A 72,089-nucleotide genomic window follows, 5' to 3' on the forward strand; every position below is an offset into this window, starting at 1 on the left:
ATGGAATAAAAACTAAATAATTGATATCGTTTAATGGAAATTCGTTAAAATGTTCGATTTCGTAGAGCTTATTAAACTTTTTGGCAACTTTCCAGTATATTTATTTTTGCCTACAAAAAAAAAATCTTGCATTTAATCTTGTACCTAATTATTATACATTTGGTAAGAAAATTGAAAATCTTATGTTTTTTTGGCTACAAAATATAACGAATTTTAATCGTTTTCTCAAAATTTAATAATAAAACATTCGTAAAATTTCTTTTGAAATTATGCTCAATTTTTCTCATTATTCAGTAATAAATTGTTTTAATGAAATTTTATAAATAAAACGAAGAAAATTATGGTATCTATAGTGAAGGTTAATATTAGTGTTCAGTGAACATTTCAAGTATATAGTTATTTTTGAGTCAGGATGATAACAAAATACAATTTTGTGAAATACCGGCATGCTTTATATGTTCGCGCGGGTGTTTACTACAATGAATACAATGTGTGTGTGATTTACGACATTAAAGTACACTACAACGTAATGATCCTGTTTAATAGAAGGAATTTAACCACAAGTTACCGATACGAACATACACACTTTTATTATAAACAGTAAAATGTGTGAATTCGAAACTCTATTTAACGAAATTGAAGGTTCTTTGGATAAATAATTCGTGGAATAGAAATTTCGTTAAAAGTAATACACTTTTTCAACCTTGAAAACTCTTTTTTTATTGCCCTTAATGCATGCAAATAATAATATTTAATAATACGTATTTTAATAATCTACAAATATTATAAAATACAATGATGATAATATTATTATACACTAATAAAATCTATTAATAAAAGTTTGCTAGTATAGATACATTATAATTTGTGCCCGTTAACATAGAAATTTCTTATATTTTCATCCATTATTAAATCGTTTACACATTTTGTTTTTACATTATGGAACAAGTAATATCACTGTAGTAATGAAATTCCATTGAAAAGTTGTTTTCGCGTACTCGTACTTCTATAATGTACATCGCATGATGGCTCGTAATGTTTGTATTACATTTTAACGCAATATTTATACTTATATTCAGTAAAAACTTCTCTACCATATTATTTTCAAAAAGAATATTGATGTTTAAATATACATACATATGTATTTTTAAACATACTTGTATAGATTATTATAAATATCGAAAATTAAGTGATCTGATTAAATTCGTTTTTTTTTATGTTCATATATGAGTAAAAATTTAAAACGGGGAGATTTTAATTGTATATGGAATCCAAGTATAGTGTAAATTAGTAAATACGGTAATGTATAACTATTTTCACAGTTAAATATTTAAGAATAGTAACTCACTACCAGTCGTATTGTATCCAATATTATTATGTAAACAGTTTTATCGAATAGCATAAACAACGTAATTCATAAGTATGATTAAAGATGATTATGTACATGATCAAAATGTAAAAGAAAAATTGTTATACTAGTAATCTAAAAATTGTTAATTCTATGCCCACCAGATTTTAGACCAAGTTGAGCCATTGCTACCATCCATCAATATTTATTTTAATATTTAAATTAACTGATTGCAAATCTAAACTTATTGTATGACTGATAGCTATAGTTGTGTTAAACTCTAGGAAATAATTTGAACCAACAATTTTACCACCCAAGTCACAGTCACGTAATACACATAATAATTAATAGTAATATAACTGATCTATGTTAAAGTTTTTAGAATGTCCAGGAATTATGCCATATATTTTATACCTATACCATTGTTATTATTTAAATATGAATCACGATTCTATGATCAATGCTTATATTATGATTGTAAATCGAATGATCATATCAAAAAATAACAGAAACGGAATATAATTAATTTTATAAAGCCGAAAATTAATCACTTTTATTGATAATGAATATGTTTAAACAATTAATATAGTTATGGTTCATGATTTTGAAATTTTAATTTTATAATATTAATGCCGATGTTTCTAAGGAATGAAATTATTTTAAAAAAACGTCACGTGAAACAAATTACATTTTATATAAAAAAAACTTGGAACGGGATGAATCCTTTTATTCCAGAAAAATAGTCAACTATTTTCGTTGTTTTGTGGTTGTATATAGAGCCGAATCTACGACATTTAACACCCGAGGATTATAAAAATGCAACACCCTTACATGGGTGGAGCTACGGGGTGTGCCAGGGTATGCCGGATGTTAACACAAAACAAAAGGTTTGTAAATGTATATATTTATATACATATATAGAATATTTACTCCATAAATGAGGCATGAGCGAGTCATATCTTTGTGATTGTGGAGATATTCAAACAACGAGGCATATACTCGAGATCTGTCGTTTAACAACATTTTACCGGTAATCGAGAGGTATTTATAAAGGTGAAGAAAACACGATTATATCGCTAAAAAATCTGGAAATTTGCTTATGACACAACTTAATTCAACAGTTACTACATTTTTTTCATTTAGAATATTGTAATTCTTTATTTATACCCTAGCAGTGATTTAATTTCATTAATTTTCAATGAAGTTCAAGAAAACATATTTTTTTATGTATTGGTAAGTTTTCACGTAAAAAAACTTTGTCGGTAATTTTTTTCAATCAATTAAACCAGTGTATGCTAAATTTGATTAGTTAGATGAGTTTTCTATTTTCATTAAATAAACTAGTAGTATAACCGATACAATCCACTACCTAGCTATACTGTATTAATTGTTCGGGCTATATAATAATTATGATATACTCGTACGTATAATATTTATACTCGATATTATAAAAGGTACACTTTGGCGGAAACCGGCTATGTCCAACGCTAGATCCAAAATTTAATATAAAAAGGATTTTGAAGAAAATAGATAAGATTAATATTAGGCATGATCAGTTTCCATCAAAAGTATACCTTTCCCTTTTCCGTTAAATGAAAAGAGTTAGTCGGGTATCTGAATATTAATTGAATATTTTATATATAACAATTATTAAATAAATTAAAAATCTAGATATTGTTTTATTATAATCGTTGACGCGTCAAATGTTCGCAATTATATTGGGCCGACTTGGTTGCCTGTTATTTTATTTGGTTTGTACTAATAATAGGTAAAGATATAAATAAATAAAATATATGTATGTAATACAAAACGATGTATTGTATATAATTTAGAAATAATTTAAGCTTTTGCGGTTCAGTGATAAAAAATTCATATAACGGCTCGACTAACGCAATGTTATTAATATCTTACGTCGGGGAAATAATTTACATTTGATGAATTTCGTTTAAGTTTGAATTTTTTAAAAATAAAAAAAGTGAAATTCTTGATATTTCTTGTGTAAGAAATTGTGGTAATAATAATATAATAAATATCTAACAAATATAATAAAACAATTTCTAGATTTTTAATTAATTTATCTAATTAATAATTGTACAGTCGTTGCCAAATAAATTGAGATGGCAGCGGCGGCGCTTTTCATGAAGTGTAGCCCAAACTAGTCGCTGGCAGTATGCTGCTATAGGTACGGTTTCCAAGCTGCGGCTGGCCGCAGCGGCTAGCCGCAACGGCACACGTAGTCTGTGCTATTTAAAATTGCGGAGCGTGGTTTCCAAAGTGCGATCGACGATTGCGTGATTTAAATAGTCGTTGCGGCTCGCGGCTATAGTGGTCTGGTAGCAGTACATTGCGTGAGTCGTGGTGCGTGTCATATAGTGTTTTATTGTATTTTTTGCATTTTAATTAAAAACTATGTCAAAATCTACATTTTCGTCAAACAATGATGAAGTTTTGGTGGAAGAAGTTGAGAAGCAATCCGTATTGTATGATACAATACAACGAATACATAAAGATATTATATTATATTATCATTAACTTCTTCCATCACTATACTTTGTTAACAAACTAACAATTAACAACAAAACTAGTATAATAAATAAATTATTTACCAAAAAACACGTCTGTACTCTACACAATATTAAGGTAAAATGAACTCCGGCCGCAACGTCTAGTCGTATTTAGGAAACCAGTCGGCACGCAACGTTTACGGTTAGTTACGTTTACCTTAGTCGTTACGGCTGATCGTTGCGGCCAGCCGCAGCTTGGAAACCGTACCTTAAGGCCACACAGTTGGCTACGACGTGCGCAGTCACTAGTTCGAACCCGGTGTGTTTCGACCGCGCGGCCCACTTCAGTTGCATCAGCAATTTGTTTTTTATAAATGTATAAAAATAAATGACTCGGCTGACCAATGACAATATTAATTATTAACAAAAATTAAAAATCGTAAAGCTCACCGTCAAGCTAAGGAAATAATTTGGAATTAATATCGTAAAATAATTTTTGTAACAATTGTTGGTTTATTGATGTATTTTCGGTAAAAATATTGAAATACGGAGAACCACTGGTTTTCCGTTATCGCGCCGTTGCCGCCGTCTCAATTTATCTGGCAACGACTGTAATATATACTCTTACATTCATCTAATAATAAATAGATACTTACTTAGAGACCATTTTTTTTCATTTGGCGAAAAAGAGAAAGGTACGATTATGGTGCAAAAGGGAACTAACCAACGGAAATCAATTAACGGAAAAGGGAAAGGTATAATTTTGGCGGAGAAGAGTAACCCATTATCATCAGACCCCAATTGGGTATACCACCAACCAATCTACTACGATATCTGTCAATAAACTTTACATACACCTACTGTTGTCTTCGTTGTTGTTTATTTATTACGTTCAATGTTTGTAGTGATTATTACAGTTTACTACTATTTAGTTAAAAATAATAAGAATAACAACATTATAAACATAAAAATAAGAATTTAATATATCTACTGCATTATCAAGTATTTGAAAACCGCGTTCTGATTTTAAAAGTCGAATAATATATGATAATTCTATGCGCGACGTGGCACTTCCACAATATTTCACGTTACCCGCATCATAACGAGAATAATAATTTTTCTTGAAAATATGTTCGATAATAAATTATTAATAGCCAATAGGTACCATGAACAGCTTTGAGATATATACAATATACATGATAGTACATACAATTTATATAAAACAACGGTGCTGAGGTAAAATATTGATTCCCATGGGCCATAATGATAATACTCGTGTTATTAATTCTATAAATAATGTCTTTATAATTTTAAATCATTGTTTAATAGATATTAGATTTGAAACAAGCCGTTATATTAGCTGTACATTTTAAGCTAATCGGGACCGATCGGTCCGGATCGGACCCAGACTGGCTCAAATAATTTTACACACCTAGGCAAACTCTAGTTTTGCCGCCCCTTATACATGTTAATACTATATCAAATATTTTTTCACATAAACATTACTAAAATATAGTTAATTTCGAGTTCATTATATTTGTTTGTATAAAGTTATTAATTGATTATATTGATATATTTATAGACAAGTAAATCTTTACTAGTTTAAATAAAACAAAATAATTTAAAAATAATTGTATTATAATAGTTAATAAAAACATAATATAAATGTTAACATCGTATTAGAACTTGACTTTTCTTGCTTTTGCGTTAGCAAAATCAAATACTACTTCTTCCATGTTCATATTATAAGCTAATTCTTTCTCGATTGAAATCATTGCAAGGCCCACTTAGCGATCCTGTGACATTTGGGATCGTAAACAATTTTTAATAATTTTTAATTTTGAGAAAATTCTTTCCCCTGTGGCAGCCGTCACAGGAAGTGTTAAAAGGATTCATTACGATATATATATATATATATATATATATATATATATATATATGTACCAGGAAAAAGTTCAACTAATTGATTTTCACAAATATATTCCAAAACAATTTGAAGATTAGTTTCTGTATCATTGAACCATCTTTGCAGAGCTGTAATTTCATCATATAATTCTACTGCATTAATGTCAGAAGTTAAGCCGTCATCTGATCCAAGTGCTAGTTGAAGATCATTACAATGAGTCATAAGTGCATCGCCTTTTTTTTTATTTTGGAAATGTATAAAAAGCGTTATCGGGGTCTGACAAGACCGATTCACGAAACCCATTAAAAACCGTCAAGAGAACACTGCAACTTGCTGCGGTCAACGGTCGACCCAAGTCCAAAAACGTAAACACAAGTTTATATTTGTCCGTTCATACTGACCAAATTTTATATTTTTATATTGATTTTTATTTTTCACAACACATGATTTAATATAAGTAGGTGCTAGGAATCTTCTCAAAAATTACTTATTTAATATACAAAAATGTTAAAATGCTGCCACTGAAAAATGCTGCCCTAGACGTGGGCCTATATCACCTACACGTTGAGTCAGGCCTGACCAGATCGGACTGATCTGATTATATTTCAGAAACCGGACCAAACCGAAATTATTACAGTTTAAATCAGGACCGAACCAAAACCATTCAAAAAAATATTGATTCGATCCGAACCGATCTTTCACCTATTTTTATAAGATAAGACCGGACCAGACCGGTTAGCTCATTTTATCGGTATCCATATCAATCCGTTGACATTTGAAATTTCTATTTTTTATTAAATAAAGTATTTATACAAACTAACCCTTTCAGACCCAGAATTAAATATTTCAAGTAAGAATTTTTTTTTTTACTAAATATGTAGTAAACGAGTCATAAATATACTAAAAAAATTTTTTTGGTTATATCCTAATGAGATATTGGATTGTCCTCTGTGAGGGACATTGGGTTCTTACGCAGTCATAATTAGAATAAAAACAAATATTATATGCTATTATATATTATGTATTTAAATTATAAAAAATTAATATAACAGTCTTATCCCTTTTGACTAGGCCATGTATAATAATAAAAATTAAAAATAGTTATAAAAATAATAAAAATTTGTTTTAGTTTTTTACTTTCTATGTTTTTGACGGTAACATTCTCGCCCAGGAATGAAACATAAATGTATATTACATTTTTCACAATAAACATGTCTCCTGAATGTACATGGGGCATTTTTACATAAAAAATGAGTAAAAACAAATTAATATGTTCTTATTTCGTATTTTGATAACATATAGAAATGATAATATTTTATCATAATTTGACTCCATAACAGCCCAATGTCTCTTACGAGGGACATACATAACAGCTGTTATAACTTCACTGATACTAGTTTTGGAGAAATAATGGTCATTCGTACATATTGATTATGATGTTATCTTATCAAAGAAAAAATTTCAGATTTTTAAAACCATTTCATCCACTAGAAAAAAATATTTCTGTTATCTATTTATTTATTTCAAAAACTCATGACAAAAATTTTCGGAGACATTTCTTACTATAAAATATACATTATAAGACTCACATTATAAATATTATGTTTTTTGTATTCCTTACATTATTAGCATGGCAAACAAATATTATTTATTTATTATAACCAATTTCTAACCTTATCAGAATTAACTCAAAAGAATGTCCTCTGTGGGTGCCATAGGGACTGAAAGGGCTAACAGGAATCAATGTCAAAGAATGGTTAAATACTAACGACACTAACGATAAGAAATACGATAACGTTTAGTGAAGCTGGTAAAGTCGTTCCCAAAATAAGAAATCGTTTTTAACCAAACAGAATGAATCAACTACTTTTTGGAACGCGAGTATTGTAATTACGGTAAACGGTAGTTATCAATTTAAAATAATTATCATCTTACCCTGAGTATTTCACTCCATGTATGTTCGTAACATTCCACACCATCCTTTGTCTCTAAGTAAAATGCTCCGCCATCCACTGCACTGAGTCATACAATCGATATGTAGTACTTGCCTTGGACAGACGCAAGCACGTCCATGTTCTCGTTGCGCACATCCATCTGATACGTGGCCCCGGCTAGTGTACCATTCGGATATCTACTCCAAGAATCGTACACTATGACGATAACATCAGTTTTGAGTTGTAAGACTGCAGAAAACATGTAAGTATAGTGTATGCAGACGACAATCGGTTTACACAGTAAAATCGTTTACAAGCGAATTGCTCGGCACCAACTAACTCAACTGATTGAAAGCAGTTCCCGTTGTTGTAAAAATATGTACGTGTTAAAAAACGTTGATGTCATGTATGTGTGTATAATAAGTACAGATATTTTTTTCCAATAATTATGACATATTCGAGGTATTTTATTTTGTTTATTTCAAAACCTCAGCATCGAAGCAACGATATAAATCTTTCAAGCACGGGAGTGCTGGTATGTTAAATTCATATAGGTGTTTCCATAATTTATTATTATGGCAAATTATACTATTATTTAATTTACTATATAAAAGTATAACCGGTTTCAAATTAAAAATTGATCACCAGGTATATACAAAGTCAATAAAAGTCCCGATTTTATTGAATTTTTATGTATCTGATGTTGAATTTTTAATTCAAAACCAGTCGTACTTCAAAACAATAATAATACTCCAGTAAAAACATTTATTTATTTATTTATTTCAATGTATAAAATATTTGTTTATATATTTTATTTTTTTTATTATAAAAGATTTATCACAAGGAGGTTTTATTGTATAACATAATATGTTGTTACGTTTATATTAGATAATAATCTAATATAATTTATATTTTCTGGGGTTTTTAGGCTGGGAGCGTAAAGTCCCTAATACATGCGTCCCTCCGATAACACCTATACGAATAATTTCAATAATAGAACCGCTAGGTATGTAGTGATGGCTCGAACTGCATTTGTTGCGATCTCCATGCGAATGTCGTTGAGCTAGTGTCGGTATGGACCAGGGGAATATTTATGGGTAGGGGCTGAGATGCCTCAGCTCACATAGAAACTTCAGAAAAAACTGTATGTCTGTTTTACCTTATAGAATGTAAATTGTAGAAGCTCATATTATCATTATTTTATGAATTATTAGTTTCATATTGTTTATGTTATGTAACGTAAGTACCTATTAATTTTGTATTATTATTTAGATATTTTATTTAATTCATTTTGTGAATAATAATTATAATCATGTAGGTATTTCATTTTATTTCATTAATTTTGTAAAAAGGAGTTATGATTATACAATAAAAATTTAAATTGCTTACTGAAATTCTAATTTTTGTTTTTAATTGGTAAAATTGTAAAATTTTCCTCAGCCCTATAAAAAAATCTAACTACGCTTCTGGTCTAGCCCACTCGGATATCCGGCGATAGCCTTGAGATTTATTCTTAAAATAGGGCCCTAATGCAATCAAGCCAATACGGATATTTATAGTTATTATTTTCCTGTACTGAATTACCTTGATTTTGAAATATTGTCGACGTAATATAATAGAACTAGGTATAACCCTTATAATTTCTACATTTTCATTCGTTTAATCCAAATCAAACAAATATAAATATAAATGCTTTGAAAAATTGAGAAAAGTGTTGTTAACGATCACGTATTCGAATATACCAAAATAAAACAAACGAAATAAAAATTAATTACGGCTCTGCTGACCTAAAAATAAATAATATTAATTAAATAACGATTTATAATTTGGTCTGTGCCCTGTTTCCAAGCCACTACCCTATGCCTAAAACCTCATTTGCGTTCATTTCCGTGGAAGTGAACTCACGGAAATGAGCACGTGAAAGCCGGCAGCGTGAGTATGTAAATTACGTCACTCTATTGTTCCTGCTCGCTGCTCCGACGCCCCCCTCCCTCAAAAGCGGTAAGTCGACCAGAAATACAACCAGCAATGAGTACGTGCTTACATTTGGTTTGGACGCAATACCATACGAGTGCGTGAGCACACGTTGTGCGTGTGTAATTTTTTTATTTTTTTTTTTATTTTTACTCTTGTGCATATCTACCTTGTTTGATTGGTAACATTTAAGTTCGTATTCAACCTCGCCAACGGAGAAAATAATTGCAACTTCGACACTCTGCTAAATTTAAATGTATGTATATGTTAGCGGAAACGCGTATAATATTCAGTGCTCGGATTGGCAAAATGAAAGAAAAGAGACTAAGTTTACTTAAAAAAAAAAAGCGTCTCAAAATCTTGTTATGCGTTATAATCATACGTAAATAATAGTAGGGGACGCAAACATTTCTGAAAATCAGTACTGATAATATTGGTATTTTATAAAATGTCGAAAAACTATATGTAATACCAACTATAGTTGGCAATCTATAAAATTGTTTCAATTATCTAAGCATTATATGAAATGCCAAACAATGTGTTGCGTATTTTCCACACGCTCCACCTCCATGAGCCGCTCAACCAACTCAACAACGGACCCGAAGCTCGTCATCGACGACACTTTTTTTATCGCGCTCCTTTCGCAAAGTTCGTCACAACAGGTTAGGTTAGGTTAGGTTTACCTTTACAATCATTAATAGTTGGCCTATAAAAAGAAATAACAAAATTTTCCAAGATTTTAGTAGGATGATTTAATATTATTTGGATCACCTCCCATTTAAATTTTATATGTTAAACGATAGGCCTCTATGTATAGGCAATACGCAGTACATGCACCTCCCAAACACCTCCCTACCTTAAAATAATTATTCAATATTTGTAACCCGCAGCGTTTAATCATTTAAGATAAAAACTGTTAATATATTAATTGATATTTTCACTATACTTGGAGCACCTTCTTATAATACAATCTGACAACCGTCGTGAATTTTGTAATTTGATTGTTTCTAACTTGAAAAATAACTGGCCCAATTTAAAAATCTGTCGTGGAAAATATCGACATTCTCAAATTCAGGGTATTATCGAGCGGACAATCCAGGATATTTAAAATATGTTGACAACATGGATGATTGTCAATAACACTTCAAAGTGAAGTGCTGGTTAGTTAAATTTATTATAGTTATTTAAGATTTATTCAACTGATTAAAATCACGCTTATCATAAAGGTATAAAGAGGTTACCTTACAAAGAACCTTTTGGTTGTACATTGAAAGCTAATTTAGAGACTTAATTTCTACCACCAGATATTTTAAACGATTTAGATGGTGAACAGAGGTTTTTTAAGTTGGTAGATCGCAATTCCACTGGTCCAACTAATCAAGACCACGAAAATATTACTACGATCAACGAGGATATTTGTACAGTTGATAATAATATAAATAAAGGAAAATGTTTGGTATGTTCAAAAGAAAACGATGAAAAATGGTTCATTATTCAACATGTGATAGCAAAATCCATGCAAATGGGAGAATATATTTTTTGATATGTATTATTGGGAGAAAGATTTATATAAGCTTTACAATAGATCTAAAAAAACCGAAAACTAGAGAAAAGAACACACTGTAATTTGAAATTACAGACTATAAAAATGAAAACTAAGTCAAATAAAAAATGTCTTCCTGCACTTGTTGGAAACACGGTAAGAGTACCAATTTCAGATGTTAATCAAAGATGAAGAGAAGCTCGTAATGTTTTGGCATTAAATTGGAAGTTACAGTAGATGGATTTGATTCAAGTTTAAGAAATAAAATAGGTACCTATTGTTTGATTGATTATTTCGTGTACTTTTAATTATTAATTTGTATTTTTTGTATTTGTTTTTATTAAATGTTTTGAAACAAATTTTTTTCAGATCACAATTTACAGTCTGTCAACAAAATGTTGCACCTTTAAAGAAGTAAACCACGAAAAATAATTGGATTTACGATTTATCTATTACTATTTTTTATCAACCTAAAAATATAATATATATACTAGCTGACTCGACAAACATTGCTTTGTCATATAATATATTTCTAGAGAATATTTTGTTAGAAAAAATAACTAATTTAATATAGATGTGTATGGATGTGGTATATAAGTGGATGAGGTATGGAGTGCTATGAACGGTGACGAAATATAAAAATGAAAAACATCAAACATTTATTTTTTTAATAATTTACTAAATTGATCCTTTAAAATTATATAAATCACTAATTATGACAATATTAGTAAAAATAATATCAATTGCTTAATGCAACAGAGTGCGCAGTATTTTTTGTTATTCTATCTTTCGCCAACATAAACTGGATGGTTCGAGAACACGCTACGTATAATTGTCCGTGAGAAAAACATGATGTACTCAAATCTAAGCCACAGACAGACATCGTTTGGCCTTGAGACTTATTGATGTGTCATTACGAATGTCAATCTAATTGGAAATTGAAGACGTTTAAATTGTATTGGCACATCTGTGGGTATAATAAGGATTCACGGTGATAATATATTTTTACCTCGGAATTTGCCATTAAAATTATGGTTTCGATAACATTTTTTTCATTAATTTTTTAATGAATAATCGCGTGCCGTTGCACAAACGTGGTGGGTTCAAATTACGAAGCAAAATAACCGGAGATCCAACCTTCAGTTGTAAATTATGCGGTGGCATGCCTGGTAAATATCAAAGAGTTTAAAAACTGTTGGATAATTTACAGCTTCAATAGCATCGCAAACTGTATTAATAGATTTGTATGACACCAAGTCTTCTGTTCATAAATGTTGTATCTTGAGATTCATTTCGTTGACGTCCACATTTTTTGCTGCTAAAATTGTTCTTTCTGCCAGCCACTCGTGATTTGTGTATTTTCTGTGTACATTGGGAAATATCTAGTCAATGAGAGCATCTTGCAAATTAATGATTGTGCAGAAATCGGTCGGTAATTTTATGCATCCCGTTTCATCTATAGTAACTTTCCCATCACCGATATCTAACAATTGTTTTGAGAATCTTTCGCACGCAGATCTTTTTGATTGAATCGCATGTATCGTAATCGTTCACTCTCTATCTTTACATACAGGCCGACCATGAATTGTTGACCAAGCTCACGACATCGTAGAATAACGTTGTCTTGATCGCGTCTAATCACCAACCGATGTGCATATTAATCCTTCGAACTAACATTCTTGTTTGTTTTGGCACCTGTTGCGGGATCTTGTTGTTTAATATTTATGCAATACCCGACATTTAATACCAAAAATAAAATCAATAGTTTTTAAATAGTTTTTAATAGTTTTTTAATAGTATCATTTAATAATTCATTTTCAACTGTGCAGTTATCGACCGGGTCAAAAATTATTATAAACGTTATTATTAAACGCCAAACCGTCTAACATAAGATTTATTCAGGCATTTCAATTAATTTCATTGAGGCTACTACTAACATACGCTCCTTTGTACGTTTCAAATCTTTCCCTTTACAATGAATTACCACTAATGACTACCACTGATTTATCCACAATAATGTATACACTCTTCCACAAAACTTAAGCACTTCTAGTAATATACTCAAATCACAAATGTCCACCGAAAAACCCGCCACATAGACTTAAGCTAAAATAGTGTAGAGATCTATTAAAAAAAATTGTGTAACTAATAAGTTACTTCCTCTCAACATGTTATTCTTGTAAATTTAATCTTTGTTATCGAATTTGCTCATTGTAATTTTTTTGTACAGATTTTAAATTAATATAAGTTTCTGATTTTTCTAATTTTTTAATTTTCTAATTTTCATACAATTACGTTCTATAAGTATATAAATATATCTGATAAATATTTTTCTTTTAATATGGATTCAAAAAGAGTAGTTGATTGACTTAGTCTGGAAATAACCGATTTCTTCTTTTGGTAACGACTTAACCATTTTCACAAAAAAAGCGTTATCGTATAGTTGATCGTTCATGTTTAATCGTTCTTTGACCATGATTCCTTACATAACTTAAAGTAACATTAACTTAAGTATTTATTTAATAGAAAATAGTAATTTCAAAATTCAATTAATTGATATCGATATCGACAAAATATTTGATAGGTTGGTCATATCGATATCGAAATACGGTAATGTTGTGAATCACTAGTCGTACCCTAACGACACTGAATACTATTTTACCAGGTAAATCTGACAACATTATTTTACGCCCGATGAAAATTACTTATATAAATAGACTAATATTGTTTATTACATCGTTTATAGCTACAGAAATGTTTGTATCACGTATAACAAGTACTCCGAATTTCGATAAATTTAAACTTTGGCGTCCATTATTATTTATTTATATTAAAAAGTTAATTTATTAATCGTTCGCGATTACACATACAATTGTTAAAATTGTAGTTCATATCGTTCATAAATATAATCCATTTTGAGGGATACCTTTAATGGTTTGCAGCGTTCGTTAAATATATTTGTATTCGCATTATATTATTACTGATTACCATTTGCCCTGCTCATAGTAAGCACTAAAACAATATATTGATACAAAAATTGTAGAATATTATTTACATATAATATCACTTGAGCTACATAAATATTTCGATAATTAAATTAAAAGTACTGATGATAAATAACAATTATGATAATGTTTAAGATAATTGATCTTTCAATTTTTTTTACTAAATAATTATTGTGGTCTTAATAAACGACAAACTTTGGGTATGAACGTATAGTGTTTATTACAATACTACGTATACAGAGGCGGATTTCCCATTAGGCATTGTAGGCAGCTGCCTAGGGCGGCAAAATTTGGGGGGTGGCAAATTTTGTAGTGTTTTATTGAAAAACATCATACGATCAAACATATAGTACATCGTATATGATATTCAGTATACCAATCTATTTTGGTTCATTATAATTTATAGTCATTACCTATAAATATTAAAGTAAACAATTATATAGAAAGCAGTTTTTGATAATACTATATATTTTATTTTATTTTGTAGGTTTTTATTCAAATTCAGTGAACAACCATTGACATTTTTTTCAAAGTAGGCTAAATAACTTCAGGCGAAAAAAATAGTCTAAAAATTAAAATGGATGTCCACTACTATTGTCTATATATTAAATATTTAGAGTAGGTATTTTGGAAGCGTATTGTAACTTTTTCACCTATTATAGGAGCGGCAAATTTTTGGTGCCTATAGCCGTAAAAAAGATAAATCCGCCTCTGTACATATATTTGTTGTTTGGTGCAGATTTGATAGCCAACACGCAGTAATCCATTAGGAAAAAACTATTGTAAATTTCGAAATGCATGGAACAAATTTATCCGAATTGATATATAATAAATAAGAATTGTTAAAATGTTTGAACAGTTTAAAATTGATACGTGAAATAACAATATAATGAAATAAATTTCACATTTTAAAAAAGGATATATGCAAAAAATAAAAGGTATAACATCAAAAGTGATTTTCCCAAACACCGTACGTAAAAAAATGAAATTACTCTGAGTGATGTGTCTATCAACATTTAATTTAAGCCCATATTCAAACTTTTTCCAGAGTGGTGATATATTTTGCATTCGTTATAAGTTGCGTATCCACATTAATCCACTGGTTAAGGATTATTCGGAATAAAAACACATTAAATATAGTTAAGTACCTGATAATACGTTAGCTATTTCTGGGTATTAGTATGATAAAAATTTGATAACATTTTTTAATCTACGTGACCATGACGTATTTTCATTAAATACAACGAAAACAGTATATATTGTTATGTGTATTTAAAGAGTATTCAATCAAACCATTTTTTTTTAAACGCGGTACTGTACAGTGTGAATTAAAATAATATTTTTAACTTGTTAAATTAAAATTTATTTGTTAATTAATTTTTTTTTATTTGATAAGGCTTCAAATACAAAGTTCTTTAGCCTATGGTAAATAAAAAGATAAAAAGTAGAAAAAAAAAGACTGATTAATTATAATATAGGGATTACAAAGGTGGTGTTGATGATTATATGATGTAATAGCATTATAGTGTTTAAGGTTATTCTTTGAAGGGGTAAATCTAATATATCACAGTTGCAGACTTAAATTAGTAAGGATAATTCTGTTGTTTTAATGAAGTGGATAAAATTTAAGTGTCAGTGTCTTCGAAATTGAGTTCGAGTGATCCGGATAGTTTTGATATATCCTTGTGAGGGATATGGGTCTGTCTTCGGAAGCTTATTATGTGGGACAAGTTATCTGTTGTAAAACCGGCTTTTAAGAAAGTGATCGGTGTGAGTGTTTTGATGTTGTTTAATGCATTTGTGATGTATGAGTGTGTAATTATGGGCGAGGCATTAGAAATAATTACTCGTTTTGATTGGTTTTTTAATTTGCGGATTGGAATGGTGAGGTTGTTAACAGTGATTGACGGGTTGGAGTTCATAATGTCGTTGACTATGTTTTTGTTTGCAAAATAGACGCAAAAATAAGTATTGGACATTCTGGACGTACATTTTATGTTAGCCGGGTTAGTTATGGAACTTAGGGCTTTAATATACTTTATTTGTGGTGTGCCGTCAATTGTATTGAATATAATCGCTTGGTCCTTCTTAGGAAAAGAAAAAAATGCTGTCGTTTCTGCAAATGTTTTTTGTATATGATTAGCATTTGAAAAGTTAGCAGTGGTATTTGTGTCTGTAAGAGTTAAAATAGATGTGTTTTTTATATTGGTTTATGCATTCTTTGATTGGATTTTGGTTTTTGGAATATTTGATGTAGAAATATTATGGTTAGATTTACTAGTGAGGTTCGTTTGTGAACGTTTTAAATATGGAAAAGTAGGTTTAACGGACGTATTATCGCTCATTGTAGCGATAATGCAACGACGACGCGGTCTTAAGGTACGGTTTCCAAGCTGCGGCTGGCCGAAACGATCAGCCGCAACGATCAGCCGTAACGACTAAACGTTGCGTGCCGACTGGTTTCCTAAATACGACTAGACGTTGCGGCCGGAGTTCATTTTACCCTAATATTGTGTAGAGTAAACACGTGTTTTTTGGTAAATAATTTATTTATTATACTAGTTTTGTTGTGATGGAAGAAGTTATTGATAATAATAATAAAATAATTTTATTATTACTAGAGGAAGAAGAAGAAGAAGATAATAGTCATAATCCATTATTAGTAACTAGTAAGAGAAATTCAATTAGCAAATTGTTTAAAATGAGAGATGAAGGTTTTTTTGAAGTGCTTATTAAGGGCATTTAAATGATAATAAACTTAAGTTTCGAGAATTTTTTCGCTTAAATTTTGATCAGTTTACTTTTATACTATCACTAATAAAGAACGACATATCATTACCTCCATCTAATCGTGTGAAAAACCAATTAAATCTGATGAAAAACTAGCAGTTACTTTAAGGTAAATATTTTAATACTTAATTTATATATAAATGCGTTAAGAGGTATTAAATTACATTTTTACGAGTAACTGATCACTTTATATAATAGTTTAATTAATATAAATATAAAAATACGTTAGAGTATATTTTATAATCCATTAAACTATCCATACACATAAATATATAGATTTTATTTTATAATTCGTAGGTATCTTGCAACAGGAGAATCGTTTCGATCACTTTCATTTGCGTTTAGAATTTCACATAGTTATATCAGTTTAATTATCAAAATCACGCTGTCAGCTTTAAAGAAATATTTAATGCCTATTTTTCTTCCTGATATAACAACAATAGATTTCAATGTTAAAGCTTCTGAATTTTGGACAAAATGGAACTACCCAAATTGCATTTTGGCTATTGATGGTAAACATGTTCGAGTAAGAAGTCCCAGTAAAACAGGATCTCTTTTCTTTAATTATAAAGACTACTTTTCAACTGTCCTGCTGGCTATGGTTGACGCTAACTACAAATTTATTGCTGTTGATGTTGGCTCATTTGGCAGAGAAGGTGACAGCGGTATATTTTTAAAGTCAAATATGGGTAAAAAGATATTAGATGGGTCATTTGGTTTTCCTGAAGCAAAAAAATTACCAGACTCTTCAAAAATTTTACCTCATGTTATACTAGGAGATGAAGTATTTAGACTTCATACTAATATAATGAAACCATATACCCGAAATGCTTCAAGAGACGATAAATCTAAGTCTATATTTAATTATCGATTGAGCCGTGCCCGACGAGTGACAGAAAACGCGTTTGGCTTATTAAGCCAGATTTTTAGAGTATTTTACCAACCTATAAACATAGAACCATCGTCGTGTGACGATTTAATCGTTGTAGCTTGTTGATTACATAATATGCTACGAGATGCATATTTGGAAGAAAATGGACGAGCATATCAAGAATTTGATTCAAGTGAACCGATACCGACAAACAATATGATACAAATTGCTAGAGGAGGTGGTTTCGCAAACGCGGATGGGTTTGCCGTCAGAGATTCATTTAAAGACTTCTTCAATAACGAAGGAGCTGTTTCGTGGCAAGAAAATAGATAGATTATTTAAATAAATAGGTGTAACTTTTATTTAAAAATTATTTAAATTTAAATAACAATTCATTTGTATAAAATTTAAAAAAAAAAACATATGAGTAATAAAAATTAAAACTATACTTAGTTATATAAAATATCAATCCTTGTATATTCATTAAAATATAAAAAACAACTTATTATTACAAAATAGTTTTGAATTTACTTTTGTATAGATAGTATTAGTTATTATTATAATTATAATTGTTACCATATGCTGTCGACATATTATATGATTCAAATCCTTGCGAAGCGCCTGATGAAGTACTAGGACATAGCGATGGTGAACTCGAAAGAGACAGAAGGCTATGATTTTGCTGAGAGGGAATCTGAAACAAAACTTGAGTCGGTTGCGCAGTCGGCTCTAAATATTTCTGTTCTAATTGTGACACTAATGTGAGTATTTGTAATTTAGCCTCTGTTTTGCCTTTAGCTGGAAGTTTTTTTACTGATATTGCCATACTTTTAAAAAAGAAATCTATTTCATCATCAGCTTCTCTATTTAAAATGGCTTGATTTTGAGTTTGTATGCTATTTATTATAGCTGTTCGTTCCATAGCTCTTTTTACGTAATCAAACTTTTCAGGTTTGGTTCTCGGTCGTTTTTCCACATGCGTAGCCTCGTTGCTCACTATAACTGGTTCATTGAATAGTTTTTCAGTATTTGAATCGTCTTTATCTTCCGATAACATCGAATTTCCCATCGAAATATCATTCGATACATTTGTTGTCGTACTGAAATATTGAATTTTATAAAAATTTCCTAAGTATGATATAAATTTTTTATGGTTGGGGAATACAATTAATTATAGGTATAATCAGGGCTGGATCTAGAGGGGGGTCAATCATATTTTGATGTTTGACACTTACTTCCGTTGATATTCGACGTGATCTAAAAATGCAACATGTCCAGCTAAAGGCCATTTCTTTTTAGCTAAAGTAGCTGCTGATCCTGTTCCTAACTTTTTTTTATTCCTCATATATGTATCGCGAATATTACGCCATCTTTTTTTGCAATCTTCTGCTATAATATATAATATGATGTTTAAGTATTAAATCACAATGTTATCTTTTTATAATCAAATAAATATTTCATTCTAGAGTTAATATTATTTATCTGTTCAAGTTCAACTAATTTGTAGATACTAACTTGATTTTCCAACTATACATGATATATTGTTCCAAATCACGTCTTTATATATAATATCTTTATGTTTTTCGTGGGAGCTATCATACAATACGGATTGCTTCTCAACTTCTTTCACCAATACTTCATCATCGTTCGACGAAAATGTAGATTTAGATATAGTTTTTAATTAAAATGTAAAAAATACAATAAATCACTATATGACACGCATCACGACTCACGCAATGCACTGCTATCAGACCACTATAGCCACGAGCCGCAACGACTATTTATATCCTGCAATCGTCGATCGCACGTTGGAAACCACGCTTCGCAATTTTAAATAGCACAGTCAGACTACGTGTGTCGTTGTAGCTAGCCGCTGCGGCCAGCCGCAGCTTGGAAACTGTAGCTTTAGTCGTAATGATTATGTGAGTTGTTATGCTCCTATCATATACATTACCGATCGCCTGCGGCGCGGCGTTCACGATTAGTAGTACTGCTATCGGAAGCTAATTAAGACGGCACGCGATTAAAACACGTGTGGTCGCAGCGGCGTCCAAACACGAACTGAAAATTTATTTTTAAAGTTTAAAAATGAATGAGAATATAAATATGTAACTAGCGGATCCGAATTGGATCCCGGATAATATTTATTATAAAGATAAACAACTAATTGGATCCGATTTTGAAAACGATAACTTACTAGTTCGGTCCAACCTCTCCGATAATAAAAGTTGTAGGTAACTTACAAGTATTAATACATTTGATAATGATTAAAAATGAATGTATTTGAGTTTTTAAAAGCTCTGTGGTTTAGATTTTTACCAATTGTGTACAATTTTAAATTTTTTAATATTTACCTTATACCAGTGTTCTAATTTTCAATTAATAATTATATACAATTACATACTTGTATTAGAAACTTGGAAAAAAAAAAATCATAAATGTGTTTTAGTATAGGTATAGTTTACTGACAGTCCTATGTCTACGAAAATGAGAAGGGAAATGTTTTTTTTTTGTATGGACCCAATTAGAGTAGTAGGTACTAGTAAAATCATGAGACCCAACTAGCGTACTACCTGAAAAACACTAGGACCTTATTAGATTAAATTAGGGTCTTGGGGACCCAACTAGTAAACGCCACATTTAACTTGGTAAACTAGTTAAAATAGATTTCATAAAATAATCAAAATATGTTTTGGATTTCTAATATATTATTTAAAATTATTTCTCCTAAAGATGCATGTTTAAAATATAATGTTAAATTCGTTAAATATGTTATGTTGTAGCATAATATACAAAAATAAATTATACTCAAGATTTTAATTTTTACTAACTGAATTACCCATCGCTACCGGGTTACGGTAAAAAAATCAAATAGTTGAATAATTGTATATAATAAATAAATATAAAGGATGTATCATGTATACATTGTTAGAATAATGTGCAATTAACGTAAAGGAAAAACATAAAATATATTTTAATTTAATTTATAGATACTATAGAAAATATACACAATCTATCTATCTATAATCTATCTATATATATATAATAATATAATATAATATAATAATATAATAATATAATATAATAATAATAATAATAATAATAATAATAATAATAATAATAATAATATAATATAATATATATATATATATATATACTATATAAAATAGAACCCCCTTTTTTGTATGAACGCGCATAACTCAAAAAGTACCCAACGGATGTTAGTACAGTTTTCACTAATCAATAGGTCTAGATTCAGGGAAGGTTTTAATATACAATTTATTTGTATAACTTAATTAATAAAATTAAAAAATTAAAATAAAATTATCACCCGTGCACAGATTTCTCTTGCGCAGTGGCACTTTTGTAAGATTTCAAAGACAGCGACTCGAGTTCAAACCATAAAATTTACAATGGGAAAACACATTATCTGAAGCTACTGTATGTTGTACTTCACCGTCTATAAGAAATTTATTTGCCATTTTGATAGTATTTTGCCAAGTAACAGACCCGATAAGGCTTTGGCAAAATCATCGTGCAAGTATGGCTGAAGACGTATTGTTTCGAAAACAAAAAGAATGTCCATCAGATGATATAAATTACGATGAAAATATTTTTAATGAAGCTTTACTTGAGTTGAATAAAGTGGTGCAATCAGTTTCTGGCAAAAATATCACTGATTTTGGATTAATTCTATCGAACAATATAAATCTGAATACCAATACTGAATACTTGCGGGAAACGTCCTACGATAGTGTCCGTCTATTACAGGTCGTTCAAAATGAGAGACGTTTAAACTCTGATCAGAAAACGGTTTATGACGCAGTAATGACATCTATTAATAATTACGAAGGCAAAACATTTTTCCTTGATGCCCCTGGAGGTACAGGAAAAACATTTTTAATTAACTTATTGCTCGCCAAAATAAGAACAGACAGAAAAATCGCTCTTGCTGTGGCTTCATCTGGAATTGCAGCTACGCTTTTAGAAAGTGGTCGAACTGCGCATAGCACTTTCAAGATCCCGCTAAAAATGTCCTACGATGACAAAATCAAGTGTCTGTAATATATCCAAACAAAGCAACACTGCTCAATTGATGCGGGATTGTGTATTCATTGTTTGGGACGAAGCATCCATGACCCACAAAAGCTCGGTTGAGGCATTGGATAGAACCTTGCGGGACTTACGTAATAAAAATACATTAATGGGTGGCTGTACAGTCTTATTTTCTGGAGATTTTCGTCAAATCTTGCCAGTTGTAGTAAGAGGAACGAGAGCTGATGAAGTCAATGCATCATTAAAGAGATCTTACATTTGGCCAGACATAACTAAATTGAAACTTAAAACTAATATGAGAATATTATCATCTGACCAAGGAAATAAAACTTTTGCTGATGCTTTACTCCGTGTTGGTAATGGTCAGTCATTGACTAGAAATGGTAAAATTGATCTGTCTGAGCTTTGTTTTTTGATGTCTAATTTTATGGACCTAATTGAAAATGTTTACCCAGATTTACCTAATATTTCGACTAAAACGCCAAGTTGGTTACAAGAAAGAGCCATATTGTCACCAACTAACGATCAAGTCAATAAAATAAATGACATGATACTGTTAAAATTCAACGCACCAACAAAAGATTACTATTCCATTGACACTGTTTTAGATGCAGAGGAGGCGATACATTATCCAACTGAATTTTTAAATTCTTTATCACCTTCAGGGACCCCACCACACAAATTAATTCTAAAAATAGGGTCTCCTATAATTTTACTTCGTAACTTAAGTCCACCTAAATTATGCAACGGTACAAGATTACAAATAAAGTCTTTAAAAAACTGTCTGCTTGAGTGTATAATCCTTACTGGCTGCGGAGCTGGGGAAATGGTCTTGGTTCCTAGAATGCCAATGATACCAACCAATTTGCCATTTCAGTTCAAGCGGCACCAATTTCCCGTAAAATTAAGCTTTGCAATGACTATTAATAAGGCACAAGGTCAAACATTAAACGTTGCAGATTTAGACTTAACCGTCCAGTGTTTTTCCCATGGTCAATTGTACGTAGCTCTGTCACGTGTCACATGCAAACAAAATCTATTTGTGATGGCCCCAGAAGGTGAGACACTTAACGTGGTGTATCCAGAAATATTTAATACTTAAGACAAATTGATATAATTAACAAAAAAAATAAAAATCATACATCATACATCATAAAGAAACAAATATATTCCACACGTATATAAAAAAAATTAATCAAATTAAATATCTGATATAATTCATATCAAACTTTTCACATATTCCTAAACATATATAAATGTACTGAAATCTAGCAATAGCAAAGCATTGCCGGGTCAGCTAGTATATTTATAAAAGGAAAAACTGTAAATATTTCACCCAAAACAAAAAAAATTGATAAACAAATGAAGTTCAACGAATTTGTGTATTATTATTATAGAATTACTTTATAAACTCTATTCATTGTATCTTTTTTGTTATTTGATATTATTTTTTATTTTTAACTTTTCAAAAGATCTAACTCTAAACATGGCAACATAATGTTGACTAATGACTAATGACTAAATACAGGTTGGGGTAAATACAATCCTACTTTATCCAATGTTTGACCCTGCGCTTTGTTTATTGTCATAGCAAAAGCTATCCTTATCGGAAATTTATGTCTATTAAATGAAAAGGGAAGGGTTGAATCTGACGGGGTCAAATCAATTCTAGGCAATAAAATACGCTGACTAGTTCCTTGACCAGTTATAAATTCCAAGTCTAAAGAATGATCATACATATTTCGTACAATAAATATTGGGCTATTCATTAGATTGGAGATAACATTTAAATTACAACTGGTAAAACTTGTCTAATATCTACTCCCAAGACAATAACTTTCCCACCAAAGAAAACGTCGTTTTCCATTATATCTTTTAATAATCGATTAACAACCATTAACGCATACGCACTTGCCATAGGATCTTCGTCCCAAATAATAAGTTTTGATTTTCGAATAGTTGATGTCTCTTTGCTATTAACCTTTAATGATGAAACAAGTATCTGTCAAAATCAAAGGTAATTTAAATCGACTATGTACTGTGCGACATCCGAGTAATAACATTTCTGCTCTAGTCCAAGCGACCGGAATTATATCGTAACCCATTTCTATACAATTGTTAATGAGGCATTTATAGACGAATGTTTTCCCTGTACCACCAGGCCCATTAATAAAATATGGGTTAGGAACTCTTGTATTTTCAAGACTCACATATTTCATTATAGTGTGTATAATATCACGTTTTTCTTGATTTGTGCTATCAATTAAATCTTGTTGAATAGATAATGTTAATTTATCAATGTGGCAAACTGTTTACTTTTAATAACTATTAAAATAATTATATTTTTGAACTTTTCTCTTTTGATGGCTCATTTACACACCAAGTACTTTCGTTAAGAAAAAAAATCATGAAAATCGGTCCAGTAGAACTTCAGATATAATTGTCATACGAAATCGCCTCACGTTTTAATAATATATAAAGATGATATATTTTCGTTGTATATTAATTTAATGACTTTCTTATTATTTTTATTTTTTATTTTTTTTTAATATAGTGAAATATTAATCATAGTTCAGAATTTCTGTAAATAACTAAAAATAATAATACCCCAAATATTCATGTTACTTACACCATTAAGTAATAATCACAATTTTCATTATTTTTGATTTAAATTTCATAATCTAATTATAAAATTGAATTGCAATTTCAGCAAAAATAAAATTACTAAACCGATATAAGTACCATGTGTCATCACCAAGATATTTGATTTCTTTACAAAAACATAGTATTATGATAAAGTAACTTATATTTTAAATAACACAAAAATAAACCATAATAAAACCAAACATTCGTCCTGATTCGTACGTACCAATCGATTTTGATATGGTTAATTATGATATGGTTTGAATGCATAATTCATTGTATAAGATTACCTAAGTTATTTTTTTATTTTATAAGCGAAGAAATAAAAAGATCTCTCAATTCTAAGATAACAAGAACAACCGGCGACTTTCGAAGGAACAACAAAATAAATAGTATAATTTATACAACTTATATAGGTTAGAATACGGAAATAAATAAATACAATTTATGCGATTTCTGTCTTAGGTCAACAAGATTTTTAAAAGTAAACTATTTCGTGATTTGCTTCTTTGTCGTAGGATTCGTTTGAAATTCGACAGTTATATATTAGTAACTTGAAATCGTGCAATTCAAAGTGATAGTGAGACAGCCCTACCAGTCTAAGCCTATATCTACCTATTTACTTTAGATATAATATTATTGTCATTTTTCATAAACATTATTATTTTAATGTAGTTTTGTCATAGTGCTGTTTAAAATCATTTAAACATTTTTTATTTACTAATTAATTCATATTATTTTTATTGTATGTTTATTTTTTTTTCTACATTAAAATCTCATTTTTTGTGGCCATACCTTATAATTTTTAGCCTCCTATTGGCCCTACTTAAAAAGAATTCTGGTACCACTACTATGGGTCTTAGAAATAGCCAACACATTGACATACCAAGTGAGAGATTCTCATTGTAACGGGATGCGCAAAAGGTCGAATTGTTTGTTATTATTATGCGCCACAAAGACACTTCGGTGTCCGTGAACATCTATTGATTAACAAATAATGTCTCTTCGTGGATTTAAACACTAGCAGTATCCAATAACATTTTGTGTCGCTACATCTATTGGAACAAAGAACATGTTTACGGTCAAGGCGGACAACGGAACCAGGGCGGGTTTAAGGGGGTAGCTAAAGGTGAATTAGCCGGGGGGAGCCTTTGGGATTAAGATAACTATTTGACAAAGCCAATTATTAGGATATATTGATATATTAATAATTATTATAAAATATCGTCAATCGTCATTGATGAATATGATACATATTTTATATATTTTTCTATAAATTAATAGCTAATTTTTGTTCTTAATTATATGTGCATATCTATGTTTTTAAAATGGTTTCAGATTAAAATTGATACCAATAATGTTATTATTTAAACTTTGTCTCTATTATAAAAGAAATGACTTACTTATAAGGGACTCAAAAACAAATTCCATAATTTAAAATTTATTATAGATTTAAAAAACGATTAACTAAATTCTTAAACCTCCATTAGCCCTTCCTTTGGTAAATGATAAAACCCGCCCCTGGACGGAACAGCCTTAGTACCTGCATGGAAATAAGAGAGCATCGACAACACCAACTCTTGGTTCGTCTGCGACCATTTCTGTAATAATATATTGCCGAATCTCGCTTGAACTCACGAAATGACTAAGACGTTAACAAACGCACAGATGGATCGTGAGAACTAATATAACTTAAGTCTGAATAGAATTAATTCAACTTTGTTCGGATCTTTTCGAGAGAAACCTCTTGGATAACAGAACAGATGGGTAAGTTCGTAAGTTATTTATGTTTTTTTTTTTGTTTCTTCGCAAGAACTCGTTTAGTTGTTTTGTGGTACGTAATTTCGCGTCAGCTTCGTTCACTTTTTTCTCCGCGTTTGTTTGTGTTCGAATTTTTTCTCAATTTTTTCTATTACCTTTTTGATTTGCGTAAGATAAAGAGAAGAAAAAACTCTTATGATGAAAGTCTCGAAAGATCCGTCCCGACCCGAACAAAGCCGGATAAATCGGTGACGAAGTTATATACATATAAGAACGTACTTTATACCACATATATGCATAATATCTTATCATAATAATCGTAAAAAAATAATAACGTCTACCTTTTGAACAATATATATTTATTTAAATTGAAGTTAAATATTTATTTACAATAAAGTGCATTCAATTCTAGGCTGAGCTGACCAGAAAAAGCTTTACGCATATAAATATAACTTTACATACGTGCATACTCTTTCACGAAAAACAAAACATCAACAGTATATTGTTATGGGGCTTATTATGATAGAAGTATACAATGAAGAAGGTGTACTTGAATATAGCGAAAACTATTGTTAGTTAACTACTCGGTCAGTTTGATATTAATTGGCATTGTGTAACATGTGTATGAATATTTGACATCGCATTGGACATTGGATTATACAACAGACTCATTTGAACCCATAAGCAAAATAGTTTGCCTTAAGATTCAAAAAGATTTGAAAATCAACTTGTGTATCTACATTAATTCTATACGAGTTATATAGTTTCTACAACAGATCGCGAAAACATAACGTAGTTATGGAACAAGTTGATTTATTTTATATAATATTTTGTAAGTACTCTTATACTTTAACGGTTCTCGTTTATTTCAGCAACTTACCGGATTGCGTGAATTGGTTCTCAATTATTCGTAATGGTAGAATATTAACCAAATAAGATAAAAACAACGTTTTCAGAATTTCCAACGGTATTAAATGCATAGCGATGGTCTTGAATTTGTTCGCGCACAAATACCTTTTCTATTCAACGTGTCCCACGTCGTACGCGATAACTGCGGAAAAGGGAATGTAAATTATTATTTTTATGTACACCTACTGCATATTACTCGGTGTTATGATTAAGTGCGTTCGAAGCGTTTCGCATTCATTCGTATGAACGTGCCGTCGTTAGCGGTCAGGTGACTTATGCAATTGCCCGGGTAGTGTTTCTAACTTTTTCGATATCACGGAACACCAACCAATAATATTTTTTTTATGCGGAACCCCTTTGAAATTATCTTTAAAACAGAACAAAGACCTAAAATACTAAGATAGATACATAGATAACGTTTATATTTCTATCTAAATAAAATAATAGAAAGTTAAAAATATTATCTAGATACGGCTCAAACTGGCAATGATGCACTTAAAAAGTGTTATATTAATTTTGAATGTAATTATTATAAGAACAGATGGTTGCGTTAAAGTTCTTCTCTTAATTTCAAAGATTTTGAACTTCTTTGAGTTTAAGAAATAATTATTTGTTTCCAATCATGTATACATTAATTTCGATTAAAGTTTAAGAAAAGTAAATTAGACATTTTAATAAGTAAGTCACGTCCGAGCAAAAATCGATGTTCGTTAATACCCACTGAAATATAATTAAAATGTATTTTTCTTTTTAATGTATTATATTCACAAACGTGTATTTTTAAAATCGTTGACACTTTTTCTAGTTAATATCTTATAAATATATTTGAGACGGTCGAAAACTTTTGAAATATATACAAGTTTTTAATATTCATAAAGACATCATTCTATAATTAATCCTATATCAGTCGAAAACTTCAGGCATCACGTCATCATGATCGCCATTATCGGGTTGTTAGATTTTGAAAAGTTTATCGAATTACGAAAAAATATATTCACGTCCGAGACTTTTTCTATATATTTTTTTACTATAATTATTCTATATAATGCCACGTACGAAAATAAAACAAAAAATAAGGTACTGAAACGTATCCCGGACGGGGTGTTGTGGCTATAACATCAACGCGGTTACGACAACTACAGGATAAATCGATCTAACAATATGTCATAAATAACGGTACTAATGACGTGTACATTGATTGCGGTCGTCTGGTTTATACGTAGGTTGCACGTTGAGTGTAAATATATTCTATACACATATACGTGAAGGGTCACGCATATTTCACGTATTCTGTACACCCTTCGGTTTCGTTCGGTGGAACTGTTTTAAATACATAATGTAATCACCTATATTTTTTCTGGCCTAACAATTCTCTGCAGATGAGATTTATTTTATTAGCAGTTTCACTCTTTCATTATGTGGGTCCACGTCGGGGTAAACATTTCCTCTTATCAAAGAAAATTAAAACAAAAACACTTGGTAGGATTTGTCGGGCACAAATAAAAATCAAAACACAAAAGAAAAAAAAAGTGTTTCGTTACACATATATAGTATTATTCATTATTTCATTTCCCCGAAATGATGACGTAGGACTTAAGATAAAAAAAAAAAAAAAACGTGAACGAAATCACGTGCGCCTACAACAGTGGTGTACGCATAATTTTCTCGTTCGCGAGAAGTAATTGGAAAGGGAGATGACAATAAATTCAAGCGAAAAAATGTTCAGTTTACAATATGAAACCGTCCGGTCGGCTTTTCTTGCATTAATTCACTATTCGTGTCGGTATAAATACTATTGAAGGGTCCAGCTAGGCGCGCGTATTGCTGTTTTGAATTCGAATCGTTCGGCGAAGTAAAAAGTTCTCGACAAAAATTTAATCTAACGTAAATACACGAATATCGTGGCATTGTACGAAAATGGGTGCTTATGATAATAGGGAACTGTGTGTGTGTGTGTGTGTGTGTGTGGACCGTATTGAAATCGACAGTTTACGGACTTTGAAAAGATCTTGACGGCTTTTACCGTTTTTCGTACTTTGATTAATATAAAAACGTACAAGTGTACGCGAGCGTGTATATAGAAATTAAATTTGTTCGCGAAAACTTTTATCGATAAACAGAGACATTGTACTCGTCGCAAAAAGCTTTGCACCTCACGATTGCCACCGCGTGCTTAATTGCGCCACGCGCTCTCCACGGAATTTATCACCAATGTTTTTCGTTTCCTTTCGGGTCGACAGTCGGATCGTTGGCACGATTCGATCGTTTTTAATGGGTCTCGTGCTGTAGTTGCCCTTTGGAGGTCCGTTCAATATCATAATCAAAAAGATATTCTTCGGGAGATGAGAGTAATAATTACATAATTCCTATACATATTATTCACGTGTAACGAAAAACCTGTGTTTTTTAAGAGTTCAAATGTCATTGAGACGATCATTTTTCTATTTCAGTGGGAATAATTCGAACCGTTGAGTGCGCCTCGGATCAAAGGAATCCTATGAATAGTACCGAACGATTCGTGTTTATGACGCACGAATATGATAACATAATAATATTATGTGAAAACGTCGCAATAGATTATGTGTATACACCCGTGTAATTAGTACATCATTTTGATCGTACACAGCTCATGCCGCAAATCGCACCGGCATAACGCTGTTATTACACACATCTTTCGAAATAATAAAAGAACGAAAAAAGTAACTAAATTAACAAAAATATAAAATAATTTAATCTAAATACGTCATCCAACCATTCGCGTCACACGCGGTTGTGGACTCTTCTATGTACGCGTTTAAAACACTAAATGCACGACAGACGAGGTTAATAACAACTGAAAACGATACTTCTCGTTAAATACATCATTAAAATAAAAAAACATCAATATTGACATATTACTGTTCATAGTAGATAACAAATATTCCGTTGGTGTCTAATACTCACTGTATCTATATAATCTGAATATTCTTTTATTCTTTTTTATTTTGAGCACTCAAAAATGATTGTTAATCGTTTTTAATACTGACAAATTCGTTAATTTTTTTTCTCATCATTAATTAATTAATTAATATTTTATTAATTTATTTTGAGATAGTTCCTATAATATCTATAATAAGATATCGGATAGATGGAGTATTCTAAAATATTACGAAACCCGAGATATTTCGCTAGGATGGAACTCAGAAAAGCAGTGGCGTGGAAATGTGGGTAATCAAGAGGTGGCCGCCTTTCAGATTTTTGGGGGACGAGTGGGTAGGTACAATTGATTCATTTTATTATGATTTATAAAATAACAACATATAATTTTAAACTTTCGCCGATAGTTTATTTAAGTATTTTGTAGAGAAGTAATTAGTAAATATCTAGTTATTTATTCATGTTTAAACAATTTAATGTTTTACATACAAACTTTATAATAAGTTATAAATTAATTCATAATAAATGATTCTATTATAATTTAGGAAGGATAGGTCTTACCGATATTTGTTTTCATTATTATGTTCAAACTAAAATAAAATGAGAGAAATAAAATTCAGAGAATAAAACTACGATACCATTTTTAGTTTTGTGTGTTGAAATTTTTATTTTTATTCAACATGTTTCAACTTGATTTAACTATAAAATATTGTCAACATTCAAGAGCGGACTGGCCAGGGAGACAAAAGGGCGATCGCTTCCCGGCCCCTCGATAGTTGCATATTAATTAACAGTGTACAAAATGTAATGTTAAAATATAATGTTAAAACACCAATCATTTATTGTTAGAATAATCGAATTTAGATGAATTGAGCACAATAAACTAAAAATATTTATTAATTAAAATTTAATAATAATAGGTCCAGTTTACCCTTCCCTCCAGGCTCCTTGATACCCAGTCCGCTCTTGTCAACATTCAATCATAATTAGTACATAATCACTATGAAAGCTGAACAATGATGTTTTAATTATTATGTAATAAAACTCTTAACGTTGTTTTTAAAATTTTGGTACATAAATAATTTTATTTTCTTACTCAAAATAATAATCGTAAAATATCTTGTAATAATATAAAATAATACTGCCTTACGTCAACAAAATTAAATTATCGTAGGGTTCACTGTAATGGTACTACTTAAGTATTTTTCTATTAAAATATTATGTTATTAAAAATATATTGTACATTATATTTCTGAATTACCTTCACTGGTTGGTTTTTCCCTCAAGTCACTCAAGCCACTGAACTTAAAGAAAACATTCATTTTGCTTATAGTACATCTTTTATTTTTTTTGTAAAACTGTATAAATTCTAGATTAAAAATATAAAAGAATATATTATATTTATGTAAAACTCAGTGTTTATTGAATGATGCGTGGCACATTAATGTTTTATTATAATGTTTTTCTTGGGTGTATTTAATATAACTAAATATTACATATTTATAAAAGCACGGGCCGGTTTAAGTGGGTGGCTAAGGGGGCATTAGCCCCTTCCCCCCTTGGGACTAAGCTATCTATTTTAAAAAGCAAATTATTATTATATATTAATAATCATAATAAAATATCGTCAATGGTCATTGATGAATATGGTAACTATTTTATATATATTTTTTATGAATAAAAAGCTCAATTTTGTTGTTAATTATATGTATTTACTTATATTTTAAAATTGTTTCAAATTAAAATTGATACCAATAATGTAATTATTTAAACTTTGTCATTATTGTAAAAAAAATGACTTACTTATGAGGGACTCAAAAACATATTCTGTAATTTAAAATGTTATATAGATTTAAAAAAAAAAACTAACTAAATTCTTAAATCTCATTACCCCCTCCCTTGGTTAATGATAAAACCCGTCCCTGTGTAGAAGTACTTGTGAAAATTGAGCACAATAAAAAATACTCTTAAGCTATGTAAGCTCTGTACTTATTTTTTATAATAATAACGTTGAATGTATTTTTAGATAAATTAAGTTATGTTTTGTTTCATCATAATGTAATAATCGTAAATTATTTGATGTAATAATAATTTTATCATAGTTGTTTTATATAATCTACAAGGATTTTGTTATAATTTAAAAACTATACTGTATAAAACCAATGAAACAAGAGGAGAGATAAATCAGTATATATAATTAAGAAATTAACGCAAAAATTAATTTGTGCTGGAAAAAACACAGTAGGTAAACGTTGTTGAGTATTGAATGTAAATAATTTGTTTTCAAGTATACAATGTATAATATTCGTTGCTTTTTACTGAGATTAAAATTTTAATAATTGTAAATGTATACGCTATTGTACAATCAACTTTCAACAAGAATCGCTAAAATATTTATAAGAATAATTTTTGTGGTATGATTCCAAACGCGATAAAAATATACCGTTTGTATACGGTTAATGATAAGATACGTATTTTCGTTCAATTAATTTTAACAAAAAAATATCCGATAAGAATATTGCAATGTATTAGCGTATACATAACACGAACACGATTCATCCAGAAAGTTAGTGGAAAGTTCAAAAAGTCGTATCGTTTGAATACATTATACAGTTTAAAACGTACATTTGGTTTTCGTTTTCGTACTTAGACACCTGTACAGTGTATAAATACAATACGACTTCGGTTTTCGCGGTCATTATAGAATGGGCGATGAAATATCTTTTTAAGAGGAATCATCCAGATATAATCCGGAATAAATCTTCAAGTCGGTAGTGTTCCATAAAAAGTCATAGACTTAAAACGGATAGGTATTATCTATACGAGTACATTAAAGGTTAACCGTCGAACCGAATCGTTCAAACGTTTCGTTTTACAATCGCTCCGCGGCGCTTCGAGAGAAAAATAAACGTAATTTTTTTTTGAAGTAAAGTTTCGTTGTAAGACACTCGGTACGCAAACGACCGTGGGATGCGCGTATATACGCCCCAAACTCTCGAGAGCCGTTTGGTAAGCGCCAAAGGGATCTGGCCGTAATAGCGTCCGAAAGATAAGACGGTCGAATCAGAGATCGACTGAGCCAATTCGTGAGCAACGTTTTGGAAATGAAATTTACACGCCATATTTAGCCGTCCGGGCTTATCGCCGCTCGGGTACTATCCCACTTGCGCCGTACACGCTCGCGCGTCACGTATCCGGATAATAGATGGCGAACTGTTTTGCGCGGCGCTGTACGCGTTCTCGTAATACGCGATTCATCAAACTCGCGCGCGAGATTCTGAAAAACGCGAATTCGATACGGGCCCATGAACGCGTTTACGACCGTTCATTAGTGGCTTGCCGATGGAAATATGCATATGATCCGTCGTGTACTTCGTGTACGTGTAATTTTTTCGAGGGGAAAAAAACGAAAACGCAATAATATGTGTGGCCGAATCGAAGCTGAAACGCGAAGCGGTTTTGCACTAGTCACAACGTAAATTGAAAACGTTCACAGTTCTATACTGCAGCTCCTATCGAAGATCCCGACGTGTCAGTGTTGGTAAAGGAATATTTTGGCCCGTAAATTTAAACTTCAAAATTACAGACAGTGCTTTTAAACAAAAATGTTCGTTATGTTCAAAATTTGTAATATGTAAAATACCATATGATATACTGTGTACTAAATGTATATGAAAATGTTCGAAAAATACTAAAACATGCTATTAAAATGATAAAACATTGAAAAATGCAAAAAAAAACTGTAAAATTTCAAAATAAAAGTCTTGCTTTTGAAATCTCTGCTACACGAAACAAAATATGTACTTGGAAAGCATTGTCCAATTTCATTAAAAAAAAGATGAATTTGCGTTGAAATCTGGCCTCTACCTACTTAAAAGCTATTTTGCGGTGACGCGATAGGCGGTATAAAAAGCCTGGTTTAATATATCTTAAACCATAATGTAGAGTAGTAGTAAGGTGTGTTATCATTGGAAGTCACAATTAAAATAATATCGTTCTATACTATACCTAATTATATATTTTTAATCGTGACAATAAAAAAAAGTGTTTAAAAAATTGTTTAATATCTCCTATATCGTTATTTGATATGACAATGAAGAAAATATAAATATAGTTATGTAAAACCAGTAAACATTTATAAAAATCAATGGGGGAGGGGTTGAACCCCCTAAACCATCCCTCTTGAGCATGCTCATGCCTGAGAAGAAAAGATTAATAACCTAAACTAAGCTAAAGCTTAGTTGCGATTAAACGTGAATTTCAGAGTACCTCGAATTCTGCCTCGGAAGTAGTTAAATTTTATTGTGTATTATTTGTCATCAGGTTACATGAGTTATTAAACGTATTTTAGCCTACAAATCGTGTATCGTTTTATAAACTAGTCACGATGTCGCGAGTTTTCCCAAGCATACTCAAATCACGGATTATCGGTGTACATAACATCAAACACAATAATAATGGGTATATTCAATAAGTAGACCAAAGATTCCAAACCAGGGTACCGGTTTACCTGGAGGTACCATGGCACTCCAGGATACTATGAAATTGAATTTAAGGTACCATGAAATTATTTGTGTTAATTTTAATAAATCCTTATTGTTATCTTTAATAAAGATTTTTATAAAGGTCATAACTACGCTAATCTCCAAGTTATTGTCGACCAAAATTCAGTGAATCATGATGAACACTCAACTTATTACTAAATACTAGATACGTTTGGATCGTGTGAAGCAGCTTATAGAATATTTTCATACAACATACGAGTACGTGAACAATCTCATATTGTAGCACGACTCACAGTACACATACCCGATGCTCACAAAGTTGAAAAGTACTACATTAATAGGATGGTTAAATTTGAATAAATATCTGCTAGTCATTGACAGAATGTACACATATATCACCTGCTGATTTTAAACGGTATAATCTAAGATTATTTCTACTTCACGTTATTCGTGCTAAATCATTCGAAGACATAACATATAGCATTTCCTACCTTTAAAGATGTAGCTAAAAACTGTAATTTTCTCATAGATGATTCAGAAGGGTATCGTGATATAAAAATCAAGAAATCTCCGTTTTTCAAATGCCCAAGCAAATTCAAAAAATGTTTGTATATATAAATATATATATTTTTTTTCAGAAACCTGATAACGTTTACGTTTTATGCGAAATATTTAAGCACGCATTGAGTGAAGGATTTATTACATTTTTTAATACTAATTGCATATAAAAAACTTAATCATATATTTCAGCAATATTAAAATTACATGACCAGTCATTGACATCAATTGGTTTACCAGAATATAATGTTGCTATTATAAATAGCGAATCAAATCAGCAATATACATTACCATTATATTTTCAACGCGATTTAATTGATATCGCATATCAAGAATAATGTGATATTATAAATATATTATATATTATAAATATTATAAAATGTGTGAGTCTTGATATCACAAAAGTTCCTAACTCATATTTTCTTGATGGACCTGGAGGTACAGGGATACGTCTACAAATGTTTTATTAACAAATGTATAGAAATGGGTTATGACAATGGCAACTCCGGTTGCTTGGACTAGAATAGCAGCAATGTTATTACTCGGAGGTCACACAGTACATAGTCGATTTAAATTATCTTTGATTTTGACAAATACTTTATTTTCATCATTGAAGGTTAACAGCAAAGAGTCATCAACTATTCGAAAATCTGAGCTTATGATTTGGGACGATGTTCCTGTGACAAGTGCGTATGCGTTAATCGTTGTTAATCGATTATTAAAAGATATAATGGAAAACGATGTTTTCTTTGGTAGAAAAGTTATTGTCTTGAGAAGAGATTTTAGAAAAATGTTACCAGTTAACCCACATGGCTCTGGATAGCTTACTATTAAAAACTGTATAAAATATTCTCCAATTTAGCCACATTTTAAAATTCTTTAACTATTTAGAAATATGCTAGAAAACCAAAAGTTTTTGTTACAAATTAGAAATGACGAATACCTTCTAATAAATCTTGACACGGACGAATATTCAATTGAAATAAAACCATCGTTATTATCAAGTTAAAAAATGTGTTTGTTTTTCACAATTTACTATTCTTGCACCAAAAAATCAACATTGTAATATTTGGAATAAATTATGCAATTATTATTATGTGGCCAGTATAAGAAAAATCATTTTTAAGTTTAAACACAGTGTCAAAAGAATGTGACCATTTTCTGTTTCCTATAGACTTTTTAGATAGTTTACATTTAAGTGGTTTACTTCCGCACAGTTAGGCACTAAAAGATTATTAAAAATACGATTTTAATAAATAATACTAATACATATATGAAAAGCGACAATTATATTATGAGTTTCACATTGCGAGGTTGACCTTATTAACTAATTTTGAATAAAAACATTAGTAAAGAATATTAAATAATGAAAAAAAAAATTATTAATTAATTCTTCAGTGCAAAAAGAATTTAAATATATAATTATTATATAATATAAAATATATAATAATTATAATTATAAATATTTAATTTCTAGTAAGATTTTTGAGGTTGAAATTTTCCCGTTATTTCGTATATATCGGCTTTCATATTGGATGTTGATATTCTTCGAACTGCTTTCACGTGTTCGTCGCTTATTCGTGAATAATATTTATTTTTTTGAAATTTAAGTATTTAAAAGTCTTCTCTCAAATATAAATATTATTGAAAGCCGTAATTATATTTTTCAATAAAACTTTTAATTTCAGAAAGACTTAAATAAAATATTTTTATGTCACTACTTTCTTTAAAAGCAGTTGTTTTGCAATTCTATGACTTCTATCTGTAAATTAGATTTAACATTGTCGATGTTAACAGAAGAAAGATTTTGAAACAACTTGATTTTTTTTCTTGTACGTACAATTCAGAAACTCGTATTGAAAATTAATTTTGTGGGTTTTCAATGATATTTAAAAAATTAATTTTTAATAGTGTCCCAATATGTAGTTAATTTAGATGGTTCGATTACAATTGATCAACATACGAAATGATCCAAGTGCTATTCGATAATATATTTGTGTAATCAATTTAATTTCACGTGAAGTTAATTACAATTTAAGACCAAAGATAAATTTAAGTAAAATTAAAATTTTAAACACAATGTAATATGTTTAGAGGTCTGTCGAAAACATTTTCGTTGCTTGCTGATGCTTAACATTGATAGTTGCTCAAAAATAAACATGAGCTGCAATAATATTGTTGTAAATGCATAAACCCATTCGATTGAACAACATAACGGAAAATGCTAAATTCGAGATGTGTTCAGATGGGATTGTCGAAATGTCAACAATGTTCTTAATAATTTTCTTCAATTCGAACAACAATGTCCAATACTGTTGAGTTCGACAACGATTGTATGTTTTATATTATTCCGAATAAACGAACACGAGCGCACGTGTCGCTAGACATACCGCACGCGTTATTTAACTATTGGTAAAATCATTAGGACACTAATGGTAGACAGTAGTCGAACTTTAAAGAGATATTTTTTTGGAAATCCAGAGAATTCACAATGCCGACTTAAATCGATCACTAATAGAGAGATAGGAACCAGTGTTGAGACTTATCTAAATAATAAATGAAAATATTATTATCTATTATCGTACCTAGATTAAATTCTACTGGTCATCTTTTTTTTATTTTACATGAAAAATTCAGTTATCTATATTAATTTATCTAGATAAAAGTAGCCAATAATTGTTGGATGTTGTGTTTTTTTCCATTTATTAATTTAAAGTACGTGCAGGTTATTAGTTATTTCTGATCGGCTATGGCGACAGAAATATACGACGATTATTAGCTATTATAAGCTCCCTAAAACATATTCAAAGCCCACCAAAAAACTATGCAGAACTTTATATTAATATATTGATAAATAAAAAAAAAATTTGATTATTAATGAAAAAATGAATTTATTTTTTATTTTTAAGTTTTACTTGCCTTCCAAAAAACAAATTTTTTAAATAGGGTGAAGGGCGCTTATGAATAAGGTACTATTCTTGTTATGATAATGATAGTGTAGATCTGCGTTTTGTTATAGTTGACAACAACAGTACGCATATACTATAAATATTAGAAAAAGTTTTTTACATATGTATATAAAGGTGATAAAGCCAACTTGTACATTAAATAAATAACAATAAATATCAATATGACAGTTAACTGATCGGCATTCAACTTACGAAATTCCGTTAGGGCTAAGTACGTTCTTTGACGAATAAATCTGATGAGTACATAATGAAATTAAAAAAAAAAAAAACCAAATGTGCTGCGTTTCGTCGACCAAAGGTATATAAATAAAAATTCTAAATCTCGACATAGAAATATAGTCATCACAAGGGCCGTATTGGAGGAGTGGTTAGGGGAAGCAATAGTTTCACCTGAAATATTTAAGGGAGTGGTAAATTTTTTACTGTGATTCTAAATAAAAACGAATCGATTTTTTCGCATTGTCAATGGAAAAATTATTTATGAATAATAAATAGATAAAATTATATGAAAATTAACGTAATATTGTAAAATTATTCATATTATTTAGTAGAATATAAAATGTACCTATATCTACTTTGTAATATTTTATTGAGATATAGGTTTAATTTAATCTTGATTTTTATAAGGATGGATCATTTAGACCGGAAGGTACCACCAATTAGTCTAAAAAAAGACTATTTTCTATTAATTTATTTAAAATAGGTTAAGGTTATGAAAGCTCAGTTATTATTTTGGATTGCGAGCGCAATGAGTGGCTTTTTTATCTAGTGAAATGAAGAAACTTGTTTTCAGTTTTAAACTTTAGAGAAGAAGAGCAGCAAAATATTGTTATCCCTGGGTGGCAAAATCTTAAATATGTCCCTGTTCATCATTCACCAACCATTGGTCAAACACGATTTGGTCATTATGTGCACGCAATCATAGGTTAACTTTTATGTCCTTATTGTTTGTTGAGCGGTACATATAATTTTCGCGTATTAATTTAATATTTCGTCTTTGACTAGGCTATTGTCATTCGAATAAGGATAATTATTTACGCCGATCGAATTAATAATATGGAGCCCGCGTAAACGCGTTTCATTGACATAAACGTACGATTAACCACTTATGTTTAACTGGCTCGTTGCACATAAATCAAAAACAAAAAAGAAATAAAAAAAAGTTTTCGATAGTTTTGTCGTTGCGAGAAACCCGACTGTTTGTTTGATAGCTCAAGGCGTGGAACAAAACAATATTAATCTTTAAATGCATGTTGTACCTTAGAGAACGAATAAATAATGATCGTCAGTCGTCTAAACTCTATAAACGACAGACTGTACATTTTCCATGGCATATAAATATATATACTAACAAAGTCACATGAACTGGGTAAAAAATCGACCTAAGTAATGGGACTAGAGATCGATATACTCGACAGACGTATTTAGTTAACGATACGACTACTTAATTGATTAGAAAAAAAAAACAAAATTAAAAAAAAAACGTTTTTCATACACATATTAGTATATTACACTGGCTGTAAATTTAAAATGTCATAACATCCGTGTGCGGTAGAAATCAAACAATGTTTATGACAGACTAACAAATCACTATTAATTTAACTGACATCAAAATTAGTTATAATTGCGAGTTTATAAAATCAAACGAGAACATTTTAACGTATTATTAAACATGGTAGAACAAATATGACATATGGGAGTGACGTGTTTAATTAAAAACACTCACGAAAATAACAAATTCAACCAAATTATTTTCATTTGCATGGTATCGACATACAATCGAAAAAAAAGTTGGTTATTAAAACATTAATTTTTGGGAATATTAACAAATCGAGTTATGTGATACAGCGGTATAAATATTATTTCAAACAACGCGAATGTTGTAGGGACGGATAACATACGTTTACCGAATTTGAATATAATATATTTTTCTGTTTAAATATACATTATATTTTTGTTTTTATAATAAACTTAAACGTATAAAGTTCTCTCGTCTTATTTAGACATAAATCTAAAAATGTATATCCAAATATACCTCAACAAAATTTACTATCTACACTATAATAATCATTATAATTTGTATTAAACTGTGATAAAATGTTATTTTAATGTTCGTGTTTGAACATATTATTAATTTTATGATACTTTTTTTTCTTAACCATAAAATTCGAAAGTACTTTTAACGGTTTTCTTAAGGTTAAAATACGCGTATGAATAATATGCAATGAAAATATTAGACCCAATCGGTTTCTTTAGACGAAAATACAATAACCTAGGAGTACGACACAAGGTTAAAAATAATTTAAAAATCGATTGAGAATATTTTCCACAGAATTTTTACACGCACTTATTAATTTTTTTGTAAAAAACAAAAATATCTTACGAGGTTTGAATTTTTTTTCGTTTGTAACATCAAAACTATAACTCAAAGAACTTTGTAACTTTATATTTTCATAGACGACAGTTTCAAGAAAGTTTTTATTGTAATGCATTTCTATTAAATACCTATATCTGAAGAATGGACCGAAAAAATAAAACATTCAAACTTGTTTCCTCAAAAATAATATAAATAACACTTTATCGATTGTGCGTTTTTTAAATTTTACCGAATGCTTTTAAATTCAAAAACAGTATTAAAAACAATAAGTGTTTAATTAATTGTAATACTATATTATAAGATATAACTTCTATTGTTCATTTTTGAAGTAATAGGCAAATAAAAAGGGTACAGTTTGTTTCGATAATTTTGGAATATTTTGACTATTTTTGTTGAATTAAGATTTAAATTAAATTTTATTTCTGTTATTGCATTTTTGATGTTTTGTCGGCGACATTTTAAAACTATTGAATATTAATAGGATGTCTTTAAGTTGCAGAATTATATTAAGAATAAAGAAAACTAATTATACAAAATATTATATTATACATTCATAATATCACAGTTGCTTAACGAAACAAAATATAATACCTACTCATAAATATATCATTTTTTTTTTTACAAAACTAGTGCTGTTAATATATGCAAGCATTGGGTATAAGACCACAAATTGGTTTATGGATTTGAAAAACTATAATATTCAATTCGCTTGTAACGTTATGACCGTATTAGTAAACAATTGAAATTAATTTAACATAAAATATTTAAAAAATATATTTTGGTACATCATCAACAGATGCGTCCTTATGCGAGGACGAATGGGGTGGCTCCCTCATGGCCTTTTTTTTCTTCGAATTTTTAATATTTATTATTTATATCACACTAAGAATACACATACATGTGAATACATGTATGAAATTTACCCCATCCCTTCTATAAAAAGGTCTAGAGACGACAGTGACATTGATAAGAATGAATTATTTCTATGTTTTTCATTTTATACAATATTATATTACTGTTGAAGCATACAAAAGAAAATCATGAATCGAAATTAAAAATATATATATATATAAAATGTGTGCATGGATTAAAACGCATTTGAGAGGACGGTGGTGAAAAGAAGACAGTGTAAATAAACATATTTGTTTATCAATAGTAACACTAGGCTTAAAAAAAAGCTATGATCATGAAATTCTTCACTAATCTTCGTAACTAAGTGTTTTTCATATTGTGATTAAAAAAAAAAAATTAAAGTTTTTCGAAAAGTACATGAGTTATTTAATGATGGGCTCATCCATTTACGCACCTCGCCCATAGACTGAATGGATACTATAACGTCAAACGTTTGCCTCATTTTGCCTATCAGCAAGTGGTGAAATCAACGAATATTTCGGTATTTAATAGAAAGACTGATCATTAAAAAGTTACTTAGTTAAAATTGAAGTTACCTTAACATATTAACTTTACTAATTTCCTCAGGTGAATTTATTTATTTTTTTATAAATTCAAATTTTTTATTTTTATTTTTTCTAATATTCAGCTGGTGTTGAATTTTCATAATATTTTTATCTAACACGTTATCCGATTAAAAGTTAATATAATACAAGTAATTAACATAAATGAAAGAAAAAAAGTATATGCATATGAATAATTTAATTGAAAAATATGAATGGCTAACTTCATTCAATTTAATTGAATGATATCATTAACTTGACTTGGTTTATCAGATAAATCGATCGCGGGAATCACGTTGGATAAGTTGAAGTTAAAACTTCGATGCAAATTTTATCCATTGAACATTATATCGATGTACCGCATTAAAGAATCAGTGGTCGTGATAGACGAGGAAGATAAGTCAACAAAGAAGTTATAATTATTACTAATATTTATTGCACGTTTGTTGCAAAACAACAAAAAAACGATAAGCACAACTGTACGCACTGCAGTAGACTGCACGCTATCGTCCATTTTACCCTATTTTAGCCTTATCAAATGGTATTTAAAGGAAGTAACATTATAAAATTATACTGCCAAACTATGTCTGCAAACTTAAAATAACACACATGTACGCACTATTATAGCATCACTAGAGTTGTAGGGTTTGTGCGTGAGTACAATTTGTGCACTCTCATATCCGTGTAGTCCAATCCTAACGAAATGGAATGAAAATACGGATCCGATTAAAACGAACCCATTCCATGTTGATGACGGTACGCACTGATCACACCCATCTAATGAAATTTATTCAGTTCGAAGTATTTGGTTTACACCGATGCGAAAACAAAAGCACTTCCGATTCCGACGGTTAACGTTTTTGGGGATTTATTGTGTATTATATTATACCCGAGTTCATTCGTATTTTATCTGACGATTTAAAAATGTCAACAGGTTCACGTTTTTGATTTAAAAACCCTAACGGTTTCGGCATCTTTATGATAGGTATGTTATATATTTATTGATAGGTACGCGTCAAAAAACGAACACTACTACGTTCGCCATACGAGAATATTGTTCGGGAATTTTCGCTCGGGTTATTTTCCGCGCCGACATTGTTTTCGATATTCGTTATTGACAGTTCTACACGTTTACTAGACTCCTCAAATATAATCTTATGACGAACTAACTCCGTTCACCGCATAAATAATCATGAATTATATACCTTATAATGTGTATGTAAACGGGTTACCACGTTACGCACGGGGAATAAATAACGAATAAATCGCTATATGTGCGGTTACAACGATTACCTGGCAAACCATGTGATTTATCCAATTCACATACTACAATACGTATTGCCGTCTCCTTTGGCGTTCGAAACGGGAGGCACCCACGGTGTACTGCAAGGGTTTATAATTATAATAATATTTGTACACACTGAAATTCACAACATTTGACTCGTATGCAAGTATAACTTGTACAACGACTGGTGATCAGTGTGCATGCGTTTGATTCCAAGCTGCTGTTGAAACAAGGACAGAGTTGGGACGATTGGAGCTTTAAAAACAAAAAACAAAAAATCCATTTGAATTCGGCTTTAGTTTTAGACGTAACAACCATGGTTAAAATGCATATTATACTTATTCACTATATAATTGATTGAAATAATTAAAATATATTTTAAACCGTAGTATAGGTGTAGTAATGTAGTATACCTACATGCCGGAGGTAATATTTTATCTTAAATATGTGCCCTTTGCATTTTACTAATCCTCCCGTAATCTTGGTTTAGATCCACCGCTGCGTAGAATATTTGCGTTAATAAGATTTTCAGATACCGAAAATTATAATAAGTGGCTTAATTTTGACCGTTCTCATGGAATTTATGCGCGTGTGCAATGAGATATTTTTAATTCCAAATGGAATGATTGAAATTATTTTCAAATAATTTTAACAGGTCGATTGCGATGTACTGTTCTCCGTACCAACAGTTTGCTGTAAATAGGCGATCGAATGGAATCAAAGTGATTGGGTTTTATGACTTTCAGAGTACTAGTTCAATTTTCCACGTCTAATGTGAAGTGGAATTGAAATTGGCCTTCTGAATAATAAATAGTATTTTATGTTTATATATAAATATATATACATATATTATTACTGAATGGTTCCATTTTATACTCAAATACAAATAAAGATATTCGATAACATTAAAGTGAATCGAATCACGTGCACTATTTACTCGCGCGTACATAATAGCATTGATTAAAACAGGCAAGGGATTTAAATGAAAAATTCATTTTTTTGAGTATTCTAGCCGAGCGCTGCTTTCCAAACGCAGAATTCAATTTTCATGCACCTACATCAAAGAATACTAAATGTAACTTTTATTTTAAATTTCAACATTTTAAAGGCGTTTTTTTTTTTTTGTACATAACATTTATTTGTAAAATAAAACTTTTGAAAATAAAAACAAAAATTATTTTATTTAAAAATATTACAATATCTTGTTTCGTATAATGTTTGTTCACCTTATTATACCCTCGTCTACGATATTGCCCGTCCGTATAATGCCACCGAAGTCGTTTTATATCCGTATTGACATCAACGTTTTTTAGTGCATTAGACGATATTTACCGATAATCATAGACATATTTTTACTATTAAATAACATTTTATCGTCCGGTACAATAATGAAAAACACGAAAGGAAATGTATAAACAAATATAATGTATTATATGCATATATGCAACTATACATTATAACCTTTTGTATGTTATGAGCCAAGTGACATAATACATTTTCTCCATTGTTATAGTAAAAATATATTAAATGTTTACATATTAAACATAGTAATTACATGCAAAAATGTCGATATTATTTTTTGAAAGAAATATTGAGAAGGAAAATTGTAAAATATATATGTTTAGAAAAAAAAAAAACAACAAAGCTGATGTTGTTATATTAATGTATATGCATTTTTGATGTGATATTTTTAGTTGAAATCCTATAGAATTATATAATATGTATATTATTTTACGGTAATATTCGTAAATAATGTGTAATGCTTCCAAAAAGTTGTTAATAGAAAACTAAATGAAAGCGGAAGTCTTGGTATGTCTCTTAATATAAACAAAACTAAATAAATGGTCACATCGATAAAACAAAATTTAAGATAATAGATATTTATTAGAGGGAAGCAAATAGAAAATATTTAAAAGTATAGCTACCTCGGTACACGGGTAAATGTGAACTGGGAGCATGGGATGGAAGTAAACACAGGATTGAGATGGCCAATGCATTTGTAAAAATATCCAAGATATTTGAATGTCAAGATTTTTAGATTTTTCACTGGGTACTAAGATTAGAATACTATGATGTTACATTTATTAATAATACTTATATTTCAAGGAAAAATAGAAGTCGAGAGAAGTGTTGGAAGACGAAGGATATCTTGGTTGAAAAATCTCCGCCAGACTGGTTTAATGCAACAACAAATGAATTATTTAGTTGATAACTAGAAAGAGAAACAATATTCCATATAAATTCTAATATCCGAAACAGATTGGAACTTCAAGAAGAATATTACTTGAAAGGTATACCGAAGGAATGTCATCGTGGCAGTCAAGACGCATTTTTTGAATATCTGACATGTTTTTTAAAGCTAGCTACTTAAGTTATACTTGCCTGCTAGCATCATGACCGTAAGCTATAATACTTTATAAGTAGGCGTTATAAATTACTTTGATATCGCGGTACTCGAGAATTAATCGAATTCAAATATTCCGATGAGATGACAATTTTTAATGGTGCGTAAGTCATTTCGAATAGCCTATATGTATTACGATATACGCGAAGCGATTACATCAAAATTCAACAGGTCTTATAAATAACAAATATTATATTAACCGAATTTCAAAAATATAAGTTATATATATATATATATATATATATATATATATATATATATATGAAAGAATTACGGGTAATAAACGTATATTCGATTGGTCAAAAAAAAAAAAATAAATAAATAAATAAAAAAATATCTGTTCGTATGAAAATAGTTTTAAAGTAAATAGACAGGTAAACAAATAAGATACGATAGGATACGATAAAGAGGATTTTCACTTTTTCGAAGTATTATTATATTTGATATCTTGTATTTTATATATATTCATATGTGACACGCTATATGGTAAGTCTTTATATTTTATACGAGTATATTATATTATAATACATCCAACTTGATATCATGAAAATACATCGTGGGTGGTTAGGTTAGGTTAGATTAACTACAACGTTAAAATGCTTTTCATCATTGTTCGTCGTTTCGTGTTTTTTTTTAGGTTTACATATTATATCAATGATTAAATAAATTATATAATAGACAGTTGTATAACACGTGTCAAATAGTATAATACGTGTCAAATTTTATTTAGGCACAAATTGCTACACTTCGTGTAAAATAAAACGACACGTACATGTTAGATGACATAGAATATAAAACATAATATTTACATAATATAAGACACCATCAAAATATAATATTGAAGAATTTATATGTTTTTATTCGAATACGAGAAAGAAAGTTTCTAGACTGTTAGAATACCTATAATATTTAGAATGCCACTTTTAAGGTCGGTCGAATATATCCTACGAATTTTTAACAACAAATTCTTAACATTACTTATTATAGCTTTTAATGTTTTTGTAGTTGACTAATAATTTTATCATTGGATCTCATCACTAGAATGACTGCAGGAATGCATTCATCGCCGAAAAATATTTGATTTAAGTTTATATATATATAATAAAGAATATATTATCTTTATTTTTAAAGAACTTAACGTGTTGAACGTTTAATCGTTGGCTTTGAATAGATACCAGAGGTATATTTTGCAAGTGTAAATCGTTTTTATTTTCATTGTAATTGTCAATTCAAAATATACTATACAATGTGTATACATTGAAGAGGAAGAGGGGGGGAATTAATAGGGCCCAGTCAATTCACAAAATCAAAAGTGGATTATAATAACTTTTGAGTTTCCGGAAAAATAATTTTTCAAACTCAAATTTTTTAATTAAATTATATGATACATTTTGAATGTCAACAAAAATACCAGAAATGTATTTCAAATCTACAAATGTTGAAAACATATCTTATCTCAGCAATGAATGAAATAATCAGTTAATTATTTTGGATAATATCGTTTATAACTTATAACCGTATTTTTAATAAATATAGGTAAAGCTAAATGAATAAGCAAAAATTTTCATTTATAATAAATTGAAAGGTAGGTAGAATCACAAATTAACTAACTATAAGTCCTAAGAGATTACATTTTTATTTTATTTTTATTTGTTTACATATTTATCATAAATATTTTAATAAATAATTTATGCCAATGGTATTTTGAAAATGGTATCAACAACTACGGAACATTTTAAAAGTAATAATAATAGTAAAAACATGGAAATAATTAATATAATAAAATATACAAATAGAGAGAAAGTGTCAGAGATTAAAATCATAAATATTTGAAGAACACGTAGCGACTGATCCAATAAAAAATTGGACCTTTAGGTGGTGATGAGGAACCGCTATCTTGCTCTGGTATGAACATTAAACACAAATATACATATGAACAACTCAAGGAGTCGGGATGAGTCAATTTTACGCTGATACAGACTGAATAAAAATAATTGATCCGCCCTATCCCGTCTGATTTCTAACGAACAGAGTTTCTTCCCATGCCAGGTGAATAATTATACTGAGGTGGTTGATTTGTAGGAGAAATCCAGCGAGACTAAGGAAGCGAGATTTAATTTACTCAATTATTTCCGTCTCGACCTGAAAAGACGGATTCCAGACTATAGATCCATAATCCAAAATAGATCTTACTATAATACAATAAACGTAAATAAATACGAGGTGCTGAGTTAAATTGAGTAGTAAATGACGTTGTACGAATCTCGCACTACAATCGTAGTGGAATTTTATTTAAAAACACCTCAATTAAATTTGTTGAAAATTGTCCCCCCTCATAACAAATTTTTCGACACACCATCGGTACCATATCCAAGTCGGCAACTGTAAACAAAAACAAACGGTAATGTACGGTAAAACACGGTGTTATTAATTTTCATCTTAACAATGTTCATTATACGGCAATAACACGCGTGAATTATGACACGAAGGGGAAATGCGCACCCTTTCTCCGACAACGGTGCGTAGGAGTTCAGTCGTTTTCGACAGACTGCAGAGCAATTCTTCCTGAGACCCCACTTCCGCGAATAATCGTTGTGACGCGCGTGCAGAGGGTACAATACATGATTTTTATCCTCTCATTCATAACGCACTTATATTATATATCGATGAATATACGAGTATATTTATATATTTATATACATAATACGAAGAAATACTATATTTATCGTCTTCTCTACAACATGTCATGAAATTTAGCCGTTGTGTACACACGTGTATACATACGTAAATATTCTTATACGCGAAGCACCTATTTTAATATTGAAATATATTGTCGAAACGTCGAACGAAAATCTGTTTATCGGGAAAAAAATAGAGGATTACAATATTCCATTCTATTCTCGTTTCCCGATCCCCAGACACGGCGAATTACTTACGAGGAAAAAACTTGTAGGTACATATGACATATATATAGCTAGAGTACGCGCGGTATCCGTATATTTACATAATACGAATTATTAAATAATGCCATAAAATATTGGAAATATCGTGATTTTGTGGCACACGTGAATAAACGTCGTCGTCGCGCAGGCGAATTTGGGACGGATATAACAAAATACGTAATGTATCGTCTGGTTGGAAGTGTGAGTAATTGTTAGTTGTTAGTAATTGAAAAAAAATAAATAAATAATTATGAAAAAAACTGTCTCGCGAAAATGCAATAATATTAGTGGCGTAACTTTAACATTTAGGCCTGGGAACTATGTTTCCAACAGACCTCCTTCATCCAGTTTCGAGGGAGTATATTCACCTTACTAAAACTATTCAAACAGTTTTTTAAATGTTATTTTACTTTTTATTAAATACACATTTTATAGTTGTATAATAATTTAATAAATAATAAATATTTATTATTAATTTAATACCTCATATTATATACTCGAACATAAAAAAGTATTAGTAAATAATTATAGTTGTAACAAATTAAAATTTAAATAAAATACAAAACATTTTTTTGGACTTCTGATTTGCTAAAGTAGAAATAATATCCAACGTATTGATTTCTTTGGCAATTTTCTTTTCTATTGATATTATAACTAAACCTAGTAAACGAATTTTTTAAAATCGTACTTCAAAGATAGTTTTTAATTATTTTAAGTTTTGAAAAACTTCTTTCTGCATTTGCCATCGTCACTGGTTTGCCGAGAAAAGAAAACTTACTATTTAATTATTGTAAAACGGTTTATTCTAATGATAAAATGTAATAAATATTTGTCATAACCAGGGCTCGGGACTTATAGCATTTAAAATCATTAAAATAAGTGCTTAAAAATATAACTATAAGCACTAAAATAAGCATTTCAAAAAATTTAAAATTAAGCAAAAATATTTATTAAAAAAAAAAAAAAACTATAAAATTCTAACAAAAAATCAAACAAAATAAAAATAAATCTTCACTTTCAAGCATTTAAGGATTTTATAGATTTTCTAATGGATTTTTCTGAAAAATTAAATGTAAACTGTTCTTTCTGTTCTTGATTATTCTGACACGTTTGAAACTCAGTTCTATTTTCATCGTTGGAACATATTTGCTCCGATGAACTGAATGACAAATTAGTTAAGATAAGAATTCTTTGCAAGAGAAATCAATAAAAACGTAAAAAAAACTGGTCGAATAAAGAAAAATAATCAGAAAAATTGAAAATAAGCATTTTTTGGAAAAATTTGTGTAAAAAGCAAAAAAAACACTTTTAAATTTCATAATTGTACCTGTTATAACTTGACATAGACTTCTGTAGCACTCTGCTACATTTTAAGTCAAACGTTAAAATAAGCAAATGCTTTTAGTACCGAGCCCTGGTCATAACCGACTTTGAGTTATCTATACTCAACTATTTTTACATTTGATTTATCCCAACAGATGTTGCGTTGAGCATATAGGAATTTCCTAGGGACAGGAAAATAATTGTATTACTTAGGGCCACTATGTGAACGGGCCCGGTTGCAACCGTACACTTTTAGTTACGTCACTGAATAATATGATTTTAAAATATTATTTAAGAAAAAAGTTATCGGTCTAAACAACTGTACGTCGGCTTAATAAATCATGATACGAACATACATGATGAATCGGTATAACAAATAATCTCACGAACGATTTAATTTAAATACTAAACTATTACACAAACATGTAATAACATTTTTTTTCCCCGCTAACTAGTATCGTATACTTTTGCTATACTATACAGTGTTAGAACCGTATCAGAACTTTCGTTCAGCCATCAACGATCTACAACTTTGATTTTCGCTATGTACCGTCCAAGACATCTTGATCTCTTATTTCAGTGAACTAAAATGACGTATTGACTTTCGCAATACGCACTAATGTGCGAGTGCCGTAAGGTACGGTGCCCATTGCGCGACCGATCGTAGCTACTCGGTTCTAAATTTCGTCAGTAGTACGCCGATGTCTGTTGAAGAGTGACGTACAACGCTACCAACATGTCTGATAATGAGTTGCATGGGTTTTAAATAATAATAAACTAATTTTAAACGTACCAGAAGATGAATCGGAAGAGAATGAACTATTATTTTCATATTTTATGCCTAAAAAAAAGGAAACCAATTGATTCCTTATTTTAAAACCAAAAATTTCTTTCCATTTTGCATATTTGATTAATACATTTTTATACTGCATGTGTGAAATGTCATATAACTCCGGATATTTACGCACGGATTCGATAAAATGTTCATCTTCTTGTGGTGAAAATACTATTGCCGACACATTGATGCGAGCGACCGATCGTGTTACACTGCTCTCGTTGCGGTATTGTCACGCGTGGCGACGACAAATTATCAGTCAGTGCATTGCAGTCGCGGGTAGGACACCAGTTAATGGGAAAGACAAATAAACGGTAGAGCACGACCTGTAGTGAAGTGGGAAACGACGAAAACAAAACGAATTTACACTATGTGACGCGTACTCGATATAAATCGAATTACCGTCGACGTTATTTGGCTAAACGTCCGACCGACCGAGGCCGCTCTACCGTCGAGCGAACCGCGACATTTTTATTTAACCACCATCGCGATTTGCTTTCCCTCCGATTTGTTTCGATCCCCACGTAAACCGTACACGACGACACGTGCTGCCCGCCGCAAGAAGCAATATTTTGCTCTTTTCGCGTACGTGCTCGGTCGATTATCGGTGTACAATGATTCAACGTTTCAAATATTGTTTTATGTTCCGATGCCCAGGCGTGGAATTTTTTTAATATTTTTTGTTTTTTTGCAACACGACCCCATACTCGCACACGTTATCGCCCTAAAGGTTAGGTCGGGTCGGGATGGGTTACCCGAGGGAACCTGCTGCAACGTACTTAACTCGCCTGGTAAATTTACGTCCGTGCAACACGCTCGTAGATCGCACTAAGACCATTATCACGTAATTATAACGCAAGGGCGTATTTGAGTTTTGGCCATGAGGAGGGGGGCGAAACTAATTTTTCTTCAACACAAACATAAAAATAATTTACAGTTCATTACAAGGGCATACCCAAGGGGGGGGGTCCAAACCTCCCCATTGAAATTTCTTCATACTCGATGGTTTAATAGTAAATAGTATATAGTGTATTTTAATTTCCCATTATCTTCAATATACAAAGTTTGTAGATTATATAATATAGGTACCTGCCTATAATGTATAAACCATGTTTAATTTATACGGCTTTTTTAATATTATTTATTTTTATTAATTAAATAATGTATTTTTTATAACATTTTACTACCAAATAAACAATGATTTCAAATTATAGCTAATTTACTTATAGTTCTAACCTACCTATTAAATATAGTAAACCTTTGCGCATAATATATGTGATGTGTGTATTATGACTATTACTATAGTTATTAACAGTAGTGTGTTGGTATTGAATTAAATCATAATTATAATTAGAGAAAAGATAAAATAAAATTGTTGGACCCTCCCCTAAAAAATTCCTGGATACACTCCTGGTTCATTACCTATAGCTCATGTTCCTGTTACTACTTCGAGTGAATAAATAAAAATACAAGTACCAAATTGAATTAATTATTTATTTAATAAATATATTTAAAACCTACTGCATATAAAATAATTATTAATAATAACAACACAAATAGTTCTTATATTAAAATTGTACTATCAGTCTGAATCTTGTATAAAAAAACAACAAATAATCTTAGTAGTAATACTACTTATTAATTATTTTTTAAAAACTTTAAAAACAATTAAGATAGATAACTTAATTTAACAAATGAATGAAACAAAAAAAATCGATTTTGGTGGACCGAGTTCTCAAAACGTTTCGAATAATATGTTCGACGTTCGATCACCAACGGATGATCGACGATAAGCGAATAATGTAAGTTTAAAAAAACAAAAGGAGCACTCAGCGGTTTATTTTCCAATCACATTTTACATAGATTTTTTGGTTTTCAGTTCAACACCACCACGTTGGTCACCACTGGCACGGGAACGATAACGGTTTATCCGTCTTGCGGACGTCGACAAACGTTACGTAATGGTTGTGATTGCGGCGACATGCGCGTACGTGGATTACCGGTGTCGGGGAAACACGCGGACCGACGGGAATAGAACGGACCGGTGGCGGCGAACGTGTGACGGGCGGGACGCGAACTGTTCCGCGGAGCGCACCGACAATTAGCGGCCGCAGACCGGATCGCGCGATGGCCAAGACGAAGCCCAGGAACGCCGATCCGATCGATACGCCGCCGGGCCGCAGCAGCGCGGCCGTGAACGCCGCCGGGCGGCCGGGTCCGGTGGCGCGCCGCCGTCCCCGTAGCCGATCGAAGAGGGCTGGACTGCAGTTCCCGGTGGTGCGGATCCACGCGGCACTGAAGCGCGGCTGTTTCGTGGACCACGTGCGTTGGAACGGGTCCGTTTACGTGGCCTCGGTGCTGGAGTACCTGTCCGCGGAGATGCTGGAGCTGGCGGGCGACGCGGCTCGCGACAACCAGAGGGTGCGGATTACGCCCAGGCACATATTGCTGGCCGTCCGCAACGACCTAGAGCTGTCGGAACTGCTGCGCGACGTCACGTTCGCCGACGGCGGCGTGATGCCGCACATCGAACAGCATCTGTTGCCCAAGAAGACGCTGTTCCACCGCCAACGCCGCCGCCCCGACAAGCTACCGCCGACCGAGGAGCGTTCGTCTTCGGAAGAAGACACGGACGGTTAACAGCTGGTCTCCGCTGGTTAGATATTTCTAATTTATTTTTTCCAGATATTTCTAATTTATTTTCGTTCATTATTTCTTCTTGTTTGTTATTGCCGTTTTGTATAAAACGAATACTCGCGAAAAGGCTCTTTTCAGAGCCAACACACGTGAACGATGGTCAGGTGGCTTACACCTTCTCTTTATACTTGTGACCTGGATATTATTGTTATCAATAGGACTTCATACTAAAGTATATATCTATAATAGTGCTGGAATATACAGCATTAAATAATGCATTGTGGTTTAATATTAAATCAATAAATACAATATTGAATAAATATATAAGTATAGTTAATATAAAATAATAAAAAGATATTTGAGGACGGAGTGTTAGCTCTGACCGATAATAGTAAAAAGTAACACTCAGAAATGGTGGTTATGTGAATTCACGACCAGATGAGCATCAGTGTTGATAGGTGGACTTATTTTGAAAATGTGGATAAATGGATACTGTATTTATTGGTACCCGTGGTGGTCACTTAAGGATCAAGATATGGTTGTAAGGATTCTAGTGGATGTGGAAGAGTTTGTCAGATGATTATTTGTAAATAGGAAAGCTTGATTCTGCATAATCGAAATAGGTCACACAATCCGTCTTCTATTGTATGATTGTTGAATATACTATGTGAACGACTGTAGTCCGTAGTGAAATTATAATAATAGTATCATTATCTATTTCCCGTATGATAATAACAAAAGCTCAGAACTTTAGGAATTTCCTTACTTGTTTGGAAAGTGTATATTGAAATTCTTGAAATAGAAATTTGATCCGTAATCTGTGTATTAGTCTGCGTACTCTAAATGCATACATTTTTGTTGCGTAATAATTTTGCTTATTTCATCATTTTTTGTAAATTGACATATTTTAGGTATAGGTTTTTTTACAAATTCATAGTTCAACAAAAAATATTAGATATATGATAACCAAAAATCTAAATTTTATATCGTTTGAAAAAATGTATTATTTCATCAATGGTTATTTTAGTATTGCTCCCAATGTACTTATAGTAATATAAATTATGTTATAATCTTTATTATTGTACTGAGAAATGGAAATAGTGATCGCCGATCGTCGCGAATTTAATTTTATCAAAATTTATCAAGACATTTTTATTATACCATTATGTAAAATGTTAATTATCAGTATTTGTACATTTATTCTCGATAAAATTAAAGGTTTGATGAAGATTGTATAGCTTAATCTACAATTAAGCTTAATATAATGATAAATAATGATAATTAATGATAAATACTTGTATAACAGGAAGGCAGAACAATACACAAGTGTGCACCGTTTATTTTTATTTTTTAATTTAATTTAAATTAATTTTCCCATGCACCTAATTTATGTAAATTGTATTTTATTTAATAAATTTTATATTTTTACATATTTTCCAAATTTTTAGTGCATATTATACTGCATACTATGATGTTTTTTAACACATATGTATGCACATATTAGAGCCTTGATGATATCACTCGGGTATCCCCCAACGAATCAAAAACATACGACGCGAGAGCAATAATAGCAATAATAGTTTCGCATTCACTTGGCCACCCGTTATCTCATCCAGAAATCTGTTTGATTTCATACCACATTACGATTATATCGTTATTACTATGCGCCCTTAAGTTTCGCACAGTAACCCTCTCTCGATCACTCGTCCGTACACGCGATTCTTATAATGCAGTGTTCTAGCTGCGCGTTTCGTCCCTGCAGATAAAAATGTGTTTCTTTCGCTTAAATAACATTTTAAATCAGATATTCTCATAAAATTACGTCAATGCCGCGTACGAAAACGAACTATAATATTTTATGTTTCCCGATAACCATAAATATTTAACTGTGAGACTGCGCCCTGTATAATAATATATATAATCGACACAGCTCATACACCGCGAAAGTATTTTCATTCAGAAAATCGTTCAGTTTCCTTAACGCGTGTATTCGACATGACGTGCACGGCAATTGATACGAAAACGAAAGTTGGTCGACCACTCACTGCTCTCTAAAACGACGGAGCTGTTGATCGAGTTGAAGAAGTCGATTGGTCCGGCGAACCACTTACACTGTGTAAATTACGATAACATTTTTTTTGTTCGCGCAGGCCTGTATCGATGTATTGTATTAAAATATTTCGTGTCCTATGTATAACACCATCGCACAGCGGTCTATAATGTAGTTTAAAAGGACAAAATTTTTAATTTCCAAAACATATATTCATTTTTTGTATGATATTTTTAATGATTGTGAATTTATAATTAACACGTTATTTTTAAAACCAATATTATAAAAATCTATAGAATTAATGTGATTTTTAAATATAAATGCGATTATAAAATTTAAAGATAATTATACTGGGTTTGCAAAAATTATCTTGTTCTGAGTTTTTTAAATTTTTATCTTTAATTTTTGGATGTTTAAAATTCAATTCCACGACGAGTTGCTATGAAGTAATGTGGGATAGAGATTTTGATTAATTTTAATTCTTTTGTATCTCGATACGTGATAAAATCGCGTTTTAGACGCGATGTCAGTCTTATTAAAATTTTTACTCTGCGCTTTCGGAGAATTGCGTAATACTTTGTATTTTACAGCATTTTTTTTCAACGAATCACACGTGTTGTTAATTTAACTATAGAGATATTTTCGTTTATAGTTTTTTTTATCCGTTGTTTTTCGTGTAATTTTTTTATTTTTTCATTTTTATTTTTGTCATTATTTTTCAGCACATAAAAATACCAGCTCTAATATTATATTGTATTATCGACTCTGCTATTATTACGGAATGGGTTAGCAATTTTCTTTTGACTTTGCTAACGGACTAACAAATTTCTTTTCAAACCCGTAATTTATCGACTTTATTATTTATTATTGAGTAAACGTGAGTATTCGAACGGTATTTCGCACTGAGGTTTATCCGTTTAAATCACTTCAGCTCTGGTCACTACAGTTCTCGGATGGATGAATGTTAAAACCGTGAAGCGATCCGTTATCCGTTATTTCGAATTGGTTGCAGTGCGTTAACTCATCAAAGGATCGACGGCCGCCAAATTTATCGATCCGAATAACCGCGAACGTGTTATGAGCTTCATGGTAGTGTGCGAAAACCACAATCGTATCCGTAGCTTACGATGGAAACTAACACGATAAGACGTCTACATAAAAAAAAGAACGTTGAATGCAGTTGAGGGGAATAAAAGGATTACGATTTAAATAACACTCTGAATAAGTCGAGTTCAGAATAAAAATAACACTCTTCCGGTAATAATACATCACGATTGAGTATAATATTCAATGAAGTCGTAACAACAATGTTGAACGAGAAGAAAAAGAAACTTGAAATGAATAATAACATTGATTTTAGAATATTTTACTATAGTATATAATATACTAAAATCTAAAATCAATGGTAATAATATAATATGAAAGTCGACTGGTGTCGTTTAGGAGCTGTGTGCGTTAATTGTGCGCCTTCATATGTGCACGGGCGTTTATTTAATTTCTATTTATCATCGTTTTTTGTTCACCTTGAACCTTTTTGAATCAGATAGACGTTGTACATTTGTTGATTTATTTTGGTCCTCTAAATTAGATACGGTAAGTTAGCGAAAAAAAGTCAACATAACTGGCATCACTAATGGCAGCAATATATGTTGGTACTGCATCGATCCATTAGCGATTCATTTTCTTCTAGAACTTCAACACACAGTCTTAATCTCTCTAAATCTCCATTACTAAATGGGAAAAAGAATAATTGGTCGAATTTAAAAATCGTCGCACTCGATTTTCGCACGGGACTCGAGGTAAAAGTGTAAAATCGCGACGAATTCGAGTCTGCATCGCATAATTGGATCGATCGGTAGGTTGGTTACGATCAACCCATCCATACGAATACGTCTAAATTACTATATTGTGCGCGCGTGCAACATGATGAACGGGAGTGAAGACGGCGGAAAATCACCGCTCTCGATTCCCTTAACACCGCGTATGCACGTAGCATATTTTGTGAAATAACCAAGGAAGAACGAGACGATGCGAAACGATGGAATTCTTTTTTTGTTCGATTTAAATTACAGAGAACTCTGAGTGCATCTGGAGATATATATGGAGATACATCATTCGGAGGGTACATCGATGATGACCTGCATGTATGTGCAACATCAGTCTAAAGCGTTACTTACTACCCCGAACAACTATATTAAACCATTTTCGCCTTTCCCTTTCGCGGTATTACTAAATAATTTACATAAAATAAAACTTATAGGGTGCTTATAGGTACAACAATTTTGGAAAAATATCATGAAATATAATACTGACCGAGACCACGTTGTTATTTTCATCAAAAAATTTCGAAAATCGATATTTTAGGCAGCTGCCTATTTCATGTTGAGTAGTGTGTGTGTGTGTGTGTGTGTGCGTGCTCTTAAAATCGGTATTTAAGGACGAAGGACGTGCTTCAAGTTCAGAATGGAATGTTAAATGTTGTCTTCACGATTGTTGCAAATAAACATCTCGCCAAAGTTCAATAGTGATAAGAATATAATTTAATTTATAGCCTTTCGTTACAAACGTCATTTACGCTCATAAATATAAGAACAGAAAAGTAGGTAGAGAAAAATAGAAGCGTACTATTTCTGTTCGAAGGAGTCTGACCGACGGTGATTCTCTTGTGCCGGCAGTCACGTCTGAATCGATTACCACGTACATAGGTAATTCGAATACTTCAACGTCAGAAAACCACAAAACACTGTTTGCATACAGTAGATCTCAAAAGTCCCGATTACCTTTCATATTTGGTGTCTTCAGGCGGCAAATCAATATATTTAATAACTGAGGTTTTTTTTTCCAGTAAGTAATCCGTAAGAAAATGTTTATAGAATGACATGAGTTTGAATATTTTGAATTAGCATGTAATTACATTTTTTTACATTTTCACTATTTCTACTTCTTTGATAATATTTTGCTTTAACTTGGTCGTTTCTTACTCAATTTTAATATAATTTTTTTACGATTTACTTTGATAAATATGATCAAAAAGTAGCTATTTTCCAAATGTAAAACTTCATTGCTTACTGTAAAAAAACTGCATTTACTTATCTGTATATTGATTTGCCACTGAGATATTATGGGGCGATGCTTGACTTCTGGGACATACTGTTTTACGGTTTCCGTGTTCATATAAGCAACGTGTAGGTTTTTAGGGTTATTCGGCCCAATCATGAGGGAAATCATAGAAATAGTGCCAGGAACGTGATTTTAGTAAACATGTCTCATTTACATACAAGATGTCTGCTTAAGGTGTGTCTAAAACAATTACATGTTTAGATAGTTCCGAGAAATGTTAATTGCTTGTACGGTTACTTATCAGTAGAGCGCGGATTTCTATGCAATCGCATATTTTTGGATTTTTATCAGTTATCTCCACGAATCATCATAATTTGAAGCTAATGGTGAATTTTTTTTTTTGTAGATTTCTGCACATTTAGAGGTTATTGCATATTTTTGCATATTTTGGCAAAATTCAAAATTTATTGCATATTGAAGTGAAAATTTAAAAAAAAATGTATTAAATAATATTTTGTCTAGTAGAAAAATTAAAAATAAATTTCATAGTCACTAAATAATAATTTATATATATATTTAGTTATAAAATAAATAATCGATAATGACGTAAACTTAATTGCTCTTGCTGTGTCAGTCGATTATCGGCATACCACTTGCTTCAAATATGCCCCAATAACTTCGGTTGATATCAAGGGTTCGTTTTCAGTCTTTAAAAATATATTTACCGATAAACAACACAGCTTCACAGAAGATAAACTTGAAATGCATATGATTATTTATTTTAATAATAAATGAAATTTTAATAATAAATTATAATAAGTTCAGAAAATTCCTTAAATTTTTTTGTATTAAGTATTTAAGTAATTAATTTTTATAAGTTGAATTATAAATTTTAAATAAATAAAAAATTCTTGCATATTTTTTGCATATTTTCATAATTTTGACTGCATATTTTTTACATATTTTTATGATTTTGACTGCATATTTTCATGATTTTTACTGCATATTATATGGCATATTTGGATACTTTTAAGTGCATACAAATCCGCGCTCTACTTATCAGGTTCAACTTAAATTGTTTCAGGTTTAAATACAAGGTAAAAAAATAGTAACACAGTGATAATCTTAAACGGTGGATCAGATCCTCATATGTGTATTTATAGGCCGAATTTAGTTCCGTAGCGTATTACGAATAGACAAATCATTTTTCCCGCGGTACGACTGCACAATCAGCGAAAATAATATTCTCAGAACGATTCAATATCGACGTTAAAGGCTTAAAATCAAAATTCAAATATCCCACGTAATAATATTATATTCCTTTACGTATATCTGTCTTAGCCGCGGCCTGGCACATCAAAAGCCCCGGAAACTAATTTTAAAAAGGGGTCTGTCTTTTCGTTTTTCTACAGTACGGATTTGTAAACGTGTAGGTTTTAATTTTCTAATGGGTGTTACCAGTATTGAATAGTTATTAGTATCTACCTAACAGTATATATAATAAATATAATATGTTTGTATCAATACAGTTTGTACCATATTACCATATTACGCAACGAAATGTAAAACCGAATATAAATAAAACCGACCATAATATAATATTCCAAAACGTTTTGGCATCGAAAATCAATATTAAAATGTATACCAACAACAGGACGATATACACCGCCGAATATAACGTATACAGTCGAGTGGCGGTAATTCAAAGTTGAAAGAGGCTAAACATTTTTTTAAAAATATGTATTATTATAGATACCTAACTCGAATTTATCAAAATTAAGTAACAACTTCGAGTTATATTATGAAATATAATAGAATTGTATTCTAAAAAAAATAGGATGAAAAAGATATTATATATATTAGTGTAAATAAAATAACTAACTATAAGACACAATTATACGGTATTACAATTATTATTTACTATATAAAATAGAAAAATAATTTGTTATTTATATTTGATATTTCGGTTGTTTATCAACAAATTTTTTTGATTATTGTCTTCATTTTTTTTTTATTTTATCAAAATTTAGACAACTGCATTAACTGAAGAACTAAACCTTTAATTGCTCACCCTTAGGTGATTCAATAATAATGTTAGTTTTCTACAAGAACTATTGAATAATTTAATTTACTCCTCGGAGTTAATAAAGTTAAGTTATTAAGTTAAAGTTTCTTTTAATATACCTTATCATAATCTTGACTTTACCAATATATTATATTTAAAACTGAACAAGTGAAAGTATTGATAAAATGATAAATTATTTAAAATCGTAACTAAAAGTATGGAATGAAAGAATATGCCCTTAAAACAAAACAAAAAAATGTATTTATATGCAAAATACAATTTCAAGACTATTTTTGAGAAAACATGAAACGTATTTTTTTCGTACTGATGTTATTTTTGTGATTGTGTAAAACAGATATGCAAATGCTAAAAGCCCTCTGCCTCGGTTATAACGTTTACACGTGCCATGTGCGCAATAAAAGTTGTATGGTACCTTATGCGAAAGCGTTCACGTTACGAATATCGTCGAAAGTTAACGCGACAATCTAGATCCACCTCCAATAGCGAACCCGGTAAGACTGTACCACTATAGTTTAGTGTCCGACAATAGAATATTGTAAATATTATATTATACTCCGTACACGCACGATATAGTATTGTCGTAGGGCAATAGAAATGATAATAATTACGATGGCTATACGGTGACGATAAACGTATCGTATCCCAGCACTTCCGACGATTACCGTTTCTGTGCCATCACTTAACCTTTTCCAAACCGGTTGGTTTCTAGTTTAAGGAGTTACTCGAAGAGTTGTGTTGGCGTTCCCGAAAATTAGTTTGACGTCTTGTCCGTATATTTTCGTCCTGATATTGTTCATTACCGTCTCCGATAACATTCGTGGTAAAAATAATTAGTGCAGCGATTTCCAACCTTTTTATTAGTGAGGACCAACAATAGTTATAAATATATAATATGCACATACGTGTCAGTTATTGCAATTTATTAAAAAAAAAAATGTTTATCAAAAGAAAAAAAAAAATCATTGAACCAGATTATTCAAGAATTAAACAATTTAATATGATTTTTCAGACATGATTCAGACATAAAGGTTATTGAAATATTGCCCATCGAGTTTCTAAGTGCAATTTTAGAGATTGCTGAAAATTCTTGCCGAATATTTAACTAAAATGGTAATAATGGTGTAGTTTAGAGGAGTGTTTTCTGCGTACCCAGCGCTCTTCAGTTCTTCATATAGTCTTGGAGCTTCAATGATCTATACAAGAACAACTCACACCCATTTAGTATAAAACGGTAGGATTCGCTGGAAACAACCAGTTGCAATATTGTACAAATTAGAGATGGGCAAAATATATCGAGTTTTTAAAAACATCAATGTTTTCATTCGATATATCGAAACCCTACATCGATGTTTTTATTGCGATGTATTGATAAAAATCGATTTTTTTCTAATCCGAAGTCCGATGTTTAAATAACGTATTTATTTAAACATTTTAAAATTTATACATAACATACATACATATAATATAGATACAATTTTTCTTATAACTTATTAAGGTAAACATTGATATTTTTAAACATCGATTTTTTGTCGAATATATCGATCATCAACATCGATGTTTCAAATGTAGATACATCGATACATCGGAACATCGATGTTTCAAACTTTTTGCCCATCTCTAGTACAAATACAGAGACCTATTCAATGGCGTAAGTTATAGTTTATATTACTTTTTCGAGCTTTGGTCCGATTATGATCAATAAAACGCAGAGACACTACAACGAATGCGCGTTGTGTACCTCTGGATAAACGTGTTGGCGATATTCATTACGGTTTTAAACATTTGGCCTCGCATGAACAGCTCATCCATAAGCCTGCGAACACGTTACGTACAGTGATTGGAAAATATCCATATATCACTATAATAACAGGGACAGCCTCTGGTAAATAACTGACTGTGAGGACTAGCGGACACTTATTGCTGTCCATGAACTCGCAGATCTCGCTCGGGATATCCATCTCCGGATCGATCAGTACAATGTTCTGGTTGAACGCCTTCTTCACAGTTTTTCCAGTCACACGCTCTTTGGATAATTCAACCTGTGCAAGCAGGTTTGAAACGACCAATAGTCAACGGTTAATAGTGAGTGAATTGTGACGTTAGATTATAAAGAAGGCCTTCGTGCTAGACACGATCGAATGCTTGTTCAACATCGAGAAATACCCCTAAACAAAAGTGTTTTTGCTCAAGGGAAGAGGCAACGTGGTCAACTATTCTGTGAATTTGAAGGAGCGAAGAGTGATTGTTTCTAAAACCGAATTGAGAGTTAGGAATAATATTTCTATCATTTACAATTGGATAAATTCTTTTTAGGATAATTATTTCAAGGATTTTAGAGAACGTTGGAAGAAGACTGATGGGTGTGTTAGAAAACGGGATATCGGATGGCTTGCCCGGTTTGTGAATGAGAATGATGACTGAATGCTTCCAAGTGGAAGGGATGTATGATAGGCGGAGTATGCCATTATAGATATACGTAAGTATTAGGATTGCTTTTTTCGGCAATTTCTTCGTTATGGTATTTGTTATCAGGTCATGACCAGGTGATTTATTATTTCGCAATTTCCTAATAATGTTTATAACTTCAGAAGGGGAAGTATGTTTTGTTGGAAGACACATTGGTAAGGTGTTGATTAATGAGGTTTCAACATGGTGGCAGTGTTCTAAATTTAAAATGTCTGTATGAGGTGTAAATGTGCTATCGAGATCAGTTGCGAAAAAATTTGCTTTGTCTAAGTTTGATGAAGCTAAAAATATGTCTGGGTAACGTAGAGGAGGTGTTTTGTTTTTTTCTTTTAAAATATTTTTTGTTGATTTCCACAGTGAGTTATCTGAGCTGGATCGAGATTTTAGATACTGTAGGTATTTTTCAGAGTTGTAGTTTCGAAGTACATTTTTTAGGGAGCAGGTAAGATTATTATTTTTTTTTTGTCACTATGCAAGTGCGTTCTTTGCCATCTACAACGGGCTCTGCGTTTTTCTGAAATTAGTTGTGTTATGTGAAGAGCTACGATGTAGCTAGATGTAGGTCTTTAGTGACTTTAGGAGTATTAGAGAACATTTGGGAAGAATTTTGTGCTGCGTTTTGAAGGACCGTTGTCCTTGTTCAAATGATTGAACTGCATTTTCCAAATCTGAAAGTATTTTTAAAGGGATGTTTAGTAAAATGAGGTCATCTATAGTTTGGCTAAATTTTTTCCAGTTGGTTTTCCCTGGAGTTAAAGTATGATGAGTAGTCATAGTAGTAGACAATTCATTTAAGATTAGGAGTAAGAGTGAGTGGTTGGAAGATAAATCTGATATGGAATGATTTATATGACCTGGGAGGGAAGTTATGAAGAATTCAAGAACATCAGGTTGTCTATTGGCATGTGAGGGCTAAAGCTCCACCGGGGATGTTTTAAGTTAAAGTCACCACCTATTAAAAAGTTGTTGCCGAGAGAGGTAAAATAGCGCGAAAGCTCAATCGTACTTATTTTTATGCCAGGGTGAAAGTAGGCTGAGGAGATAGTAATAGGAATGTAGTTTCAGGTCAGAACAATGTTTGTAGCTTGTATACAATTATTTTGAAACGAAGGAAGTATTGTGTGCTTGATATTGGGTTTTATTAGTATTGCTGAGCCGGCGTGTGCTGAGCCATCAGGGTGGTCGCAGTGATACGTTATATAGCCAGGTAGTTTGAATGAGGAGTTTGGTGTTAGGTGAGCTTCGCTAATAAGAAGCAAATCTATTGAATTAAGTAGAAAGAATACAGAGAGTTCGTTTTTTTGGTGGAGTAATCCGTTAGCGTTACATAAGAGAATTGAGATTGGGTGATGGATAATATTTTGTCTATTTACCATTGTTAGAATGGATGCGTTTTTCTGTTAGAAAAGTGAGCAAGGAGATTAGAGGATTGATAGTTGCTTGGAAGCTATTAAGAAAGGACGCCATTTGGTGAGCTAGGTTGTCGATGTTCGAGATATCAGTAGAGGGGTTAGGCTGAATATTAGGGTCGTTTTTGGTTGCATTGGCATAAGTTTTTTTTGGAAACGAGTTCATATTGGAGGAGGTGTTTACATTAGTAGGTATTACATTAGTGTCCGTATGGGTACGATTATCTTGAGCTGAGTATGACTTCTTAGAATTGTGTGAGGCTTGGATTTTTTGTAGACTGGGCAACCTCTGTAGTTAGCCGAGTAATCACTGCTGCAAAACGTGCATTTGGCTGGTAAATTTGTAGGTTTTAAGCACACATCCGAGGTATGAGGATCTCCACAGCGAATACATTTTGGGGCATGATTACAATAGGATTTGGTGTGGCCAAAACCTTGGCATCGGAGACATTGAATTGGTTGATGATTAGTTCGGGGTTCTTCGATTTTTATTTTGGAATAGAATAAATGATCAATATTAAATACATCTCTATTATTGATGTTGGGCTCTAAGTCAATAAAAAATAACGGCAGAGGTTGTTTGGTGATGCGCTGTAACACATTTGTTATGTTTCGTGGCTAATGCCCGAGAGCTGTAAGTTCGTTTTTTATTTCAGAAATTGTAGTTAAGTGATGTAAGTTTCTGATAACAACTCTGAAGGCTTCAACTCTTCTTTGAGTTGGAACGTATGAAAATCGGCTTTGTTAGATTGAAGAAATTTAATCACAGTGTGATAAGAATTAGCAGAGCTAGTGAACAGTTTGATACCATTAATGGAACTTTTGCAGAAAAAAGGTTCTTCTTTTGTTATTCCTTTGATACTATCACAAAAGACCTTGTAGTCCTTAACAGTGCGAATAAATATAGGTGGTGGAGGTTTGATTATGGAGGAGAGAGGTTCATTGAGGTCTGAATCTTGTTCCATTTTTTCGGTTTAGTCAACCGGGTCGGAGAAAATCGAGAAACGATTTTGAGACACGAATTTTTTAGTGTTTGTTACTGGGTTTGAGTCTGGGGATGTTGAAAGCGGGTTTGCACGTTTTTTTCTGGTCGGAGTGGTCCAGCCATCCTCAAGATCTGAATGGGCAGATTGGTTTGGTGATTTATTTGGCACGCTCTGTATACGTGTTTTAGAAATAATTAAAGGAGATACGACGGTTTTAGATTTATATGATACCATAGTGCATGCAGGTAATTAGGATATAGTGCTTATCGCTCGTCGATAAGACGTATGCCGCACGGTACACGACAATCGGCCCGGTGACCGACGATGGCGCGACCGCCGTACAGAAGATAACAATTAATTGAGTAATTATTTTTTTAGCGTTACCGAAGTTAAGGGAGTTGCTGATGCAGCCGCAGATGTGGTACCCGGATTTTTTGACCCAGCTTCTTTTTTTCGAAATGTATGTCTTTGAATGGAAGAAATCGGTGCAGTATACAAGTAACAAAAAAAAAAAAAAATTTTGAAACGATGTTTGATGGACAACGGTCGACATGGGACTGGCCACCGGTTCTTATACACCTAAATGCGTACTATTATTGGTTACCGATATGATGGCTAGTCCAAGGAATATTGTAATACGCGAGTAGCAGCCGTGACTGATCGCAGCTCTCGCGTAATAATACTGTTGACAATAACAATAATAACAGTAGTGTAACAAACGACAATATTTATCCAATCGATTTTATGCGTGTGCAAGCGAGAGAGTTCATTATTGCGATCCCTTCGCGGGTGCGGTTTACCTGTACATTATTTGTAACACGACGCGAGTTGATGTACTACTTAGATGACGCCGCGTAGAACGAAGTCGACTGGCGTTGAACCGTATTCTGTTATGACGTGTTTTGTTTTCTTCCAGTATACAATTAATATATAATATAGTCCGTCGGCCGATGTTAAATGGAAACGCAAATTGAGGGGACGGGAAATTGACTGTGAATTATTTTATAAACACCAAATTTTATACTTTTATACTACAGAAAACCTACCTCTGTACCTGCAAGTTTTACACTATTACCCGTGCGGTAAATGTCTCAAAATGTTGACGATGACAGAGCGTGCGGGCGAGCGAAATAATCGGTCGGTATAAAAAATGCAGACGTTAAAATACTTGTCTTTTGAAAAAGCTATCGGTACAAAGGACTACAATGCTTACTGTATCCTAAGCTAATGTCAATGTTTCAAATATTTCAAAATCCCATTTTAAAATGAAACAGGTACTGTACATCGAGCTGTAATATTGCTGGAATTTGATACGATACGCTGCCAGCTTAAATAATACACTTTTGTGTTAGATGACTCAATCCGTATGCACACTTATTGCAATTATTTATCTCGTACAATTCGAATCGAGTCACGTTGACCTTATAATGTATATACTGGATAATGATGTATATTAAATAACCGCGGTTATGACCCGAGATCCGGTGCGGATCCCCATTACCGTAATTATGCGAGACAAAACCAAACGTTGAATTTTTCTCAACAAAATTATGCTGTAATTTTTTTCACAGAATACGGTGTTTGTGAAAAACTAAAAAAAATCCCGAATGACTTGATTTACTGGAGAAACTAGCCAATTTTCGAAGACGATTTAATTTGACATATTATTATTATTATATATGAGCAACTGAATATATGTATATATATTAGTTGAATACCGTATTACCACGCAATCATTTTAATTCGGCATACAAGGGTTAAAGAACAGAGAAACAATTTATTTCGTTTACATGCATTATTATGGAACATAAAAAATTTCAAGTAAAATGATCCGATTCGTCCTACGCGATCGCGCACTTAACGATTGAACAGTAATGTACGTTTGACAGTAATTTTATTTAATTACAGCGGGGCACAGATTTGTCTATTTTTCCCCTTAAGTATACTAATAGCAATTAGTATAATATATTACATCGAATATAGGGTCGCCGTTTGCGCGTTTTTCGAAATTATTTTTTAAAATTGTACCTGTAGTTAATTAAATGCATTAATTCTAAATTATATTTTAACTGATTTCGTCAAATTTACATGGTTATTATTTATCATATTCTGTTCGGACGGTGATCCGTGATCAGGTCACTCGACCACGCGAGCAGTGCGAATCGGTGGTATCGATCCGAATTGTTACGCTACGAATAAAATATTATTCGAGATACCCGAATACATTTTGCCCATTCGGAAAAAGACGGTGATCGCTGCTGTTGCTGCTATTGCGAATTTCCTGGACACACGTATAGAGGTATACTATGCAGGGGTGGAACTAGGGGTGGAAGACGGGGATTCATCCCCAGGCATAAAGTTTTAGATGTTGTAATTTTTGTAATTATTAATAACTAATTTGATATTTTTAACTTTGTTGAATACTGATATAAGGTTAAAACTCAACAAGTATGATTGTATATTAATTATTAGAAAACAATTCTCGAGAAGAGTATTTGATTGTTGGTCTATGATAGAGCATAATTTTAATATTTTCCCCGGGTGTAAAAATTCCTAGTCCGCCTCTGATACTACGTACAAGGTTACGCGATGTGAACCGACGAAGGGGTGGATGAAAAAAGGCGACGTAGGGATCGGGGAAAAAATACTGCGAAGTGGTAATTTTCCCCCGTCCATCGTGGATATATATATATGTATTAGCGGTTGTTGAAGTTTATCGACGCAAACGGATTAACGCGGTTCAGTTCTTACACACACGTCATATGTACACGTATATTTATAATGTCATGTATAACGCCGCCCGAGAGCGATACACTTTATTAATTTTATTACGGACGTGCCGCGTTTCGTACAAAATATATTGTACTCGAGCGCGCGTTAAATTATATACACACCTAACCTAACCTAACGCGATAATTTTTTAATATTAAAAAAAAAAAAGGAAACATTTTATCGTTTTTACCACTTTTTAAAATCGTCCGAGTAATCTGTCGGTACAACCCCCCTCCGTGTCACGCATATAATAATTTAAACCAATCGGTGAGCATGCGTATGGGGCGATTCGGTACTCTGTTTTTTTATAATATAAATATATATATATATATATATATATATATATATATGCAGGGTTGCGATGAGCATTTTACATTTTTTTCATTCAAAAACTAAACTTCCGGTCGATCGTTTTCACGCGCTAATAAATAATAACGTCATCGCTTTGTGGCACTCGAGAGGCATATTATAACTACGTTGTATTGGATTATTATAATAATGATATCGTATATTGTTCACTCATCCAGGTACCACACTGCTTGACCATAGCGTTGAAATACGACTACGGATAATCAACAACGCATTATATGTCCAAGATTATAATCAGTGGCGCAAATAGAGGGGTTTGGGGATGTGGTCACCCTCCCCCCAATTCGAAATACTTGTTTAACTCAATCTTAACTCATTCCCCCTACCAAATAATACCTTCCGAAATTCAATTTTTTTCAAATCTATAAATTCCCCCTCCGTGAAAATACCACTCGTGGTTGAGTCACTGATTATAATATTATACTATTCCGTCTTCGTTCACTGTTTGATATGGCGAATGAAAATCATAAATTCGAAAAAAAAAGTATGACATGGTTTTCGTTTACGTAACTGTATAATCAATATCGTTAATATCCACTACGGATGGTTAATTAATATTAATACCCACGTTATATGATGATATAAGATTCAAAATTACCCGTTCTGTTTTTGTCACTATTCGCACTGATGTTCAAAATTTTAGTTTAAATATTAAATGAATAAATATTGTAACAATACTCATAAATAATAAGTTTTATTTTCAAAATTAAAAAATAATAAAATTAATCAACTTCTTTTTAAAATTCATTGTGTATTGTGACATTGTAACATATACGATTTAAGAATACTGGTATTCTTTTCTGATCATATAATGTATCATATATTTTAAAACTTCCTTTTATTGTTTAGCTATACAATTAGTATGGTTATATTAATCGTTGCAGATTTAGTGCCTGTATTTTATATTAAAATATAATAGTATCATGTTTTAATGATGTTTCGCTTCATCGATATATATATATATATTTCTGTTAGTTGCTGATGATTTAAAATTATTTAAAATAATCAGTGTGGGAATGACTGCCTTTTATTTCAAAAAGCATTTATATACGTTAGAAGCCTGGGCTAAAAGTCTTGGTTTTTAATTTTTCTAAATGCCATTTATTGTGAAAGCGGCAAAGAACCTGAATGATTAGATTAAAAGGCCAAAAAGAAAAGAAGAAATGCCATTCAATATCTTACTGTAGAATTCGCACTCCCTTCACATTTAATTACATTTTATACGACATTTTACTTATTAATGTAAGTTTTACGGTCAATGATCTCATGAAATCATACTTGATCGGGAATTGAACTTCCATGGGTATATTGAAAAACCATGCTGTAAAGCTCTGAAAACACTTGGTTTCATAAAAAGTTTTTCTAGTGAATTAAATTGATTGGTTTATACTGTGTGCTTGTCAAATCAGTACTGAAGTATGTCATTGTATGGGACCCTCATACATTAAGTAATAAGAGTCAGATCGAAGGGTACAACGGAAATTTTCAAGCTGTATGGGTACTTCATATTAACCATGTAACTAATTATTATGAGCTGGTAATAATTTAAGATTATCGTCCCTAGCCGATAAGCATGTTTCTGCTAGTCAAGTATTCTTAACAAAACTATTTGATGGTTATATTGATCGACCTGATCAGCCAAGAAGACAAATTAATATCAAGGTTCCAGGTTTTCAGTCACGATCACGCAATTTTAACCTAATATGAATATGTATGTTGCTTTGCCACACCTATTAATTCCGTATTAGGCCGATCAGCAAGATGATGCGTATTACTAATGAGACACGTACACTTATTTCTGTTGAGTAATATATTAATATGTTTACCTATACTTTAAAGTTAAGTATATTATATATGAATATTTATATACAGAGGTTGAACTAAGAATTTTTACGCCCTGAGAAAATGTTAAAATTACGCCCTATCATAAACCAATAATCAAATACTCTTTTCGATAATATTTTTCTAATAATTAATATACAATCATACTTATTGAGTTTTAACCTAATATCAGTATTTAACAAAGTTAAAAATATCGAACTAGTTGTTAATAATTACAAAAATTACACACTCTAAAATTTTACGCCCGGGGAGGAGGAATCCCATCTTCCACCCCCTAGTTCCGCATTTATTTATTTGTTAAAAAAAATATTTTCCTCTAAATAGCGGACACCTCTAAATAGCGGACAAAATTTCGGCGACCGAGAGTGTCCGCTATTCAGAGGTTTCACTGTATATACATATATACATACATTATTTCTACATTTTGGGCCATGACTAGTTTTGTAATAAAAATATAACAAAAAATATAATTTGTTATTCAAAGCTTTCGAATTAAATGCTTCTCGACAATGCTCATTCCGGTATAGAGGAAGAGTGCAGTTTGAAAATTTCCGTAACATGGGTGGATTGAAGATTTAAAGCTCACTATATAAACTTACCGTATGCGTGGTATCAGCTGATCAAAAGTTTGCTTCTGCACTTGCAACTTGTTGTGGTATTAAGTAATCGGAGTTGACACGCATCAGTCGACCGCCGTGGTAGTCCTTCGTAATTATTAGCTCGAGTAGTTGATCTAAAGACTGTAGTTTAGATACGATTGTGTGGTATTTGATCGGTAGATTACATTCGGGGTCGTGAAAAATTATTTTGAAGGAGACGCGTGCGTAGTATTTGGCTGTTTACCGTTTTATTTATCAGTTTACTGATTCGGGTTATCAATATGCTCCACGAAATCGCAAAAACGTTACGGTGACGATCGTAATGAATGCAACGAAAAACATTAATATTTCCATAGCCCGTGGGCCACAGTGCCATATTTTGGTATAGATCATGAAACACTATAATACTGACGCTATGTTAAACTTTATTTTCGAATAAAATATCTACTTATAGAGCTTCAGAATGTTATAACAAACAAAACTAAAATAAACTAAATATATAAATCGATATTTATAAAAAGATAACATAATAATTTAAGATATAATTATAAACGGTAAATGTACATGTACAACGTAAACAAATAATATTACAAGTGGAACGAGTCCAATGACAATGGTTTTTGAAAAAATATATTTGCGTGAAATCCATGAAGTTCATCTTTATTGCTTTTATTTTTTTTTTAACACATCGTTTTGAATAAAAATCAGCAAAAATGTTCAGTACAGTTCTTTATAATGTTTAACGTACAATTTGAATAATGTTTAAATGTTTCCAGTAACGTAAGACTTTGTGTCTTGAAACTTGAAGAACGTTTAAAATAACAATACCGCTGAACGTGAAAATGTTATGACGTTAAAATACACGTCAAATTAAACAAAAAGATATTTTTATTTGAGCTCGGCCAATAAGTGATGTTACGCATGTATAGTCCTTTAGTTCCGTGGGCCGTGGATGATTAAACCATAAGTGTTCGATATAGATAAAAAGGAGCATTGCGTTA

At 31.2% G+C, this 72,089-nt stretch overlaps 4 protein-coding genes across 4 annotated transcripts; 3 read left to right on the forward strand and 1 right to left on the reverse strand.

Annotated features, from left to right (window-relative positions):
* Nucleotides 1-18,422: 18,422 nt before the first annotated feature.
* LOC112690289 lies at nt 18,423-19,556 on the reverse strand (the record flags this gene model as incomplete). The annotated part of the gene is made up of 3 exons (XM_025564269.1): nt 18,423-18,975; nt 19,111-19,264; nt 19,391-19,556. Coding segments are annotated over 3 exons (873 nt in total), but the record flags the coding sequence as incomplete, so codon positions are not given.
* Nucleotides 19,557-21,418: 1,862 nt separating this feature from the next.
* On the forward strand, nt 21,419-21,940 carry LOC112690290. The gene has a single exon (XM_025564270.1). The coding sequence runs from the start codon at nt 21,419-21,421 to the stop codon at nt 21,938-21,940; it is 522 nt and encodes a 173-aa protein (XP_025420055.1).
* A 70-nt stretch (nt 21,941-22,010) lies between these two features.
* Nucleotides 22,011-23,033, forward strand: LOC112690291 (ATP-dependent DNA helicase PIF6-like). The gene has a single exon (XM_025564271.1). It carries the CDS (start codon nt 22,011-22,013, stop codon nt 23,031-23,033), a length of 1,023 nt encoding a protein of 340 aa, XP_025420056.1.
* A 29,906-nt stretch (nt 23,034-52,939) lies between these two features.
* On the forward strand, nt 52,940-53,452 carry LOC112690292 (histone H2A-beta, sperm-like). The gene has a single exon (XM_025564272.1). The coding sequence runs from the start codon at nt 52,940-52,942 to the stop codon at nt 53,450-53,452; it is 513 nt and encodes a 170-aa protein (XP_025420057.1).
* Nucleotides 53,453-72,089: the final 18,637 nt, after the last annotated feature.

This window comes from Sipha flava, unplaced genomic scaffold (assembly GCF_003268045.1).
Source record: "Sipha flava isolate LNK unplaced genomic scaffold, YSA_version1 49_pilon_pilon, whole genome shotgun sequence".
Lineage (NCBI taxonomy): Eukaryota > Metazoa > Arthropoda > Insecta > Hemiptera > Aphididae > Sipha > Sipha flava.

Coding starts and splice junctions, on each gene's coding strand:
- LOC112690290 (XM_025564270.1), top strand. CDS start 21,419: ATGGCTGAAGACGTATTGTTTCGAAAACAAAAAGAATGTCCATCAGAT.
- LOC112690291 (XM_025564271.1), top strand. CDS start 22,011: ATGACCCACAAAAGCTCGGTTGAGGCATTGGATAGAACCTTGCGGGAC.
- LOC112690292 (XM_025564272.1), top strand. CDS start 52,940: ATGGCCAAGACGAAGCCCAGGAACGCCGATCCGATCGATACGCCGCCG.